At 56.5% G+C, this 60,948-nt stretch overlaps 3 protein-coding genes across 59 annotated transcripts in view; 1 reads left to right on the plus strand and 2 right to left on the minus strand.

Annotated features, from left to right (window-relative positions):
• Window positions 1-212, minus strand: part of RDH13 (retinol dehydrogenase 13) — a 20,460-nt gene extending 20,248 nt beyond the window's left edge. For all 44 annotated transcript variants that reach the window (XR_013410382.1, XR_013410368.1, XR_013410374.1 and 41 more), the window contains exon 1: window positions 30-212. Coding sequence is in view for 1 of the 44 variants with exons in the window: in XM_015124914.3 (XP_014980400.1) it covers window positions 30-94 (65 nt within the window). In the remaining 43 variants the exon portion in view is untranslated. The remainder of the gene's footprint in view (window positions 1-29) is intronic.
• A 16,313-nt stretch (window positions 213-16,525) lies between these two features.
• Window positions 16,526-30,755, plus strand: EPS8L1 (EPS8 signaling adaptor L1). Of its 5 annotated transcripts, XR_013410327.1 has the most exons (21): window positions 16,526-16,663; window positions 17,371-17,424; window positions 19,344-19,384; window positions 19,778-19,836; window positions 20,469-20,630; window positions 20,908-21,057; window positions 21,565-21,647; window positions 22,012-22,273; window positions 22,554-22,680; window positions 22,874-22,962; window positions 23,057-23,131; window positions 23,236-23,384; window positions 24,159-24,300; window positions 24,433-24,461; window positions 26,649-26,781; window positions 26,871-27,002; window positions 27,202-27,313; window positions 27,504-27,678; window positions 28,086-28,218; window positions 28,317-28,589; window positions 30,722-30,755. XR_013410327.1 is itself a non-coding variant. In XM_077981889.1 (20 exons), exons 2-20 carry the CDS (start codon window positions 17,408-17,410, stop codon window positions 28,401-28,403), a joined length of 2,157 nt encoding a protein of 718 aa, XP_077838015.1. In that variant the 5' UTR covers window positions 16,535-16,663; window positions 17,371-17,407; the 3' UTR covers window positions 28,404-28,710. The 5 variants fall into 5 exon arrangements, 3 of the variants coding, with proteins under 3 accessions (XP_077838015.1, XP_077838016.1, XP_077838017.1); XR_013410328.1 differs by lacking the exon at window positions 30,722-30,755 and having other exon boundaries at window positions 27,202-27,317; window positions 27,506-27,678; window positions 28,317-28,710; XM_077981889.1 differs by lacking the exon at window positions 30,722-30,755 and having other exon boundaries at window positions 16,535-16,663; window positions 28,317-28,710.
• A 779-nt stretch (window positions 30,756-31,534) lies between these two features.
• On the minus strand, window positions 31,535-59,605 carry PPP1R12C (protein phosphatase 1 regulatory subunit 12C). 10 transcript variants are annotated; one of them, XM_077981877.1, is made up of 23 exons: window positions 59,452-59,605; window positions 59,061-59,260; window positions 54,512-54,642; window positions 54,314-54,432; window positions 44,134-44,293; window positions 39,008-39,152; window positions 38,841-38,915; window positions 36,079-36,152; window positions 35,869-35,996; window positions 35,688-35,758; window positions 35,267-35,425; window positions 35,118-35,185; window positions 34,494-34,631; window positions 34,185-34,275; window positions 33,788-33,868; window positions 33,651-33,711; window positions 33,420-33,502; window positions 33,257-33,297; window positions 33,077-33,179; window positions 32,844-32,948; window positions 32,477-32,527; window positions 32,271-32,321; window positions 31,535-32,178 (listed from the first exon to the last, which is right to left on the minus strand). In XM_077981877.1, exons 1-23 carry the CDS (start codon window positions 59,588-59,590, stop codon window positions 32,092-32,094), a joined length of 2,361 nt encoding a protein of 786 aa, XP_077838003.1. In that variant the 5' UTR covers window positions 59,591-59,605; the 3' UTR covers window positions 31,535-32,091. The 10 variants fall into 10 exon arrangements, with proteins under 10 accessions (XP_077838003.1, XP_077838006.1, XP_077838009.1 ...); XM_077981880.1 differs by having other exon boundaries at window positions 59,061-59,474; XM_077981883.1 differs by having other exon boundaries at window positions 33,450-33,505; window positions 59,061-59,474.
• Between the last annotated feature and the right edge of the window lie 1,343 nt (window positions 59,606-60,948).

Here is a 60,948-nt window from a genome sequence, read left to right on the forward strand (position 1 = left end):
CCGTGCACGCGGGGCTAGAAGGTACTCACCTGAGCAGCACGGCGGCGCCTGCTAGTGTGCCCAGCGCCGACAGCGGCAGCAGGTAGCGGTTCATGCCGGGCCGGGGACAGGGGTCGGGGGTCGAAGCGGAGCTGGTTGCACACCAGCCGCCCCGGCCCCTCGGAGGAAGAGCGCGCGGCGCAGCTATCCACGTGCGGAGGCGCAGGCGCGGCGGGGCCCGCGGGTTCCGGAACTGGGCTGCGAGGGGCGGGGCGCGGGCGGAGGGGGCGGGGATCCCAGGGGCCGGACCTATGAGCACGGTCCTGAGCGCTGTCACAGCTGGGAGAAGTGGTTTCAGTAGCCTATGGGCGTGGCTACGTCAGGGGGCGGGGCCTATGGTTTCTTCGAATGACGTCATACTTGCCGCGCCATGTAAGGCGCGTCACAGCTCTGGCGTGAAACAGGTTCGAATCCCACCACTGTCAATTCCAGACTGTGACCCTCTGTGTGTCTTTCAAATATATCAGCCTATTCCTTCATCTGGAAATGTGTGTTTACCTTCTTCATAGACTTTTGGGGATAATTTGAGAATTTCCATGCACAGAAACAAGGATCTAGTAGCCTGTGGGGACCCAAGCTCCTGGGGTCCTGCAGGAGAAGGCAGCTGGGGGCCTGGACTCCTGGGTCCGAGGGAGGAGGGGCTAGGGGCCTGGACTCCTGGGTCCAAGGGAGGAGGGGCCGGGGGCATGGACTTCTAGGTCCCAGGGAGGAGGGACAAGTGCCTGGACTCCTGACTCAGAGGGAGGAGGGGCTGGTGGCCTATTCATTTCCAAATTCTCAGAATCTCATCCCCATGTCTGGCTCTGCACAGAGATCTCTCCCCTGAACTCTGCCGGAACTACCTTTCTTAGATTGAGTATTGCAGACACTCCTACACTTACCTGTCCATGTTTATCACCCCCACCAAACTGGGATGCACCTCTGGGCACCTGCTTCCCCTTGCACTGCTCAGAGCGAGCATATCTGATTACCACCTCCTACCCCTGACAGTGCCTGAGACTCCATGAGCAGACACTGCTGGGAACAGGGAAGAATTCAATCCAAGTCACTCTAACTAGGAGTAAGTTTTCTTCCACATCAGATGAACTGTCATCTTCTTATATGAGTCCTTTCATAATGGAGATTACACAGACAGGAAGAGCTATTTTAAGACCTTAGTCCATGGCCGGGCGCGGTGGCTCACGCCTGTAATCCCAGCACTTTGGGAGGTGGAGGTGGACGGATCACGAGGTCAGGAGATCGAGACCATCCTAGCCAACATGGTGAAACCCTGTCTCTACTAAAAATACAAAAATTAGCCGGTTGTGGTGACGCTCACCTGTAGTCCCAGCTATTCAGGAGGCTGAGGCAGGAGAATCACTTGAACTCGGGAGGCAGAGGTTGCAGTGAGCCGAGATCGCCCTACTGCATTCCAGCCTGGCGACAGAGTGAAACTCTGTCAAAAAAAAAAAAAAAAAAAAAAGACAAAAAAAAAAAAAACACCTTAGTCCTGTAGACCTTAAGCTCTCACCATCTCAAACGTATTAAACCAGTTACACAATGACAAATGCTGTATAATTTCACTTACATGAGGCACTTGGAGGAGTCAAATTCATAGAGACAGAAAATAAGAGTGGTGGCTGCCAGGGGCTGGAGGAGATGAGATTGGGAAGTCGCAGGATTTGTTTCTTGTTTTGTTTTGTTTTGTTTTTTGAGAGACAGAGTCTCACTGCGTCGCCCAGGCTGGAGTGCAGTGGCGTGATCTCGGCTCAGTGCAACCTCCGCCCCCTGGGTTCAAGCAATTCTCCTGCCTCAGCCTCCCGAGTAGCTGGGGCTACAGGCGTGCACCACCACACCCAGCTAATTTTTGTATTTTTAGTAGAGATGGGGTTTCACCATGTTGGCCAGGATGGTCTCAAACTCCTGACCTCAGGTGATCCACCTGACTCACCCTCCCAAAGTGCTGGGATTATAGACATGAGTCACTGCACCAGCCTGAAAGCTGTTGTTGCTGCTGTTGTTGTTGTTGTTGTTGTTGTTGTTTTTGAGACGGAGTCTTACTCTGTCCCCAGGCTGGAGTGCAGTGGCGTGATCTTGGCTCACTGCAACCTCCGCCTCCCGGGTTCAAGCCATTCTCCTGCCTCAGCCTCCCAAGTTGCTGGGATTACAGGTGCCCGCCACTAAGCCCAGCTAATTTTTGTACTTTTAGTAGAGATGAGGTTTCACCATGTTGGCCAGGCTAGTCTCAAGCTCCTGTCTTCAGGTGATCCACCTGCCTGGGCCTCCCAAAGTGCTGGGATTGCAGGCGTGAGCCACTACACCTGGCCGGGAAGCTGTTTTTTTTTTTGTTTGTTTTTTGTTTGTTTGTTTGTTTGTTTGAGACAGAGTCTCGCTCTGTCGCCCAGGCTGGAGTGCAGTGGCCGGATCTCAGCTCACTGGAAGCTCCACCTTCGGGGTTTACGCCATTCTCCTGCCTCAGCCTCCTGAGTAGCTGGGACTACAGGCGCCCGCCACCTCGCCCGGCTAGTTTTTTGTATTTTTTAGTAGAGACGGGGTTTCACCGTGTTAACCAGGATGGTCTCGATCTCCTGACCTCGTGATCCGCCCGTCCCGGCCTCCCAAAGTGCTGGGATTACAGGCTTGAGCTACCGCGCCCGGCCGGGGGAGGCTGTTTTTTAATAGATACAGAGTTTGTTTTGCAAAATAAAAAAAAGACCTGAAGGTCTTTTGTGCAACATGGTTGCACAACAATGTGAATATACTCAACACTACTGAATTGCACGCTTAAAATGGTTAAGATGGTAAATTTTACTTTATGCATATTTTACCACAACTAAAAGTAAAAATTTTAGGCTGGGCATGGTGGCAGTAATCCCAGCACTTTCGGAGGCCAAAGTGGAGAATAGCATGAGCCCAGAAGTTTGAGACCAGCCTGGACAACACGGCAAAACCTTATCTCTACAAAAAATACAAAAATTAGCAGGCTTGGTGGCATGCATCTGCGGCCTCAGCTACTTGGGAGGCTGAGGTGGGAGGATTGCTTGAGCCCAGGAGGTCAAGGCTATGATGAGCCGTGATTGTGCCACTGCACCCCAGCCTGGGTGACACAGCAAGACCCTGTCTCAAAAATAATAATAAATGTTTACATTTAATAACACGGGCAATTGGTTCAGATGCTCATTTTCTCAACCTTGAAAAAAAAAAAACTGTTTTTCTCTATATCTTTTTCTCCTTTTCTGTAAACTGAAATCCTAATATCACTGACCTCCAGGACAGATATCAGCAAACTTTTTCTACGAACAGCCAGATAGTAAATAATTTCAGACTTGTGACCCATACAGTGGCTCTTGCACCTCCTCTGCCATAGTAACTGGGAAGCAGTCATAGATGATATGAAAACAAGTGAGCATAGCTGTGTTCCATAAAACTTTATTTTCAAAAACAAGCAGTGGGCCATAGTCTGCCAGCTCCTGTTTGAGAGTCTCGCTCCGATGCCCAGGCTGGAGTACAGTGACGCAATCTCAGCTCACTGCAACCTCTGCCTCCTGGGTTCAAGCGATTCTCCTGCCTCAGCCTCATGAGTAGCTGGGATTACAGGTGCTCGCCAACACGCCTGGCTAATTTTTGTATTTTTAGTAGAGACGGGGTTTTGCCGTGTTGGCCAGGCTGGTTTCGAACTCCGGACCTCAGGTGATCCACCTGCCTCAGCCTCCCAAAGTGCTGGGATTGCAAAGTGTGAGCCACCGCGCCCGGCTACCTGTCATTGAATTTGGAAGGATGACGTGAAGTCATTCATAACAAGGACTTAATCCATAGTAAGTGCCAGAACATTGCTGGCCGTTAGTATGGTTATTATAAAGAGAACAACGCATGCAAATTCCTCCTCTGAAGACCTCCTACCTGATTCCCAGACACACCCAAGAGAGTTAGAACATCTATTTGGACTCCAGGTGGGCTGTGCACCCCTTTACCATTTTCCTGGTTGTTAAGTTCCTGGTCAGCATCAGGTGCTGTCCCAGGTGCTGAGAGGATTCTCCCACAATGCCCTTTGCTTTCCCCATCAGAGGGTTTATGGCACCCAATTCTCATTCTCATTCTCTCTCCTTTCTTGTTCTTCTCTAACTCTCCTCTCTCTCCCCCCCTCCTTTTTCTCTTCCTCTCTCTCTCCTCTGTTTTCTCTCTCTCTCCTCTGTTTTCTCTCTGTCTCCTCTCTTTTCTCCCTCTCTCTCACACACACACGTCTTTCCCTTCCTTTCTCTTTCTCTTTCCTCTCTCTCTTCCTCTCTCTCTCCCTCTCCCTCCTTCTCTCTGTCTTCATCTCTCCTTCTCTCTTCCTCTCTCTCCTTTTTTCTTCCTCTCTCTCTTCTTGTCTCTCTCCCCTCTCTCTTCTTCTCTCTCTCTTTCTCTCTCTCTTTCTCTCTCTCCCTCTCCCCCCAGCTCTCTCTACCTACATACATCTTCAGAAGCCTCAGCAGTGTAAGGTAAGTTTAGCTACCCTGAAGCTGTGCAGAGATAAGCACAGGGGCCAACGAGCTCCAGTTGTCCCAGACTCCAGCCGTTTGAATCTTTCCAGCCCCAGCACCTCCCCAGCTTCTTGCCAGCCCCAGCCATCACCAAAGGGCACACAGATAAGCTGCCTCCACCAGGGCCTGTGCAGATGGTAAGTTTTTGAGCAAAATAAATACGGTCCTTGTCTGAAGCCACTGAGCTTTAGAATAATTTGTTATATGGCTGTAGTAACTGGAATGATTGCTCTAGGTTTATTTTATTCATCCTCGCTGCATGCAGCACGTGGCATGGCTCAGTAACTAGAAGGAAAGAAAAGAAGAAGGGAGGGAGGGGCAGAGGGTGGACAGGAGAGGATGGGAGGAAGGAAACAAGACAGGAAAGGAGCGTGTTGGTGGCCTTGCCTGCAAACTGAGCAGACACCACGCAAACAGGTGACCTCCCAGTTAAGACGGAGGGGACTCAGGGCTCAGGAGGGGCAGAAGGCCCCTGTGTTGGAGAGCTGGGCAAGCTTTTCTGTAGGAAATGATGGGGATCACGGCCATGTGAGCCGGCAGGATTTCCTCCAGCCAGGAGGGAGACTCCAGGCTGTGGGAACAGCTTAAGCAGAAGGCAGGGGACAGGAATGCAGGAGAGCTATTGTGGGAGGGGGGAGGGGCTGCCTGGGCTGGCATGCAGGGTATGGGAGGGGGTGGAAGGGATGAGGCAGGAGCCATCAGTAAAGGACCCAGAGCGTGGCTCCAATGCCATGGTAGGAAGCTTGGCGTAGACTCAGAGGGTGCTGGGTACCACTGAAGGGTGTTGAGCCACGGAGGGTCGTGGGCAGATACGTGCTTTAGAATTGCTGTTTTTTCTGGCTGAGATGTAGAGTATGGACTGGAGAGGAGCACAGGGGACATAGGAAGGGCAGTTCTAGAAGGAGGAACTGTCCCACTAAGGAAAGTCAAGTAACTTCCTCGGTATCCATTCTTCCCTTCCGGCTCACGGCACTAGAGCCACTGATTGACAGCTGGGTGCTATCAATCTCTCTCTCTCTCCCCCCCCCCCGCTTTCTCTCCCCTTCCTCTGTGTCTCCTCTCTCTCTCTCTCTCATCGCTCTCTCTCTCTCATCTCTCTCTCCCTCTTTCTCTCCCCCCCGTGTCTCCTTCTCTCTCTCTCTCTCTCCATCTCTCTTTCTCTCCCCCTTACTCTCTTTCTCCTCTCAGTCTTCCTCTCTGTTTCTCTCTCTCTTCCTCTTTCTCCCTCTCTCTCTCTTCCTCTTTTCCTTTGTCTCTCCCTCTCCCCCCAACTTTCTCTTCCTACACACATCTTGAGAGACCTCAGCAGTGTAAGATAAGTTTAACTCCCCCATGGCTGGGCATGGTGGTGCACGCCTGTAATCCTAACACTTTGGGAGGCCGAGGCAGGAGGATCACTTGAGATCAGGAGTTTGAAACCAGCCTGGCCAACATGAAACCCTGTCTCTACTACAATTACCAAAAAATTAGCTGGCATAGTGGCTCACACCTGTAGTCCCAGCTACTCGGAAGGCTGAGGCAGGAGAATCGCTTGAACCCGGGAGTCAGAGGTTGCAGTGAGCAGAGATCGCATCTCTGCACTCCAGCCTGGGCGACAGAGCGAGATTCTGTCTCAGAAAAAGTCAGAGGAGGCTGGTGGCTCACACCTGTAATCCCAGGACTTTGGGAGGCTGAGGCAGGTGGATCATGAGGTCAGGAGATCGAGACCATCCTGGCTAACATGGTGAAACCCTGTCTCTACTAAAAAATACAAAAAATTAGCCAGGTGTGGTGGCGGGTGCCTGTAGTTCCAGCTACTTGGGAGGCTGAGGCAGGAGAATGGTGTGAACCAGGGAGGCGGAGCTTGCAGTGATCTGAGATGGTGCCACTGCACTCCAGCCTGGGCAACAGAGAGAAATCCTGTCTGAAAAAAAAAAGAAAAAAGAAGGAAGGAAGGAAGGAAGGGAGGAAGGAAGGAAGGAAGGACCGACCCTGATGTTCAGAGGGGGAAGGAAGGAAGGAAGGGAGGAAGAAAGGGAAGGAAGGAAGGAAAGAAGGAGGGAGGGAGGGAGGGAGGGAAGGAAGGAGGGAGGGAGGGAGGGAAGAGAGGGAGGGAGGAAGGGAAGGGAGGGAGGAAGGGATGGGAGGGAGGGAGGGAGGAAGGGAAGGGAGGGAGGGAGGGAGGGAGGAAGGGAAGGGAGGGAGGGAGGGAGGAAGGGAAGGGAGGGAGGGAGGGAGGGAGGGAGGAAGGGAAGGGAGGGAGGGAGGGAGGAAGGGGAGGGAGGGAGGGAAGGGAAGGGAGGGAGGGAGGGAGGGAGGGAAGGAAGGAAGGAAGGAAGGAAGGAAGGAAGGAAGGAAGGAAGGAGGAAAGAAAGAAGACCCTGATGTTCAGGGAGCTGAGAGTGAAATCACTGGCTCCAACCCAGGATCCAAACTCAAGTCTGTCCGGGGTCCTGTCCCCGTCACCACCCGCTCCCCGACCCATCCACCACAGACCTGGGAAGGAGCCAGGCTCCTCCGGTTTCAGGAAAGGGCGGCACAAACCGCCCCTCCACGATCCCTCCCAGAGAGCAAACAGCTCCCGGCCGCCGCAGGTCTCCCTCCTCTTCCTGCCAGGCCGGTTCCCAGACCCACCCTCCCTGTGCCATAAGCGCCTCTCCCCGCACCCTCACCAGGGCTGGCTGGTCTCAGAGGAACGCCCAGGAAAAATCTACCCGAACCCCTTTCCGCTGGGAAGGGGACCCGCCTGGGCTTCCTCACTGCCGATGAGACCTCCCTCATCGCACGCTTAGAGCTGCCTGCATTTTCCTTCCTTCCTCAAGCGGGCTGGGAAGTCTAGAGACTCAGGCTTGGGCCAGCCCATTAGCGTAAGCATCAGCCACCATCTCAGCTGCTACGGTCACTGCTGTCACCATCAACGTGACCGTCTCACACCTCACGTCCTCCGGCCAGCCACACCCCTGCACATTTAAGCCGCCAGCCTCCCTAAGGTTTCCTCTGCCTGAAATCCTCTCCGCATTCCTGGCTCATTCTCGAAATTGAGGTCAAAACCGCCTCCTTCCCTGACCACCCTACCTGAAGCAGCCCTTCACCTCTGTTTCGTTTCCTCTACAGCGTTTACTACAATCTTGAAAGTCTTATTCACGTAGGTGTCTACTTGTTTATCTCCCCACCACACCCACTAGGATGACAATATCACAAGGGCTGGGGTTTCATCTGTCTCCTCCTCCTCTGTGTCTCCAGCACATAAAACATGCTTGGCACACTGTAGGTGCTTAAGTATTTGCTACTACGTCACTTTGGGATTTTGCATAGGACACTCCCAGTGCTTAGAATCTCAATTGTTGCTTCATTGTCCTTGGCAAACTCCTATTCATCCTTTAAAACCCCATCCATTTATCCCTTAACCAAGAAAGGCTTCTGTGTCTCATACAACCACCCATAAAGCTGGATTAGGGCTTTCTCTGGGGACACACATGCCCTGTGACACACTTCCATTAGTGCACATATCCCCCATGAATTGTGCACACCAGCAGGGTCTAGAGTAAAGCACACATTTTGTCTCAGGAACTAAGTATTGAATGAATGAATTAATTACTTTTTTTTTTTTTTTTTCCTGAGACGGAGTCTCGCTCTGGAGTCACCCAGGCTGGAGTGCAGTGGCCAGATCTCAGCTCACTGCAAGCTCTGCCTCCTGGGTTTACGCCATTCTCCTGCCTCAGCCTCCCGAGTAGCTGGGACTACAGGCGCCCGCCACCACGCCCGGCTAGTTTTTTATATTTTTTAGTAGAGATGGGGTTTCACCATGTTAGCCAGGATGGTCTCGATCTCCTGACCTCGTGATCCGCCCGTCTCGGCCTCCCAAAGTGCTGGGATTATAGGCTTGAGCCACCGCGCCCGGCCTAATTACTTTTTTTGAGACAAGGTCTTGCTCTGTCGCCCAGGCTGGAGTGCAGTGGTGCAATCATGGCTCACTGTAGCCTTGACTTCCCAGGCTCAAGCAATCCTCCCACCTCAGCCTCCAAAGCAGTTAGGACCACAAGTGCATGCCACTGTACCTGGCTAATTTTTAAATTATTTTTGTAGGGATGGAATCTTCCTATGTTGCCCAGGCTGGTTTCAAACTCCTAGGCTCAAGGGATCCTCCTGCCTCCGCTTCCCAAAGTACCGGGACTATAGGTGTGAGACATCACACTCTGCCTCATTATTTAATATGTAAGTAGCTATATCTCTCTGAGACCCAGCCCCCATCTAATTTATAACCTACCCCCTTCTCAAGAACATGCCTTAGCTCCCATTGGCAGGGAATCTGACCTTTCTCCTTGTCATAGGAATTTTTTTTTTTTTTTTTGAGTCAGAATCTCAGTCAGTCACCCAGCCTGGAGTGCATGGCACGATGACTCGCTGCACCCTCTGCCTCCCAGGTTCAAGCGATTCTCCTGCCTCAGTCTCCCTAGTAGCTGGGACTACAAGTGCGCACGCCACCACACCCGGCTACTTTTGTAGAGATAGCATTTCACCGTGTTGGCTAAGCTGGTCTTGAATTCCTGATCTCAAGTGATGGCCTCCCAAAATGCTGGGTAGCAGGTGCGAGGCACCGCACCCGGCTGTCATAGGAATTTGTCAGCGAGTCCTACAGACTGGAGGTTACGCGTGGGGTGGTGTAGGGGTGGGGATAACGGAGGAGATGGGGGAGGGGTGAACTCTTCAAGCCCCAGGGGAGAAGTCTGTTCCATTCCTGGGACATCCTAGGTGACAGGGAAGAAAGTCCAGCCCCCCAAGACAGCTATCCCAGACTGGGCATAGAGGCAAACCCTTGTAGGCGGACGAGCCGCAGACAAAACTCCTCAAACACCAGATTAAAGAAGGAAGAGGGTTTTATTCGGCCGGGAGCGTTGGCAGATGTGCGTCTTAAGAGCCAAGCTCCCTGAAAAAGAAATACTTGGCCTTTTTAAAGACTTACAACTTTAAGGGGTCCACGTGAAAGGGTCGTGAGAAATCGAGCAAGCGTGGGAAACGTGACTGGGGGCTACGTGCATCAGCTAACAGAACAAAAAGTTTTTACAATGCTTTTTTCATACAGTGTCTGGGATTTACAGATAACATAAGTAGCTCAGGCCAGGGGTTGATGTTATTATTATTCCTTTTTTTAACTCCTAGGGCCGGGTGGTGGTGCCAAGGTTGTCTGGCTATTTATCTTACTTTTGTTTCTTTCTCTCTTTCCTCCTGTCTTGTGAACGAGGCAAGGTCGGGGGAGGAGGGCAGCAGGAGTAGTGGTCTCCTTCCTTACCCTGACCACAGGGCCCTGTCACTCACCCAAGAACAGCTGCCAATGACAGAATAGCCAGGCCGAGGGGGCAAGAGAGGTGCTTCGCTGATGGATTTCCCTGGTGCGTTGCCAAGACAGGGCTTTACTGCCTCCGCCCTGGACTGGCTGAGTCAGACTGTGCAGGGGTGGACACTTTGACTGGTATTTGGGAGGCATTTGCTGTGGGTTACAGAGAGGGAGGGGCCTGCTTTGCGGCCAGAGAAGGAGGAAAGAGGCCCTGGGCCCTGGGACTAGGGTGGAGGCTCGGGTTTCGGTCTTACCTGCTGCTCCAGACCATGGCCTGGAGGGCTGCCTGCACCACCCCCAAAGCAAGGAGATAGGCGCTGCCCCTCCTCCCTCAGACCCAGGAGTCCAGGCCCCCAGCCCCTCCTCCCTCAGACCCAGGACTCCAGGCCCCCAGCCCCTCCTCCCTCGGACCCAGGAGTCCAGGCCCCCAGCCCCTCCTCCCTCAGACCCAGGAGTCCAGGCCCCCAGCCCCTCCTCCCTCAGACCCAGGAGTCCAGACCCCCAGCCCCTCCTCCCTCAGACCCGGGAGTCCAGACCCCCAGCCCCTCCTCCTTCGGACCCAGGAGTCCAGGCCCCCAGTCCCTCCTCCCTCAGACCCGGGAGTCCAGACCCAGCCCCTCCTCCCTCAGACCCAGGAGTCCAGACCCAGTCCCTCCTCCCTCAGACCCAGGAGTCCAGACCCAGTCCCTCCTCCCTCAGACCCAGGAGTCCAGACCCCCAGCCCCTCCTCCCTCAGACCCGGGAGTCCAGGCCCCCAGCCCCTCCTCCCTCGGACCCAGGGATTCCAGGCCCCCAGCCCCTCCTCCCTCGGACCCAGGAGTCCAGACCCCCAGCCCCTCCTCCCTCGGACCCAGGAGCCCAGATCTCCAGCCCCTCCTCCCTCAGACCCAGGAGTCCAGGCCCCCAGCCCCTTCCTCCCTCAGACCCAGGAGTCCAGGCCCCAGCCCCTCCCCACTCAGACCCAGGAGTCCAGGTCCCCAGCCCCTCCTCCCTCAGACCTAGGAGTCCAGGCCCCAGCCCCTCCCCACTCAGACCCAGGAGTCCAGGCCCCCAGCCCCTTCCTCCCTCAGACCCAGGAATCCAGGCCCCAGCCCCTCCCCACTCAGACCCAGGAGTCCAGGTCCCAGTCCCTCCTCCCTCAGACCCAGGAGTCCAGGCCCCCAGTCCCTCCTCCCTCAGACCCAGGAGTCCAGGCCCCAGTCCCTTCCTCCCTCAGACCCAGGAGTCCAGGCCCCAGTCCCTCCTCCCTCAGACCCAGGAGTCCAGGCCCCCAGTACCTCCTCCCTCAGACCCAGGAGTCCAGGTCCCAGTCCCTCCTCCCTCAGACCCAGAAGTCCAGGCCCCAGCCCCTCCTCCCTCAGACCCAGGAGTCCAGGTCCCAGCCCCTCCTCCCTCAGACCCAAGAGGCCTCAGAACCACACCGAATGCTTCTATGAGATAGTTTTCTCCACTTGCCCATGAAGAAATGAGCCCAGGCCCAGTCAGATCTGCATCTGTGTCACAGCCCAGAGCCACTGTAACTTTCGGCTACTGACCTCCCTCTCTGAGCCTCTGTTTTCTCCTCTGTCCATGGGGCAAGGGGTCTGCTCCTTCCCTCAAACACCAACCCAGGTAGGGTCAAGCACAGGAAATACTTGTGGCATGAATGTGATGAGAACACAGAATTGCAGAAGCCAAAGAAAGAGAAGTATAAGGGCCCTCCTTCCACCCCCTACCTCTCCCACCTGCTGCTTCACACACCAGGACCACCTGCTGGGTAGCCAGGAGCTCACAGCCAGGAGCCCCGCTGGCCACCCCTGCAGCCCCCTCCTTCATTCAGGCAGTTTCATGGCCTGGAACACTCCTCATCCTCTAGGATTTGACACTGGCTGTCAAACTCGTCCTTCAAAGTGATTCCTGGCCTGCCCTCCTCCTCTAGGCAGCCTGTCCTGACCCTCAGCAGCCTCTCCTGGCCGTGGCAGAGCCCTTCGTGTCCTCCCTTGCACCACGCACGGGAAGAAAGGCCATCATCCTCGCCATTGCTAACACCGGCCTTGCGTTTCCTCTTTGCCAGGTACTGTATTGACAACTCTCTACAACCTCACTTCATCCTCCTAATAAGCTGGGCGTGGTGGCTCATGCCTGTCATCCCAGCACTTTGGGAGGTTGAAGCAGGATGATCACTTGAGAGGCGGAGGTTGCAGTGAACCGAGATTATGGCCCTGCACTCCAGCCTGGGCAATAGAGGGAGACTCTATCTCAAAAAAAAAAAAAAAAAAAAAAAAAAAAGAAAGAAAAAGAAAAGAAAAAAGAAAGAAAGAAAGAAAAGAAAAAAAGAAAAAGAAAAAAATTCTTCCAACATTGTTATTCCCATTTTATAGTTGAAGGACTGAGGCACAGAGAGGTTAAGTAATTTACCCAGGGTCACACAGCTAGAAAAGAGCAGGATCCCAAGGTGGCAGCATAGGGTAGCATCAAAGGATGCAAAGGTCTAAACTGTATGGCATGGGTTCAACCGTCTCCTCCATGTATTTGTTGTGGGGCTGTGAATACATTACTTAGCTTGTTTGTGCCTTTGTTTCTTCATCTGTAAAATGGGGATAAGAGGACCCATTCCATAGGATATGGTGAGGATTATGCACACACACACACACACACGCACACACACATTTATGATGTACTGAGAAGAAGATATAAGCACACAATAAGTATCTCCAAAATTATGCAGTGGCAAAGCCAGGATTCAGACCCACACCTGCCCAAGGCTCTCTGCCGTCGGACCACACTATATCTCTTTCTCTCTGTTCCTTCATTCCCATCAATCCAAGGCAAAAAAACATGCCTTCTCTGATTTCCAGCCTCACTCAGCATAGACTGTGGAGGCAACATATCTTGAATGAAGCAATGAAGCAATAATGCACATGAATGCACCAAATGCCAAAAGCTCATTCACTCAACAAGTATCTCTCCAACACTTCCTGTGTGCTAGACCCAATTCCGTGTGCTGCAGACTAAGTCGGGGACTGACCACACAAAAATCTTTGCCCTTGTGAAGCCTGCATTTTTTTTTTTTTTTGATGGAATCTTGCTCTGTCACCCAGGCTGGAGTGCAGTGGCATGATCATCTTGGCTCACTACAACCTCCACCTCCCAGGTTCAAGCGACTCTCTTGCCTTGGTCTCCCAAGAAGCTGGGATTACAGGTGTGCACCACCAACTCCGGCTAATTGTTTGTATTTTTAGTAGAAATTGGGTTTTATCATGTTGGTGACGTGGTGTGATCTCAGGTGACTGCAATGTCCACCTCCTGGGTTCAAGTGATTTTCTTGTCTCAGCCCCCCAAGAAGCTGGGATTACAGGTGTGCACCACCACCTCCGGCTAATTTTTGTATTTTTAGTAGAGACAGGGTTTCACCATGTTGGCCAGGTTGGTCTCGAACTCCCAACCTCGAGTGATCCACCCACCTCAGCCTCCCAAAGTGCTGGGATTACAGGCATATGCCACCGTGCCTGGCCTGTGAAGCTTGCATTCTAACAGAGGAGACACAGACAAAATGAACCAGGAACACAGTGGGTAAGAAGGTGAAAAGTGCTCCACACAAAAATAAAGTAGGGAGAGAGGAAAGAGACTAAAAAGAAGTTGGGTTGCCAGGCACGGTGGCTCATGCCTGTAATCTCAGCACTTTGGGAGGCCGAGACAGGCAGATCACAAGGTCACGACATGGAGACCATCCTGGTGAAACCCCGTCTCTGCTAAAAATACAAAATTAGCTGGGCGTGGTAGCGCGCACCTGTAGTCTCAGCTACTCAGGAGGCTGAGGCAGAAGAATGGCTTGAACCCAGGAGGCGGAGGTTGTGGTGAGCTGAGATCACACCACTGCACTACAGCGTGGCCAACAAGAGCGAAACTCTGTCTCAAAAAAAAAAAAAGAAGTCAGGTAAGGGATGCCACCATTTGAAACAGGGTGGTCACCCAGTCCTGAGAAGGTGACATTCAGGCAAAGACCGAAGGAGGCAAGGAAGTGAGGCATGAGGGTATCTGGCAGAAGAGCATTCCAGGCAGAAAGAACAGCAGGTGCAAAGCCCCGAAGGCAGAACCGGGTCTCGGTGTTCCAAGAGCAGCAAGGAGGCCGGTGTGCTGACACACAGAAGGAAGAGATGAGATCAGAATCACATCCCTTAAGGCCTTGCAAGATGTCAGCTTTTATACACAGAGAAATGGGGAGCCATAGAAGATTCTAAACAGGAATGACATGAGCCGACTTCGGTTTCTACAGGATCCCTGAACGGAGACTGGGCTTCGCAGGGAGCGGGGAGACTAGTTAGAAGGCTACTGCAATGGTCCAGGTGAGAGGCAGCGGTGGCGGGAACCAGATGGGAATCACTGATCATGCAAAAGGCTAAGAATGGGCAGGTCCGTCCCGTGCCCTGCTCTCTGCTCTCTGCTCTCTGCAATCTGAGTGTTGGAGTCTGACAGTCTCATCATCCACTCACTGCATAGGTAATCTTGGGCAAGTAGTTTTTTGTTTTTTGGGGGGGGGGTTTTGTTTTGTTTTTTGAGACAGCGTCTCACTCTGTCGCCCAGGCTGGAGTGCAATGGCGTGATCTCCGCTCACTGCAACCTCCGCCTCCCAGGTTCAAGCGATTCTCCTGCCTCAGCCTCCTGAGTAGCTGGGACTACAGGCACGCGCCACCACACCCGGCTAATTTTTGTATTTTTAGTAGAGACGAGGTTTCACCATATTGGCCAGGCTGGTCTCGAACTCCTGACCTTGTAAGCTGCCCGCCTTGGCCTCCCAAAGTGCTGGGATTACAGGCGTGAGCCACCGTGCCCAGTCTGTTTTGTTTGTTTGTTTTTGAGACGGAGTCTTGCTCTGTCGCCCAGGCTGGAGTGCAGTGGCGAGATCTCAGCTCACTGCAAGCTCCGCCTCCTGGGTTCATGCCATTCTCCTGCCTCAGCCTCCCGAGTAGCTGGGACTACAGGCGCCTGTCACCTCACCCAGCTAATTTTTTTTTTGTATTTTTAGTAGAGACAAGGTTTCACCATGGTCTTGATCTCCTGACCTCATGATCTGCCCGCCTCCCAGTGCTGGGATTACAGGCGTGAGCTACCACGCTTGGCTCTGTTTTTTGAGGTGGACCTTGCTCTGTTGCCCAGGCTGGAGTGCAGTGGTGCGATTATCGGCTCACCGAAACCTCCGCCTCCCGGATTCAAGTGATTTTCCTGCCTCAGCCTCCTGAATAGCTGGGATTACAAGTGCCCGCCACCACGGCCAGCTAATTTTTGTGTTTTTAGTAGAGATGGGGTTTCGTCATGTTGGCTGGGCTGGTCTCGAACTCCTGACCTCAAGTGATCCGCCTGCCTCAGCCTCCCAAAGTGCTGAGATTACAGGCGTAAGCCACCGCGCCCAGCCTGTTTTTTTGTTTTTTTGAGATGGAGCCTGGCTTTGTTACCCAGGCTGGAGTGCAATGGTATAATATTGACTCATTGCAACCTCCGCCTCCCAGGTTCAAGTGATTCTCCTGCCTCAGCCTCCTCACTAGCTGGAATTATAGGTGCCCACCATCATGGCTGGCTAATTTTTGTTTTTATCAGAGATGGGGTTTTGCCGTGTTGGCCGGGCCGGTCTCGAACTCCTGACCTCAGATGATCCACCTGCCTCGGCCTCCCAAAGTGCTGGGATTACAGCACCCACGCAAGTTTTTTTTTTTTTTTTTTTTTTTTTTGAGACGGAGTCTCGCTCTGTCGCCCAGGCTGGAGTGCAGTGGCGCGATCTCGGCTCACTGCAAGCTCCGCCTCCCGGGTTCACGCCATTCTCCTGCCTCAGCCTCCCAAGTAGCTGGGACTACAGGCGCCCACAACCGCGCCCGGCTAATTTTTTGTATTTTTAGTAGAGACGGGGTTTCACCGTGGTCTCGATCTCCTGACCTTGTGATCCGCCCGCCTCGGCCTCCCAAAGCGCTGGGATTACAGGCGTGAGCCACCGCGCCCGGCCGCAAGTTTCTTAACTCTTCTCTGCCTCATTTTCTCATGTGTAAGACTAAGACAGCCTCCCACCGAGACACACTTCCCTCACGTGGCTCTGGGGAGAAATACTGTGGAAAGCTTTGCTAGTAACCTCTACGGCATGGAGGGAGTTCTCAAAAAGCGATTTTAGAAAGGTGTTTATGCCTGGGAAGCCTGTTCATTTTTGTGATATCCTTGGAGCTGGGCCAGGCACTTATCGAGCTAAATCTAACTTTTGTCAGAATGGCAGGGGGAAGTCATGGAGGAAAATTTCCAAAGGAAGGGGGAACAGGATGGGTGGGGGGGTGTTGAGGGCATAGGCAGAGGCAGTGACAACGGACAGGAGGTGTCCACAGAACGGGGACTGCCACTGGCCCTGGAGACAGAAGGTCAGCCCCGGGTTCAAATCCTCCCTTAGCCAAGTGCTGAAATGGACTAGTTGTTGAACCTCTCTAGCCTTCGGCTTCCTCATCTGTCAAGCAGAAATCAAACCTCGAACTTCCTCCCGTTGTTAGAATTTCAAGGGAGTTTTAAAGACAGAGCTTTCAACTCTGACCTGTGAACAAGTGTGACATCAAATTTACTGTTTGTTATTAGTCTGTTGTTACGAGGCAGAGAATTAGTTTCCCGGCTCCCCTGCAGTCAGCCCCTCCTGGATCTGTCTGCCAGCCCCGCCCCTGGGTCACTCCAGCCAGGCTGTGCCAGGTGAACGCTCAGGTATGCGGAGGCGGAGGCAGGACAGCCCTGGGAGGGAGCAGGAGGAGGGGCCGGCAGCCTGGAACGGAAAGGACAGCGGAGAGCAGGGCAGAGCCTGAGCAGGCAGGTGAGGAGATCCGGGTTCAGAGAGAAGGAGGCCGGGATTTGACCAATGGGTCTGAGGGAGAAGGGGACTGGGGTCTGGACTCCTGGGTCTGAGGGAGGAGGGACTGGGGTCTGGACTCCTGGGTCTGAGGGAGGAGGGACTGGGGTCTGGACTCCTGGGTCTGAGGGAGGAGGGGCTGGGGGCCTGGACTCGTGGGTCTGAGGGAGGAGGGATTGGGGGCCTGGACTCCCGGGTCTAGGGAGGAGGGATTGGGGGCCTGGACTCCTGGATCTGAGGGAGGAGGGATTGGGGGCCTGGACTCCTGGGTCTGAGGGAGGAGGGGCTGGGGGCCTGGACTCCTGGGTCTGAGGGAGGAGGAGCTGGGGACCGGGGCTCCTGGGTCTGAGGGAGGAAGGGCTGGGGGCCTGGACTCCTGGGTCTGAGGGAGGAGGGGCTGGGGGCCTGGGCTCCTGGGTCTGAGGGAGGAAGGGCTGGGGCCTGGACTCCTGGGTCTGAGGGAGGAGGGGCTGGGGCCTGGACTCCTGGGTCTGAGGGAGGAGGGACTGGGGCCTGGACTCCTGGGTCTGAGGGAGGAGGGACTGGGGGCCTGGACTCCTGGGTCTGAGTGAGGAGGGGCTGGGGCTTGGATGCCTGTGTTGAGGGAGGAGGCTGGGGTAGGAATTAGAGGCTCCTACTGGCCAGGCCCTCACATCTTTGCTGGCTCCCAGGGCACCTCCAGGTGGGCAGGAGCTCCCACTCAGCACCATGAGCACCGCCACCGGGTAAGTGCCCCTGGCCCCCAGGCCCCAGGCCCCAGCCCCAGCCCCAGCCCCAGCCCCAGCACGCCTCCCGCCTCCCCTCGCCTCCTCACCCACACCCGCAGATCCTGTTTCTGGCAGCCCAGACTCTGGCCCAAGCCCGGACACTCAGGAGGAAGCCAGAGCCACTCTCCTCCCTGCCCAGCCTGGGGTTAGGGGCCCCCACTGTAGAGCAGACAGGCCTGTGCTCCAGCTCGGCCCTCACACTCCATGCTGATGTAACCCCGGTCAAAGGACATCACCTCTTGGAGCCTCAGCCCCTCCTCTGTGACACAGGGACAATTTTGAAACATTGGTGGGATAGTGCATTACAGGACTTAGCCAGCCACCTCACTGACAGCCGGTGCTCAGCTCATAGGAGCCTCTGTTGGGATTGTTATCTTGTTAGTAAATAGTAACCCTTTGCTAGAAAATCAGGACTGTTCATAATGAAGACTCAAGTCTCCTAGAGTAAGCAGGGAGAAAAACAATGAGCGATGAGTCAAAATACCTGCATGGTAGGTAGTGAGTTCTCTGGCCCAGAGGTAATCAAATTGGTGACATCAGACTGGCAGGAGCGGGATGAGGAACAGGAGTTTGGGAAAAAGGGTTTATCAGTTCCCCTGACGCCACCTGATCTCTGAGCTTCTGTTATGCGCATGGAAGTGGGGATCCAAGAATTCTTAGGAAAGGTAACCTTAGGAAGAAATCAAGGACAAGAGGAGACAGAGAGGGATGCGGCTGGGAAGCGCCTGGCCCATGGGGGTGGGAGGGGAAACAGATAATTCCCTGTCTACTTCAGATACTACTAATGCTATTGTAACAATCCCCATTTATTGAGCAACTTCTGTGTGCTAAGCCCTGGCAGCATCTTAAGAATGATAATAACAGTTATTGAGGCTTCAAAATACTTCACCTGCATCATCTGACTGAATTTGCCCAACAGCCCTACCAGATAGTTACTATGTTACAGAAAGAAACCGAGGCAGAGAGATTAAGTCCCCTTCTCAAGGTCTTATGGCAAGGAGGCAGTAGACAGAGGATTTGAATCCAGGACTATGCCATGGTCGAGACCACGCTCCCCCTACCACCCAGCACCACCGCCTGACCTGTCTTCTTTTTTTTCGAGATGGGGTCTCGCTGTTGCCAGGCTGGAGTGCAGTGGCGCGATCTCAGCTCACTGCAACCTCCGCCTCCCAGGTTCAAGTGATTCTCCTGCCTCAGCCTCCCACGTAGCTGGGACTACAGGCACCCGCCACCACACCCAGCTAATTTTTGTATTTTTAGTAGAGATGGGGTTTCACCATGTTGGCCAGGCTGGTCTCGATCTCTTTTTTTTTTTTTTTTTTTTTTTGAGACGGAGTCTCGCTCTGTGGCCCAGGCTGGAGTGCAAGTGGCCGGATCTCAGCTCACTGCAAGCTCCGCCTCCCGGGTTTGCGCCATTCTCCTGCTTCAGCCTCCCGAGAAGCTGGGACTACAGGCGCCCGCCACCTCGCCCGGCTAGTGTTTTTGTATTTTTTAGTAGAGACGGGGTTTCACCGTGTTAGCCAGGATGGTCTCGATCTCCTGACCTCGTGATCCGCCCGTCTCGGCCTCCCAAAGTGCTGGGATTACAGGCTTGAGCCACCGCACCCGGCCTCGATCTCTTGACTTTGTGATCCGCCCATCTCTGCCTCCCGAAGTGCTAGGATTACAGGCGTGAGCTACCGCGTCCGGCCTACCTGTCTTCTTAAAGTCCAGCTCTGGCTCTGAGCTCTCCTGCTCAATAATAGTAAAAATAATAATAATAACCCTTCCATGGCTCCCCATTACCTTCATAATGAAGCCCTTGCTGCCCTGCTTGGCATTTCCGCAGGGTCCGCCCCCAATTCCACAGTCTCACTCATCCCTCTTTTCTTCACCAGCCCAGAAGCTGCCCCAAAGCCAAGTGCCAAGTCTATCTATGGTGAGTAGGAGGCAAGGGAGCCCCAGGCCCATAGAACTGGGTCTAAAGAAACAGGACCTGGAATCCAGGGTCTTGGAGGAGGAGAGGCTGGGCCTGGACTCCTGGGTCTGAAGGAGGAGGGCCTGGGGGCTCTGGACTCCTGGGTCTGAGGGAGGAGGAAGAGCTGAAGGTCTAGACTCCTGGGTCTGAGGAAGGTGGGGCTGGGGGCCTGGACTCCTGGGTCTGAAGGAGGAGGGCCTGGGGGCTCTGGACTCCTGGGTCTGAGGAAGGTGGGGCTGGGGGCTCTGGACTCCTGGGTCTGAGGGAGGAGGGGTTGAGGCTGGACTCCTGGGTCTGAGGGAGGAGGGGCTGAGGGCCTGGACTCCCAGGCTCATTTTCTTTCTCCCCTGGCAGAGCAGAGGAAGCGTTACTCCACAGTGGTTATGGCCGATGTATCCCAGTACCCAGTCAATGTGAGTCTGGGATCTATGTTCCCCAGGACATCTTCTAGGGCAAAGGTGGCCTCAGGAGATAGGGCTTTGGAAAGCAGCTGGGCCCCAAAGCAGGAAGCATGTGGAAAGTCAGTTTGCCCATCTGTAAAACGGACCTCCGTTGCCTCACCTCAGTCATGGATATGAAGTCAGGGACCTCGGGTCCACTCAAATCTGCCAGCCTTTTCTCCGGGCTAGCTGTTGTGCTGGACAGTGGGACCATGGGGACAAATCAAGACACAGCCCTGCATGAGGAGGGGGTACACAAGGTCCAGAGGAACCCACGGAGGTGCCTGGTGCTCTAATGGAGGTGGCAGGGGGCACAGCGGGAGACCCGAGGAGGCATTTAGAAGGAGAGAGCTGTAATCCAGACTCCTTCCCTGCCTGCAAGGAGCCTCCAGTCTGTGAGAAGCCAGACTCAGGTGCTAGTCACTCTGATGAAAGGGAAACAAAGAGCACTGGGAGGAGGAGCTGATTTGTGGAGCAGGTGATCAAGGAAGGCTTCCTGGAGGAGGTGTGGTTAGTCTCAGGCTGAAAGTCTGATTATTCTGGGGGATTCTGAGCCCACCTGGCATCATCTTGGGCCTCACTGCTGTCTCCCTGGTCCGTACCAGCACCTGGTGACGTTCTGCCTGGGTGAGGACGATGGCGTGCACACCGTGGAGGATGCCTCCAGGAAGCTGGCCGTCATGGATAGCCAGGGCCGAGTCTGGGCACAGGAGATGCTGCTGCGAGTGTCTCCCGACCATGTCACGCTGCTCGACCCGGCCTCCAAGGTGCCAGGGGGCACGTGGGTGGGAGGAGTGTCTGGGGCAGGGACTTCAGGGGGTCTGGGTGTGAATCTTGGCTCCTGCATGTCTTTCCTCTGGGAACTCTGGCGAGGGACCCCAGCCCCCTTCTTGAGCCTTAATAGCCTCATCTATTAAACAGGGGTGTTATCCCTAACTCCCTAACTGCGTGAGGTTGCCCTGACCTGCTGGCCCACACTCCCGTCGCCATTTAGTAGTACCATCATTTCGGGGCCTCAGTTTACCCTGCCATCCCACCCGGCAGGAGGAGCTGGAGTCATACCCGCTGGGCGCCATCGTGCGTTGTGATGCGGTGATGCCACCCGGCCGGAGCCGCTCGCTGCTGCTGCTCGTGTGCCAGGAACCCGAGCGCGCGCAGCCCGACGTGCACTTCTTCCAGGGCCTGCGCCTTGGGGTGAGCGGACGGCGTTCGGGTTGGCTCTGGGGGCGGAGCTGGAACTGGGCGGAGCCTGGAGCCGGGGCGGAAATGGGTGGGGCCTCTAGGTGGGGCGGGGCATAGGGCTAAGGCGGGATCACAGCAAGGAAGGGCATGGGACCTGGGAAGGAAGTTCTGAAAGGGAGTGGGGTTTGAGGAGACTGGACCCAGGGTCAAGATAGCACATGAGGGTGGGATGAGGACATGAACAGAACATGGGCAAGTAGGGCCTGGGGGAGCAACCAGGACGAGGATGGGGGCGAGAAACCACCTGGACTGGGTCTCCATGGGCCGGGTCGTGGTTTGGGGCAGGGACAGGTGTAGGGCGAGGGGTGAGTCCAGAGTGTGGACGTGCGTGGGAACATAGGCGTGAACGATGTACGCACGCACGTGGGCTGGGACGGAGCAGAAAAATCGGCCAGGGGCGTGGCCCGGGTAGGAAGGGGGTGCGGCGTGGGGAGGCGTGGCCTGATGTGTGATTGGCAGGCGGAGCTGATCCGAGAGGACATCCAGGGGGCTCTGCACAATTACCGCTCCGGCCGCGGGGAGCGCAGGGCGGCGGCGCTCAGGTGAGAAGGAAGAAGTTGGCGGGGTCTCTGGGAAGCCGGTTTCCCCTCCCTGTGCCTCAGTCTACAACACCAGACTGGAACGGAGCAAGTTTTGCATGGAGTCAAGCACAACCTAGTCGAGTCTTGTCTGTACCTCCCAGACGAGATGACTCCCCAGAACTCTTACTTCTTTTCCCTGTTCCCTGTCCAGGCCCTCAGTTTCACTCTAGAGAGGTGCTACCCCTCCCCATATCGGATTTCTCCCTACCTCGTTGAACTTGTTTACTCCCTTTGAGCCTCAGTGTGTCTCGTTCTGCGCCCCGGATTTCCCCCTCCATGGACCCCTCAGTGGACCCAGCCTTGGTGTCCCCGTCGCCCTCTGCAGGGCCACGCAGGAGGAGTTGCAGCGCGACCGCTCGCCCGCCGCTGAGACCCCGCCCCTGCAGCGCCGCCCGTCCGTCCGCGCAGTGATCAGCACCGTGGAGCGGGGCGCAGGCCGCGGGCGACCCCAGGCGAAGCCCATTCCCGAGGCAGAGGAGACGCAGAGGCCTGGGCCCGCGGGGACCTCGAGCAGCGCTGACCCGGCCTCCCCGGACCTGGGTCCCCGGGGTCCTGACCTGGCGGCTCTGCAGGCGGAGCGGGAAGTGGTGAGCCGCGCGGGAAAGGGGCTGGGGGCGGGGCCAGACGACTGGAGGCGGGGCTAGGGCGTGGGGGGCGGGGCCAGCTGCGGGATAGGAGTTCTCCGTCAATCTGGTCAGACTTCGGCGTTATGGAGGCGGGGAAGGGGCGGGGCTTGGTTGTAGGGCGTGGCCAGGTGTTTGGGGCGGGGCCTGTCTGGAGACGTGTCTAGGTGCTCAGGTTCAGGGCTTCGACGGGGATGGTTTTGGAACTCGGGAGCCCTGAGCGTCCCCCTCCTCTGTCCCCCAGGACATCCTGAACCACGTGTTCGACGACGTAGAGAGCTTCGTATCGAGGCTGCAGAAGTCGGCGGAGGCGGCCAGGGTGCTGGAGCACCGGGAACGCGGCCGCAGGACCCGGCGCCGAGCGGCTGGGGGTAAGGGCACCCCCGCGTGGGATCTGAACCCCCCTCCCGATCACTTCCAGATGCCCCCCCTCTCCCCAGGGTCTCCCCTCCCGCCACTTACCAGGGCTGACCTCACAGCCATCTTAACCGGGTGTCCACCTCTCTCTCTGCCTGCCTGGTGCTGGCCCCGCGTCCCCATCGCCGCGCCCGTCGGCCCCCGCAGAGGGCCTGCTGACGCTGCGGGCCAAGCCGCCCTCGGAGGCCGAGTACACCGACGTGCTGCAGAAGATCAAGTACGCCTTCAGCCTGCTGGTGAGGACGCGTCCGCCCCTGGGCCGGGGCGCGGGCACGGCGAAGCTGCCCCGTCCCCGCACCCACGCCAACCATCTCCCTCCCCACGCCCCAGGCCCGGCTGCGCGGCAACATCGCCGACCCCTCCTCCCCGGAGCTGCTGCACTTCCTTTTCGGGCCTCTGCAGATGGTGAGACCCGCCCCAGGTCCTCGGGCCCCCCTGCGGCGGGAGGAATCGGTTCGACTTGCAGACGGTGTGACGGCACGGCCTGCCCCCTCCCGCTCCCCTGACAGATTGTGAACACGTCGGGGGGGCCCGAGTTCGCGAGCAGCGTGCGGCAGCCGCACCTGACGTCGGATGCCGTGGCGCTGCTGCGGGACAACGTCACTCCACGTGAAAACGAGCTCTGGACCTCGCTGGGGGACTCGTGGACCCGCCCCGGGTGAGGGGCGGGACTGGGAGGCGGGGGGCGTGGTGATTGGAGGAGCTTAAGGGCTGGGAGATGAGTGGCATGATTGGAAAATGAGACTAGGAGGAAAGGGACAGGTTGGAGGCGTGGCTTCGTTGTGTTGGGGCGGGGCTTAGGACAGATGCCAAGATTCAATTGGCGGAAAGGCCAGAAATTAATATGAAGGAAAGATTTAAGACCAGCAGACCAATCAGATTGAAAGAAAAGGTGGGGCTTAAAGGAATAGAGGGGCTACGGGGCAGGAGCGGGGCTACGCGAAGGGGCGGGGCTTCTGGAAAGTTTGGTCTATAACTTTGGCGATGGGACAGAGTCTGTGCACTGGGGGCTGGGAGTTTCGTAGGGAAAGGGTCAGAACCTGAAACCGAGCTTAAGGAAAACCTGATTTGGAATCAGAGGTGAAATTTAGAGGCTAGATAAGGCAATTTTTTTTCCAGAGAGAGAGAGAGATGGATGGGCGTGGGGGGCGGGTCTCAATATGTTGCCCAGGCTGGTCTTGAACTCCTGGCCTCAAGCGATCCTTCCATCTTGGCCTCCCAAAATGCTGGGATTACAGGCGTGAGCCACTGCACCCGGCCTAGAAATATAAATTACTGTTGGGTTGGGCTTGGAGGTACCGGCAGGACTTGGTGAAAAGTGGCGGGGCTAGATACAGAGAGCTTTAGGGGAAAACTTAGTGAAGTTAATGACAGAGCTCAGCTGGGGGCTGTACCAGGATCCCTGAGCTCTTGGCCCTGTCCCTGGCTGCAGGCTGGAGCTGCCCCCGGAAGAGGGACCCCCATACAGACCCGAGTTCTTCAGCGGCTGGGAGCCGCCGGTTACTGACCCGCAGGGCCGCGCTTGGGAAGACCCAGTTGAGAAACAGCTACAGCACGAGCGGAGGCGCCGGCAGGTGAGGCTGAGGCTTTCAGGGGAGCAGCCAACTCCCCCAAGCGACACGGCAGGGCCGAGGCTGGGAAGTCCGGGGTGGGGGCGTGGCCGGTCCGCCTGGCCCCGCCTGACCCGACTCTCTTACTTCCTGCAGCAAAGCGCCCCCCAGGTCGCTGTCAATGGGTGAGTGTCCGCCCCAGGGCAGGGCAAGGGGGTCCAGGAGGGGTGCTTCCCGGGGGCTCCCGGTGTTGACTCCGCCCCCTTTTTTTCTGTGTTTTTCCTTCTGTCTTCCTGGCTCTTTTCAGGTGGGTGAGATGGTGAAGGGGCGGGCCGGGGCCGGGAGAGAGGGAGGAGCAGGGAGGGAGGGGGCGGGATCCAGACTTCTGGGGCCAAGGGAGGAGGGAATGGAGACCGGGGTTTCCGGGCCTACGGGAGGAAAGGGGCTGGGAGTGGGTAAAGTCTGAGAGGTTGGATCTCTGGATCCCCAAAAGGCTGGAAGAAGGCAGTTTGGTTTCTCAGGGCCTGGGAAGCACCATGTCTGGGCTCCCTACGAGGACAGAGCCCTGGATATTGGAGGGGAGAGGCTGGGGAATTCGACCTTTGGGTTTTGAAGAAGAGCCCAAGTCTGGTGCTTGGGATCCTGGAGACCCAGAGGAGCAGGCTTGGGACTTCAAGGGCTTGGGGGCAAGTTTCTGGGAAAGTTAGGAAGTGGTAGTATCTCTGGGCCCCGGAGAGGGGTAAAGGCTGGGTGATTAACCTCTTGGTTTTCCAGACGCTCTAATGCAATTGTCTAAGTCACTGCTGGGTGTCGGACTGGGTTAAAAGGTTTAAGGGTTAAAAGGATAAGATTGAAGCTTGAGACCTGGACTCCTAGGTCCCTGGGGGAAAAAAGGACATTCCACGTCAGGTTCTACCAAGCAGTGGGGGTTCAGACTCTGGGTCCTGGGGGAGGAAATGAAGTAGATGGACCAGAACTCTAGGGTCCTTGAGCAAATAGAGGGCAGATTGGAGGGAAACAACATGGGAGGAGACGAAAACAAAGCAGTGAGGCTGGAGGAGACAAAGGGGGGTCTAGGTGAGGGCCTGGGCAGAGGGTCTCAGCAGGGACAGCGTGCTGGGAGCTGCCAGCCCCACACAGGGGGTGCCGCGGCCCTGAAGACCCCCCCTCCCCCCTGCACAGGTAGGCCTGATCCAGGCTGAGGTCCCTCTTATCGGGAGTCAGAGCTGAAATCCCACCCCTGCCCCCAGCTGCCTGATATCGCAACCCCCCTCCCTGTTCACAGCTTCAAGTCACTTTCTCTGAGCCTCAAGTTCTTTGCAGGGAAACTGGGAATGATGGTAATCCCTTCCTGGAACAGTGAGAAGTCTGTGGTGTTGTAGGAACTAGCAGTTCAAGGCTCAAGGCTGTGACCATGTTCAAGTTCAAGTCCAGCTGCCTGCAAAGGAGGGCAGCATTATTCAGACATGGACTGCCCTGGTCCCAGGCTGGCGATGCCACCTGTGACCTTTACATCCCTGTGCCTCAGCTTCCTCCTCTGTGAAAATGGAGAAGATAATAGGGTCTCTGGGGGAGGAAGAAACTGGGGGCGGGGAGAGGGGAGTCCAAATTCATGGTTCTACCAACGGTTGTCATGAAGCTCAAATCAACTAATATACATAACAGTGCCTAGCACATAGTAAGTGCTACAGAAGTGGTAGCTATTGTTTGTTTTTTGAGACAGGGTCTCACTCTGTCATCAGGCTGGAGTGCAGTGGTGAGATCTCAGCTCACTGCAGCCTCTGCCTGCCAGATTCAAGCGATTCTCCTGCCTCAGCCTCCAGAGTAGCTGGGACTACAGGCACGCGCCACCACACCCAGCTAATTTGTGTATTTTTCAGTACAGACAGGGTTTCACCATGTTGGCCAGGATGGTCTTGATCTCTTGACCTTGTGATCTGCCCTCCTCAGTCTCCCAGAGCGCTGGGATTACAGGCGTGAGCCACCGTGCCCGGCATAGCTATTGTTTTTATTATGCTCATGAGTTATGATATTTAAGCCCAGTGCCTATTAGATGCTCAATAAATGACAGCTGTTTCTAGCTGTGTGATGTAGGCAAGTGGTTTTATCTCTCTGAGCCTCATTCTCCTCTGTAAAATGGAATCGATGATGGGATAGTACCCACTGCATATGCCTACAGCACAATGCCAAACAACGGAGGGGGCAAAACATATTCAGGCTGTTATTCTCGTTTCAAATTTCTATTAACAGTACTAACCTGGCCCCTGCTGTGCCCCCTGCTTGGCTCTAACCCTAGCTCACACCAGCACCCTGCATCCCAGAGCAATGGGGCTGGCTGCCTCCTTATCTCCAACCCTCCTGCTTCTCCTCAGTCACCAAGACTTGGAGCCAGAATCTGAGCCTCAGCTGGAGTCAGAGACAGCAGGAAAATGGGTCCTGTGTAATTATGACTTCCAGGCCCGCAACAGCAGTGAGCTGTCGGTCAAGCAGCGGGACGTACTGGAGGTTAGAGGAGCGGGAGGCTGAGGGGCAGGAATTAGGCAGCCCTAGCTGCAGATGCAGGCTCTGAACCTTCTGCCTTTTACCGCACGCAGGTCCTGGATGACAGGCGCAAGTGGTGGAAGGTTCGGGACCCAGCGGGGCAGGAGGGATATGTGCCCTATAACATCCTGACACCCCACCCCGGACCCCGGTTGCACCACTGCCAAAGCTCTGCCCGCAGCCTGGTGAGCCGGCGCAGACGCTGGGGTCTTGAGGGAGGAGAGGCTGGGACCAGATACTGGGAACAAGGGGCGTGGGGATCAGCTGTCAAGAGTGCTGGTGCAGGTGGTGACTGAGGGTTCATAAATGCATCTCCAGAAAGGGGAGAGGCTGGGACTCTGATTCCTCTCCCTAACCCAGGTGCTCTCCTCTGCTCCCTTTCAGAACAGCACTCCTCCTCCGCCACCAGCCCCAGCCCCAGCCCCACCTCCAGCTCTGGCTCGGCCCCGCTGGGACAGCTGCGATAGCCTCAACAGCTTGGACTCCAGCGAGAAGGGTGAGTGGTGGGGACGCCGGCTGTGGGGAGAGGTTCTTATCCTTGCTTTCCAGGCAGGGAAACGGGGGCTCAGAAAGAGCAAATGGACTCCTGCCCCATTCTGGGGAGGCTGGAGCACCCCCCCGCCCTCTGGCCCCAGGACCCCTCGCCCTGAGCCCCCACTCCCTCCCTCCGGGTTTCCCACCTGCAGAGAAATTCTCCCAGATGCTCATTGTCAACGAGGAACTGCAGGCGCGCCTGGCCCAGGGCCGCTCGGGCCCGAGCCGCGCAGTCCCAGGGCCCCGCGCTCCGGAACCGCAGCTCAGCCCGCAATCGGACGCCTCCGAGGTCCGAGCCTGGCTGCAGGCCAAGGGCTTTAGCTCCGGGTGAGTGGGGCGGGGGCCGGCTCGGCGCGGGTTGATACGCAGGCTGGGAGCGGAGCGTTCCGATCGGCCGGGAGTCGGGGGGCAGCAGTCGTGGAGACCACAGGGAGCCGGGATTAGCCCGAAGTGAAGGTCTGTCTGGTAGCAACATCCAGTGGCAGGCTGTGATTGCCATGTGTTTTCAGACTCCGACTGGATTCCTTAGGGAAATCCCGCACCCTTCGAAAGCATATGACCACGCCCCCCGGGTGGCACATTGTGATTGGTGGGTGGGGTTCAGGGGGTGTGGGCCCTGCCCCCCCCGGAGCTGTTCTGATTGGATCATCGCCGGGTGGGCGTGACATGAGTGACGGTGGCTGGGGCATCCGGCGACCTGCCTGACTGCGCCCCGGCTGCCCTCCCTCGCTCAGGACCGTGGACGCGCTGGGTGTGCTGACTGGGGCGCAGCTTTTCTCGCTGCAGAAGGAGGAGCTGCGGGCGGTGAGCCCCGAGGAGGGGGCGCGTGTGTACAGCCAGGTCACCGTGCAGCGCGCCCTGCTGGAGGTGAGCCGGGCCGCTGGTCCCTGGGTCTGGGTGGGGTTGGGACGCCGAGGGCGAGGGCTCGGACACCAGGACAAAGCGATTTCCACCCTGCTCTCTAGGACAAAGAGAAAGTGTCAGAGCTGGAGGCAGTGATGGAGAAGCAAAAGAAGAAGGTGGAAGGCGGGATGGAAATGGAGGTCATTTGACCTGCCCGGCGCCCTTCGCAAAGAGTGACCAGGCCCCGTGTGAGAACGGACTCTTCAGACTCCTCAATAGCAGAAGTCGGTCTTCTGAAGGATGGCCAATCTGCTCCGGCCCCGGTCTTCCCCCATCCCCGTGGACAGACTGAATAATCCTTGCTGCAGTCCCTCCGGGGCAGATCTGGACTGGCTGTGAGTGGGGAGGGCGTGGAGACAGTCTACGGAAAGCGCTAGCAGACCCCCAAGAGGGTGCAGTAGAGCCCTGAGCATTGTAATATGCCGCCCAGCCTATAAACAGCCTCCTTACTTGGCAGATGGTGTGTCAACTGCTGTCCTCTACCCGGCTACCAGGGGGCCCAGAAACCTTCCCCTTGCCCCAGTCACAGCCTCAAGGAACCTGGAAGATGTTCCACCTTCTTTGGTTTCTCTCTCCGAACCCTCCTTTCCATCCCCCGGGTCCCAAACCAGGATCCCTCCTGACCTCCTAGCCAGCCAAGTCCAGCCTGCCCCATCTTCGGGTTTCCCTGGCTCGCGGCTCCCTTGGTTCCCTGAGAACCAAGGTTCTCACTTCATTCCTTCCTGCATCCTGGCCCTGCCCTTCTCCAAACTCTCCCAAGCCCCTTCAACCTCTGCGGTTTGCACTTGCTATCTCTGCTGGCCGAAACAGCCATTCCCTGCCTGGCAAACTCCTCCTATTCAGCTCGCTCACTCACTGTGGCGAAGCCTGCCCTCATCCCCGAAGCTAGTTCCCCACCTCCTGCCACGGCCCTGCCAGGTAGAACTGGCAGCCTCCCCAGCATGCCACAGCTTTCTGGTCACTTTTTGTCCTGGGAGATGGCAGCCAACTGAAAACGTCCTACTCCCTCAAGAACTAGCTCCTTTCCCCTCTGGCGAGCCCGGTAACATTCTTTTCCCCATTGTCCAGGTGGCTGGTAAGGTCTGCTTTTCTCTGGACCCCCCCGTTTCCAGACTGGACACTCTCTGCCTTTGGGAAGAATGGTCCTTTCTCTTTCTCCCGTGGCTCCGCTTCCCCAGATTACTGCGGGCCTATGGGCCTCAAGCCTGTCCCCGAGTTGTTCCAACCTGGGGCACCAGGTGGCGCCCTCCAAGATGGGAAAGGATCAGAGAGATCCTCCTGGGGCAGGCAGGAGTTCTCAGTCCCCACTTTGCCAACTCCTGCCTGGTTCCTTCCGGTTCCTTCCTTCCTCTTTGGATCTCCAAGAGTCCTTCCCCTATCTGCCCCGTCCCTAGATCCTACTCACACACTTCCCTTGGCTCCCTATGGCCCACCAGACAAAACCCAGGCCCCAGCTTGGCAGTCACAGGCTGCCACTTGGCTCACCGGCTTCGACCCCACAGGGCTCAGCTCCCTCCTCCTGCTGCCAGGCTTGGTTCATGTGGTCGCTTCTGCCCAGAATACTCTCAGCCCCTCTACCACTTGCCCGGGGCCCCACCACTCATTCTTAACAGGGGAATCGGAAAGGTAGGCAATTCCCCCAAACCTCCTTGCTCCATTTTCCCCTCCCCAATAAGCCCCCGGGGCTCACACCACCCAGGCTGCAAACTGAAAGGTCTGCAGGAACCCGACAAGAGACCAAGTGAGCCAGCTGGGCCTCAGCCCTACTCCCGTCACAGGCCAGCTTGTTTGAACATCCTGGCAGCTGCATCTTCCAATATTCTCAGAACCTGACCATCTCTCACCATCTCTACTCCCGTCACCCCGGCCAGAGCCACCATCTCTCTTGCCGGGATTTTACCAGTAGCCCCTTAGCTGGTCTCCCCAGTCCTCACCACCAACCCCCAGTCTGTTCTCCACACAACAGCCAGAGGGACCTGTTAAAACCTAAGTCAGGCCATGGCCATGCTCCAAAAGCCACCCAGGGCTCTCACCTCAAAGCTCAAGCCCTTCCCAGGGCCAAGTCCCCACACAGCCGCCGTGACCTCTCGAACCTCATTCCCTGCTTTCTCCAGCTCCTCAGCTTCCTGCAACACATCAGGTGCATTCCTACCCCAGGGCCTCCACACACACAGCTCTCATCATCCAGAGCACCCTTCCGTCACTACACAGCTCCCTCTCCACCACCTTCAAGCCTCTACCTGTGCCAGCTTTTCCGTGAGGCCTGCCTAGACCACTCTATTCAAAACACATGTGCACACACACGCACCCGCCTTCCCAACCGTTCTTTTCTCCAGAGCGCTGCCGCCTTGAAATACATTTATTTTAACATTGGATGCTCCCCTCCTAAAAGTATTGGATCTTTGTTTTGTTCAGTAATTATCAGTCACACTGTACTTACTAAGTCCTGTTCTTCCTGGTGTTACAGTAATTACCGAATGAATGAATGAATGCCTCATCTCAGAAGATGGCTCCTACTCAGCTCTAGTCAACTGTGGCTATGCAGGACTGAAGAGTTCATATTGTCACAGATTCCTGTTTTTTCAAAAGAAGTCAAAATTCCTTTTTTCCCCCCTTTTTGAGATGGAGTCTCACTCTGTTGCCCAGGCTGAAGTGCAGTGACTCGATCTCGGCTCACTGCAACCTCTGCCTCCCAGGTTCAAGCGATTCTCCTGCCTCAGCCTCCCGAGCAGAGTAGATGGGACTACAGGCGCCCGCCACCACGCCTGGCTAATTTTTGCATTTTTACTAGAGATGGGGTTTCACCATGTTGGCCAGGCTGGTCTTGAACTCCTGACCTCAAATGATCTGCCTGCCTCAGCCTCCCAAAGTGTTGGGATCACAGGCATGAACCACCGCACCCAGCCGGAATTCCAGATTTTTATACACAGATTACTCCAAATGTTAAATGTTGGCAATTGACTAAATCTGTTCCAAAGACACTGATGGCGAAACCCAAGCTCCGCAGCTCCATAACCCTGGCCCGAGGTCTTGCCCGCTGATCCTTCCTGCCCCCATCAACTTTCCCTCAGCCCCCTGCCTGTGATCACGCCGGCTCCGTCTTGGAGCCTTCACTCCCGCTGGGGGCTCATCCTGAAGCTCCTCTGCCACACAGGTGAGCAAGCACCAGCCCACCCCTTGGCACCCCACCCAGCAGCCCAGTGGTTTGGTCACAGACATGCACAGCCCCCCAGCACAGAAGCAGGAAACGGCGCCCTCCCTCTGGCTGGGAACACAGACCTTGAGTGGCAACTTCACGACTTTTATTTGTGGTGCCTGTGCTTTATCTCGAAAATACCTTCTCCCCCTGCCCCAGACAGTGGGCGGGGAGGGGGCAGCAAAAAATAGAAGACGTCCCTCCCTATTGCACATGGACCCTATATACAGGCCCACCTGGCTGAGGCCGGCAGGACTCTCGGCACAGTCTTGGATCCCTGCTCAGGAGGGGGGGTGACGGGGTGGCATCACACGTGAGAGGGGGACCTCCAGGCGGCCACTCTGGTCCTGGCTACTGGTCCTTGCACTTCTTGGTCCTCAGTTCCTTCCTAGTCCCGGCTCTGGCCCTGGTCCCCTCTGGCAACGTCCCCCTACTTGGCTCGGCCTCCCACCTCCATCCTGGCCTCGGGTGGCCCCCTTGGCTCCTGGGGACTCTGCTCCCCTCCCAGTTCGGAGGTCCCAGGGGGGCTATGGCTTCTCTGAGACTTCCCCCGGAGCCCTGTCACTCGTGTTCACACGGGGGAAGGGGTGCGTGTGGCAGAAGCAGCTGTATAAATACGGGTGCGGGAAAGTCCCTCCAGGTCACTTGGAGAGTTTGCTGATAACGCGGATCAACGCTGCATTCTCATCCTTGAGGCGCTGGTTGTCAGCGCGGAGGTCAGACAGGGCCTGGGGGACGGCAAAGGGTCAGCTGGGCAGCCCTGGTGGGTTGCGCCCCCGCCCACCCTCGGCCCTCTGCCCACAGCCCCCACAGCCCCCACCTTCAGCTCTTCCTCCAGCTCTGCAGCCTTGCGTTCCAGGGCCCTGCGCTCCTGGAATGAACAGGGAAAGTTCAGAAACCGAGTGAGGCTGAGGACAGGGGAAGGCCGGGGGCCAGCTGGGAAGGGCAATGTGGCTCTCTTGGTCCAAACTTAGTGATGTGAGGCTGGGAACACCTCTGGCTCCCGTCCCTACTGTCCCTACTCACGAATCTCTCCAGCTCCAGAAGGGCTGGCCTCTCAGCGAAGCGCTCTTGCCTCTGGTGAGGACACGGAAAGCACAGGGGTCAGCAGGGGAAGCCAGCACTGCCCTCAGGAGGGGTCCTACGTTCCTGCTGGGGACCCGCCTGCCCACTAGGCAGCCCACCAGCCCCACCCCCATGGGCCAGGCCCCGCCCCCAGCAAGCCCACAGCCCCACCCCCATTTGCTCAGACCCCGCCTCCGAGATCTCGGCCAGGCCCTCAGGTGGAGCGAAGCCCCATCGGCCCCTCCAGGCCAGGCTCTGCCTCCCAACAGTCTGAGCCCCACCCAGGCGGCCCTGCCAGTTCTGGTGACCCTGGCCTCGGCGCCTTTACCTGCGTGGCCCGCTCCAGCTCCACCTTGAGCTGCGCCAGCCGCAGCGTGGTCTCGGTCAGAGCCTCGCGAAGCCGCTCGTTCTCCCTGCGCAGCTCTGCATACAGCTGGGGGTCGGGTGGAGGAGGGTCAGGCGGAGGAGGGTCAGGTGGAGGGCAGGGGCGACGCTGGGGGCAGGGAAGCCAGGAGGTGGGCACCCGGCAGGCGGAGCCCCAAAGGAGGGGTGGGATCACACCTTCCTAAAGCCTCCGTCCTGCTCCTCCGACTCTGGCTCAGGTTCTGGGTGGAGGTCCCGCTGTGACCGCTGCCTGCGGGCCGAGGGGCCGCCCTCCAGGGTGCTGGGGCGGGGGCGGAACGCGCGTCAGGGGCCGGCCCGGGCCGCACGCAGGCCCCACCTCTCCCACCCCGCCCCTACCTGGACTCCGGGCTGCGGTCAGCCGGCTCCGCCTCCTCCCCCTGTGGGCAGGTAGAGAGGGGTTCAATGGGCATGGGAGGGGCTTTAGTGGGTATGGGAGGGGCTTTGCCCGCCCTCCGGCCCACCCTCTGCACCAGCCCGGCCCCACCTGAGCCCCCCTCACCTCCGCAGGCCCCCTCCACTCCTTTCCGACCTTGCGGGGCTCCCTGGCCGCCTGCGGTCCTGGACCCTGCCCGTCAGGCGCCTCTGCTGGGGGAGGGGCAGGAATCAGTCCAGGCACCTCCAGAGACGCCTCTGGGGGCCCGGGTCCCCAGGTCAAGCCCCCAGGAAAGCAGGAAGACTCGGAGAGACGATGATTCCCGGGGAATGACCTCCCCCAGAGAGCAGACCTCACCTCTCTGGGCCGGGCTGTCGGAGTTCTCCACTCCAGGGACGCGGGGCCTCCGGGAAGGGTCCTGTCGGGAGGGGTTGGTGAGTCAGGGGACCAGGACATCCCGCACCACCCCACGCGCCCTCGCTGACCCCTCTCACCAGGCTCTGCGCCAGCTTCTCTGACTCTGGGGCCTTCCCTGCAGACTTCTCTGCCTCCTTCAGGTCTGTCAGAGTCACACCCTGGCAGGGAAAGGGGACAGTCAGGGGAGGCTGGGGTCAGGGCCCAGCTCCTCTTTCCTCAGGCCCAGGAGTCCAGACTCCAGTCCCTCCTCCCTCAGACCCAGGAGTCCAGACCCCAGTCCCTCCTCCCTCAGACCCAGGAGTCCAGACTCCAGTCCCTCCTCCCTCAGACCCAGGAGTCCAGACCCCCAGTCCTTCCTCCCTCAGACCCAGGAGTCCAGACCCCCAGCCCCTCCTCCCTCAGACCCGGGAGTCCAGACCCCCCAGTCCCCTCCTCCCTCAGACCCAGGAGTCCAGACCCCAGCCCACCCCACACCTGCGTGGACCTCCGAGACTGGCGCATGAGACGGGAGCGAGCTTTTCTCTGGGATTCCGACTCCTCATCCCGCACAGGCATCTGGTAGGACCTGAGGGAAGGGTCCCAACCTCAGGGAGGGGCACTGGGGACCCTGTCCCATTCCGTGGCGGGCACCCTCCGCGGGAGGCAAGTTCTGTGGGAGGCGACTCCAACTCCCAGCAGACCCGGGGCCAGCCCTCCCTCAGGAGCCCACCCAGAGCCCCGGGACTCCGGCTTGACATAGTCTCTGCTGGCTGGGGCGGCAGCTTCCTGCCCTGGCCTCTGCACCTCCGTCGGTCCCGGGAGTCCGCTGGGGGTGCTGTGGAGGCGGTGGGGGCGTTTGGCTTCGCTGGAGATTCAGACTCCGGAATCCTGGAGGGAGGCGAGGAGTTCTCCAAGCAAGGAGGAGGCTTGGTGACCTCAGACCTGCATCAATTCATTCATTCAACAAACATTACCCAGGTGCATTGTGTGCCGGCACTGGAGATGCAGCCGTGAACAAAAGAAACAAATTATCTGGGCCACCAGAGTCAGAGCTGAGCAGAAATACACAAAACTGACAACAGCCATGAAAAGACCAGCACTCTACCCAGCCGGTCAGAAGGGTAAAGCACGCTGGACAGAAGCAGCAGCGCGAGAACTGGGAGCGGAGCGGCAGGGGCATGTGCCGACGGCGCAGAGGTGGCAGCAGGTGGTCCGTGCGCCTCGGGGTGGGGGATGATGGGGAGAAGGTGACGTTTCAACACGGGCTTGAGGGAGGGAGCCAGCCGCCAGGAGGAACACAGCACAGGCTCTGGGGTGGGAGCAGGAATCAGACCCGGGGGGTACACGGGCTCACTCAGGATCATACGGACAGGCTTGGAACCCACATCTGCCGCCTACCCCCGAGGGGCCCAGGCCTTGGGGACTCACAGGACAGAGGGCTCCGGCAGCTTCCGGGAGGGGGTCGGGGTAATTCTGGCAAGACGGAGCTCCCTGGCCTGTGTGGAGAGGAGGAGGAAGGGGCAGTTCCCCCAACTGGGCAGGGGCCTGGGCCCGGACCCCGCCCAACCCTCACTCACCTGGGTGGAGGTCCCTTCCAGCCAGGAGGAGGAAGCCGAGCGCTGCAGCCCAGCCCCCGGGGCTCCCTCTGCCATCCGCCTTTCCGGGGGACCCAGGGCACCAGAACTCCCTGTCTTCAGGAGGCCAAAGCGCCTGGAGAAGGGGGCCTCTTCAGGCGGCTGGGAGAAGAAGGAGGTCTCAGGGAGAAAGGATCCCTCTTCTCAGACCTCAAGGGTTAGCCCCCAAAGGACTGCACCAAACTACAATTCCCATCAGCCCCTGGGGCAAGCGCAACCTACAAAGGAAGCCGGTTGTCCAGGAGGACTCTGGGAACTACAGTCTTCACCCTACCTGCCCCTGCCAGAGGTTCACAGGCTTTATGGACTCCCACCTCCCGGCCCTCCCGGCCTCACAGGACCTCTCAGGGCATCCACTCACCACGGGGCTCTTAGGACTCGGGTGCGGTGGGGAGGAGACGCCATTGAGGGTTCCGGGCTCTGCAGGGCGTGGCTCTGTGATGTGGGAACACCGGGTAGGTCACAGAAGATGCCAGCTGCCTCTAGATTCAGAGAACCCGACCCCTCCTCCCTCGGACCCAGGAGTCCGGATTCAGGCTCCTCACCGGCGGGACCTTCTTCCCCCTCATCCTCGTCCTGGATGGGGGGCCCCCCAGCCCCACCAGGCCGGCGCTCCTTGGACAAGTCCTGGAGGGAAATCTTCTCTCGACTGCTCAGACGACACACAGAGCTCCTGTTGGGGAAGGAGAGGGTGCTGGGGTGCAAGCCCGGGGCCTCCAGCCACCCGCCAGCCCCAGACTCCTCCCTCCCTATACCTTCTGTGTCTGCTGCTACAGGGCGCTTGGGGCTCCTGGCCCCGGCTCTGGGAAGCTTCTTTTTGGTTCCGAAGCTGCAAGGAGGGAAGGAGGCTGCAGGGGAGGGGTGGAGCACACGTCCCCCACAGCAATACCACCATGAACAGCTGTCAGGAGCTCAGTGCCCAGGCGGGCACCGAGGGCTCGTGGAAGCGCTTGCTGGTTCTCCTACAGATGGCGGCACACCTCAGAGAGAGGAGGCGCCCTGTGTCCAGCAGGTGCCTGCGGCTGCCACGTGCAGGCACTGCCGTCTTGTCCTCACGGCCCCCACCCATGAGAAGCCTCCAGTCTCATCCCCAGAGGGGTCCTTCTAGCTCCCAGGGGCGACCTGCTCAGACCTCATCCCGACCCCTCAGCACACCCAGGGCACTGGTGGGCCCTCAGCTGCCCCGGCTTCTGCCGCTGGCACTCGCCTCCTCCTTCCCCACACAGTTCACCACCGTCTTCACACCTGCCCCACACAGTTCAACACCGTCTTCACACCTTCCCCACACAGTTCGCCAGTCTTCACACCTTCTCCACACAGTTCGCCACTGTCTTCACACCTTCCCCACACAGTTTACCACCGTCTTCACACCTTCCCCACAGTTCACCACTGTCTTCACACCTTCCCCACACAGTTCGCCAGTCTTCACACCTTCTCCACTGTCTTCACACCTTCCCCACACAGTTCACCACCGTCTTCACACCTGCCCCACACAGTTCAACACCGTCTTCACACCTTCCCCACACAGTTCGCCAGTCTTCACACCTTCTCCACACAGTTCGCCACTGTCTTCACACCTTCCCCACACAGTTTACCACCGTCTTCACACCTTCCCCACAGTTCACCACCGTCTTCACACCTTCCCCACACAGTTCACCGTCTTCACACCCCCACACAGTTCACCACCGTCTTCACACCTTCCCCACACAGTTCACTACTGTCTTCACACCTTCCCCACACAGTTCACCGCCGTCTTCACACCTTCCCCACACAGTTCGCCGCCGTCTTCACACCTTCCCCACACAGTTCACCACTGTCTTCACACCTTCCCCACACAGTTCACCCATCTTCACACCTTCCCCACACAGTTCACCACTGTCTTCACATCTTCCCCACACAGTTCACCGCCGTCTTCACACCTTCCCCACACAGTTCACCGCCATCTTCACACCTTCCCCACAGTTCACCTGTCTTCACACCTTCCCCACAGTTCACCACCGTCTTCACACCTTCCCTACACAGTTCACCACTGTCTTCACACCCCCACACAGTTCACCACCCTCTTCACACCTTCCCCACACAGTTCACCACTGTCTTCACACCCCCACACAGTTCACCACTGTCTTCACACCTTCCCCAGTTCACCACTGTCTTCACACCCCCACACAGTTCGCCAGTCTTCACACCTTCCCCACACAGTTCACCACCGTCTTCACACCCCCACACAGTTCACCACTGTCTTCATACCTTCCCCACACAGTTCACCACCGTCTTCACACCCCCACACAGTTCACCACTGTCTTCATACCTTCCCCACACAGTTCACCACCGTCTTCACACCTTCCCCACACAGTTCACCACTGTCTTCACACCTTCCCCACACAGTTCACCACTGTCTTCACACCTTCGGGCCTCTGCATGTGGTGCCCAGGAATACTGGGAGGGCCCTTCATTCCTGCCCTTCTAGCAAACTCTTAGTGCTGTAGTACTCACGTCTTCTAGAAACTGTCCCCAGATGCTCCCAGGCTGGGCTCCCCTCATATCTGGGCCACCTAAGCTGATCCTGCCCCACCCATTAAACCCCCCTTGGCCGTATCACCCTCAGGGCAAAAGTCACCCTGCTCCTCGCCTGGCACTCATGGTCCTCCCGGGTTTGCCCTGCCTTACACTCCCCTTCCTGGGCACCTCAGGGCACCCACACTTGCCCCCCAGACTGTGTGAGACCTTCTTCTCCTACATCCGTCAGCCTCCACCTTGCTCCTGCCAACCTTTCAAAAGAGGAAGCTGTCTCCACTCTGCTGCCCACGCACCAGGAGCCCTAGGCCTGGCCTCGGGAGCTTCCTGTCACCCCACAGAGCTCACTGAACGCTGGCGTGGCTCTAGTGCTTCCCGTGGCACGTACTCCTGAGCTCCTGACAGCACAATCCACATGTCACGCACGACCCCTCATACAGATGCGCACCATACCATTCCCATTTGACAGATGAGGAAACTGAGGCCTGGAGAGGAAAGTGGCTGGGTGGGACTCATGGCAGATCCATGGCAGAGCCAGGATTCCAACCCAGGCAGTCTGGCCAGGGCTCACGCCCTTCACTCCTTCACTCTAAGTTTTCCCAGCAAGGCTGCCCTGGGGATGGCTGGGGGACACCTTGCAGGTGACCAGCCCAGCCTAAGTCTAGGACAGTCCTGCACATGGCTGCTGCCAAGGGCCACCCTGAGGTGATGAGGTGCGCTGAGCTGGTTTGTTATTTTGTCTGAGTGTCAGACAACCCTGTCCAGATCCTTCTGCTGCCTCCCCACCAGGCAGGTAGGAAGCTCTGCAGCCCCATCTCTATCCTGCCCCGGCTGGGGGTCTCTCCTGAGGCTGGGGCTGGAGCTGGGTCACCAAGTGGGAAAGAGCAGGTCGCTGGGGTGGTGGGTGTCAGAAGTCGGGGTGGGGTACCCCCTCTGCACCCTCCTCTAAGGAGTTGAGGGGACATGGGGAGTCTGGGACAAGCCCCTCAGCCCTAACACTCACGTCTTCCTGTTTCCGGGCCAGTTCCTCCAACAGGCTCAGCACTTCCTCATCAGCCAGGTCACAGGGCCGCTGCCCCTGGGTCGGGGGAGGAGCAGGAGCAGACAATGAAGGAGGCGCTGGGTCCTCCCCACGCCCTGCCCCCCACCAGCCTGGGCACTGGCCCTCACCGCGTGGGTCAGCGAGTCCATGCCCCCGCCGTGCTCGGCCAGCAGGCGGCAGGCGTCCTCCACGCCCCAGTGCGCCGCCGCGTGCAGGGGGGTCCAGCCGTCCCCGTCCCGGAGCTCCGGGTCGTAGCCAGCCTGAAGGAGCAACCTGGGGGCCAGGGAGTCTCAGGGTCAGAGGCCAAGGCGAGGCCCTGGGCCGGGGGCTGATTTCGGCCAGTGGTGCGGTAACTGAGGTCCCAGGCCACGAGACTAAAATGCCCCGGACAGGCTGGTAAAGAGCCACTGCCCGGCGTCCCCGGCCACAAGAGGCCCCTTTGCACCAGGCCTTGTCCCTCCCCTTGGACCAGCAGCTACATGTTAAACCCTGGCCCTGCAGGTGGCCTCTGGAACCTGCTCCTGGTGCCGGCAGGGGGTCACCCTGGCTGTGGGATTCCAAGGTGACGGCAGTGGGGTATAAGGAGGCAGCCCCGGAGGATGCAGGTGCAGGACCCTGTGCCAGCCCTCACGCCTGTCAGAAGGATTGGACCCCAAAGGGCTGTCTCAGGGCAGTAGTGTTCTAGGACCTGGGCTGGCTTAAAGCAGTGACTCCCAACCAGGGCATCTTTGTTGTCATAACCTGGCGCAGGGGCTAGTGGCATCGGCTGGGTAGAGGCCAGGGAGGCGGCTCCACACCCAGCAGCGCTCAGCAGCTGCCCCACAAGGAGAAGGATCTGCCCCAAAATGTGGCTAGCGCCCAGGCTGAGAAACCCTCACTCAAGACAATTTTCTGCGAGAAAACAATAACCACTTTAAACCATTCAATTTGAGGGCAAAGGCAGGGTTCCAAGTCCAAGGGCACTCTCCAAGCTCAGCTTAGGGTAGGACGTGTCTATTTTTGGAGAACTGGAATGAGTTTCTGTGTCAATGAGAAAGAGCTTCGCAAAGTGGGAACAGATGGACAGCCTGGGATATTCTACGAAGAAGCCTTATAAGCACAAGTCCCTCTATCTGGCCCGGCTCACCTCGCCCCTCACCTTTCCCACGCTTTACCCAGAGCTCACCCAGCCCCAGCTGTGCGGCCCCCGCTATTTCCCCAAGCGCCCACCCCACAGGCCTCGGCACTTGCTGCTCTCCGTCGGAAGCGTCCACCCGCCACAGGCCTCTGCACTTGCTGCTCTCCGTCGGAAGCGCCCACCCCACAGGCCTCGGCACTTGCTGCTCTCCGTCGGAAGCGCCCACCCCACAGGCCTCTGCACTTGCTGCTCTCCGTTGGAGAGTGTTCTGTGCCCTGCAGCGTCTCACGCCGAGCCCCTTTTTGGCAGTCACCACCCCTTCACCCCCATGTCTCCTGACCCCGAAGCCCCTCCTCATCACACTTGTCTTCTCCCATCACCCTATTTGCATCTTAAGCCAGCGGTTCTCAACTGGGACAATGCGCCCCCCAGGGGACATCTGGGACAATGCGCCCCCCTGGGGACATTTGGCCAAGTCCAGAGACATTTTTAGGTCTCACAACCAGGGATGCTCCCGACGTCCCATAGGTAGAGGCCAGAGAGGCTGCCCCACATCCTGTGATGCACGGGACAGCGCTGCAGCAAAGAGCGATCAGTCCACAATGTCTGTCTCCCCACGAGGTACGAGCCGCACACAGGCCCAGATCTCTCTCGTTTACCCAGTTCCTTGGCAACTAACAGACTGCCTGGCACACAGCAGGGGCTCAGAAAATAAGCATCGAATCAGTATCATCAAATAAACATATACCTCTACTCTGCAACAAGTGTTTTTGTTTTGTTTTGTTTTGAAATAGAGTCTCACACTGTCGCCCAGGCTGGAGTGCAGTGGCACGATCTCCACTCACTGCAACCTCTGCCTCCTGGGTTCATGCCATTCCCCTGCCTCAGCCTTCCAAGTAGCTGGGACTACAGGCGCCCGCCACCATGCCCAGATAATTTTTTTGTTTTTTTTGTTTTTTTTGTTTTTTTTTTGAGATGGAGTCTCGCTCTGTCGCCCAGGCTGGAGTGCAGTGGCCGGATCTCGGCTCACTGCAAGCTCCGCCTCCCGGGTTCACGCCATTCTCCTGCCTCAGCCTCCCGAGTAGCTGGGACTACAGGTGCCCACCACTTCTCCCGGCTGGTTTTTTTCTATTTTTTAGTAGAGACGGGGTTTCACCGTGTTAGCCAAGATGGTCTCGATCTCCTGACCTCGTGATCCGCCCGCCTCGGCCTCCCAAAGTGCTGGGATTACAGGCTTGAGCCACCGCGCCCGGCCAATTTTTTGTATTTTTAATAGAGACAGGGTTTCACTGTGTTAGCCAGGCTGGTCTTGAACTCCTGACCTCATGATCCGCATGTATCAACCTCCCAAAGTGCTGGGATTACAGGCGTGAGCCACCACGCCCAGCCTGCAACAGATCTTTGATGCGAATACTGGTTACATTCTTTTTAAAATGCAGTCAGGCTGGGCGCAGTGGCTCATGCCTGTAATTCCAGCACTTTGGGAGGCTGAGGCGGGAGGATCACTTGAGGTCAGGAGTTCGAGACCATCTTGGCCAACTTGGCAAAACCTGTCTCTACCACAAACAAAAAATTAGCTGGGCAGGGTGGCACACACCTGTAATCACAGCTATTCAGGAGGTTGAGGCAGGAGAAGTGCTTGAACCCAGGGGGCAGAGGTTGCAGTGAGCTGAGATTGAGCCACTGCACTCCAGCATGCATGACAGAGTGAAACTCCATCTCAAAAATAAAAATAAAAATAAATGGCCGTGCTCGGTGGCTCACACCTGTTATCCCAGCACTTTGGGAGGCCGAGGTGGGCGGATCACAAGGTCAGGAGATCGAGACCATCCTGGCTAACATGGTGAAACCCCGTCTCTACTAAAAATACAAAAAAATTAGCCGGGTGTGGTGGCGGGCACCTGTAGTCCCAGCTACTCGGGAGGCTGAGGCAGGAGAATGGCGTGAACCTGGGAGATGGAGACTGCAGTGAGTGGAGATCGTGCCACTGCACTCCAGCCTGGGTGACAGAGTGAGACTCCGTCTCAAAATAAATAAATAAATAAAATTAAAAATGCAGTCAATAGATCTGAGTGTAAACATGTACCCTTACAAAGCAGCAGTAATGAAATTACAGTCAGTGAATATTTCTAAGTCCAAAGGGCTTCAGTTCTATGGCAGAGAATGAATGAGGTTGCCCACGAATATGGACTCTATCCCTCCCTTTACTAACAGTACCCACACAGGCCCCCCGGCCGGACACAGGCCACCCAGCTGAAGACAAATCTCCAACTGTCCCTTGCAGTGAGGAGCGGTCATGTGACTAGGGTCTTGGCATTAAGTGGTGCGTGCCACTTGCAGACTGCTCTCTGGAAAGGAATGGGTGTTTGCTCCTTTGCCCCTCTCTTCCTGCTGGCTGGGATGCAGGTGCAGTGGAGGAGATGCAGCTGCCTCCAGGATTCAGGGGTGGAAGCCATGGGAGGAAAAGGACACGGCCTGCAGGCCTGGGCACATCACCAGGCCCAACCATTCAGTTTCCAGTCCCCCTTGTCGAAAGGATCAGCTCAGGGATGGGCCCAGTCAGCAACAGAGCTGGGACTGGGGCCAGATACGGAGGTCCAGGAGCTCTACTTCAGCAGCAGGTGCTAAGCAGAAGGGACAGAGGTCTGGAGCTGTTAGAATCATCTTATGTACCTCACTGAGAAAACCTGACTAAAAACTGTCAACGGAGAGGTGAGCAGAGAGAGAGAGGAATTCATGTTAACTTCATTTTTATACTAAATAATAAAGTATAAGGTCATGAAAGAGAGAAGAGGGAACTGAAAAAAGAATGAGGAGCCTGAGGATGAGAACTGGAACCAACAACTTTAATAGAAAGGGGAAAGGCAGCCAAATAGGAACAAAATAAGACCCAAGACTGAGGTGAGGATGACAGAAAGGGAATGTGCACCAAAACAATTTAAACTCTACATGCACCTTGGTTGGGTGCAGTGGCTCACGCCTGTAACCCCAGCACTTTGGGAGGCTGAGGCAGGCAGATCACCTGAGGTCAGGAGTTCAAGACCAACCTAGCCAACATAGAGAAACCCCATCTCTACTGAAAATACGAAAGTATTTTCAAGTGTGGTGGCTTACTCTCATAGTCACAGCTACTGGGGAGGCTGAGGCAAGAGAACTGCTTGAACCCAAGAGGCAGAGGTTGCAGTGAGCTATGATCACACCACTGCACTCCAACCTAGGTGACAGAGAGCCAGACTCCATCTCAAAAACAAAAATAAACTATATATGTACCAAATAATCCAGTCTTAAAATATATACAAATTGTAACTGACAGAACTATAAGAAGAAACAAAGTCCATAATCATAGCAAGAATTTAAACGCACCTCTCATAGTAACTGACAGAATAAGCAGCGGGGGAAATGTCAGTACAGATAAAGAAGCACTACAAATAAAACAGCATGATTACAAGGCTGACCTAATAACCTACAGAGAACACTGTACTTGACGACTCCATTCTTTTCCAACTTACATATACTGGGGTATGTAAGGCAAAACAATACATTTCAAAAGCTAGAATCATATAGAACCCATTCTCTGACCACAGTGCAATTAAGCCAGGAAAATGGTAACAAAATGATGACTAGAGAAGTCCTGTATATTTTGAAATTAGGCCAAGCACAGTGGCTCACACCTGCAATCCCAGCACTTTGGGAGGCTGAGGTAGGTAGATCACTTGAGCCCAGGAGTTTGAGACAAGCCTGGGCAACATGGTGAAACCCTGTCTCTACAAAAACTAGCGGGGCATGGTGGTGCGCACCTGTAGTCCCCACTATTCAGGAGGCTGAGGTAGGAGGATCACCTGAGCCTGGGGAGTTTGAGGCTGCAGTGAGCCACGATTGCGCCACTGCACTCCAGCCTGGGCGATACAGCAAGACCCTGTCTAAAAATAAATAAATAATAAAAGATAAAAAATTGGGAAATATTTTACACGGAATGACAATTAAAAAAAGACCACACATCAAAACTTGTGGGTACAGCTAAGGCTGTTATTTACAGGGAAATACAGTCTTCGGTACATACGTTTAAAAAGAAAGGGAAAGGACAGGATCCACAGGAAGGTATAAGACAGCAAGATGGAACACACCGGCCCGACTCACCTCATCACCTCAATGTAGCCCTTGGCAGCAGCCACGTGCAGGGCAGAGGCGCCTGTGCGGGGGTGCCGGGCCTCTGGCATGGCGCCCCCATTCAGCCAGCACCTTGTGTCATGAAGTAGCAATTCCTCCTCCGCCCGCTTGGCTGCCTCCACGTCCACACCTAGGAGGAGAAGAGGCACGAAGTAGGACTCACATCCCAAGACCTGGAATACCCAGGGTTATACACTGGGCTGGCCGGGGTTTGGCCCTGTGACTTGCCCAGAGCTTTCACCGCTGCTCCCCTCTGAGACGTGGGAGGCCTAGACTAGCCCAGTTGTTTCCCAACTGTGCTCCATGCAGTCACGTGTCCCACTCAGGGTCTCTGAGTCAGTGCTAAGCGCTGGGAAAATGGAGATCACAGGCCTTTCCCCATCTCAACCAGAAAGTCACCTTACTTTTATTATTTTTAATATAAAACCATGGCTGGATGCAGTGGCTCACGCCTGTAATCCCAGCAACTTTAAGAGGCCAAGGCAGGTGGATCACGAGCTCAGGACTTCAAGACCAGCCTGGCCAACATAGTGAAACTCCATCTCTACTAAAATTACAAAAAAAAAAAAAAAAAAAAAAATGTAGCCGGATGTGGTGGTGGGCGCCTGTAGTCCCAGCTACTTGGGAGGCTGAGGCAGGAGAATCGCCTGAACCCAGGAGTCAGAGGTTGCAGTGAGCCGAGATTACACCACTGTACTCCAGCCTGGGCGACACAGCAAGACTCTAAAAACAAAAAACCATATATATATATACACACACACATACACACACACACACAATCTCCTATATATATACACTATACATATATTTCCTATATACATAACATATATATATAAACCTGAAGTTTACTGAGCAAATCCAGTGCTCAATTACATCTAACTTTTCCTGTCACTCCCAATATAACTTTTTTTTTTTGGAGCCAGTGTCTTACTCTGTCACCCAGGCTGGAGTGCAGTGGCACAATCTCACTGCAACTTCCACCTCCAAGATTCAAGAGATCCTCCTGCCTCAGCCTCCCAAGTAACTGGGATTACAGGCATAAATCACCATGCTGAGCTAATTTTGGTATTTTTAGAAGAGACAGGGCTTCAACACATTGGGCAGGCTGGTCTCGAACTCCTGACCTCAGGTGATCTGCCCGCCTTGGTCTCCCAAAGTGTTGGGATCACAGGCATGAGCTGTTGTGTCGCCCCCCAATATAATCTTAATCCAGCATCTTCATACATTTTATCACCATTACCACTTTTCTCATGAGGAGAATAAACCAAGCAAAAAGCCACTAAATGAAGGACTTGTGCCATTAGTGCAACAGCTCCTTTCCTACCCAGGTGTTCCACCCGTTTGCAAACATGCGACCACCTACAGCAAGCAATCTGGGAAAAGCATGCTTCCCAACCAGTCAATTTCATGTACTCCAATTGTTGTTTCCCAACCAGTCAATTTCATGTACTCCAATTGCTGCACTGTATTATAGACGTAAAAGGCAAGTAATGACCTAAAATTAAATATAAGTTGATTTTGGATCAAAACAGGTACCCTTGTTGAGGCTGAAATCGTATCTACTGACAGCCTCTGAGGATACTTATTCTTTTGCATGCTATAAACTCTCTTTTTTTTTTTTGGAGACAGGGTCTCACTGCAACCTCTGCCTACCGAGTTTAAGTGATTCTCCTGCCTCAGCTTCCCAAGTAGCTAGGATTACAGGCGCCTGCCACCATGTCCAGCTAATTTTTGCATTTCTAGCAGAAACAGGGTTTCATCATGTTGGTCAGGCTGGTCTCAAACTCCTGACCTCAGGTGATCCACCTGCCTCAGTCTCCCAAAGTGCCAGGATTACAGGTGTGAGCCCCTGCACCCAGTCTTTTTTTTTTCCAAAGAATAAACAGAGATGGAGTCTCAATATCTTGCCCAGGCTGGTCTCAATCTCCTGGGCTCAAGCAATCCTCCGACCTTAGCCTCCCGAAGTGCTGGGATCACAGCGTGAGCCACTGTGTCTGGCCAAACGTTTTTTTTTTTAAACAGTCAGGGCCTCACTCTGCCACCCAGGGTGGAGTGCAGTGGCGTAATCACAGCTCACTGCAGCCTCCATCTGCTGGGTTTAAGTCATCCTCCCACTTTAGCCTCCCAAGTAGCTAGAACTACAGACACATGCCACTACGCCCGGCTAGTTATTTTTATTATTTTTATTTATTATTTTTATTTTTTGAGACGGAGTCTCACTCTGTCGCCCAGACTGGAGTGCAGTGGCCGGATCTCAGCTCACTGCAAGCTCCGCCTCCCGGGTTTAGGCCATTCTCCTGCCTCAGCCTCCGGAGTAGCTGGGACTACAGGCGCCACCACGCCCGGCTAGTTTTTTTTTTTTTTTGTATTTTTAGTAGAGACGGGGTTTCACCGTGTTAGCCAGGATGGTCTCGATCTCCTGACCTCGTGATCTGCCCGTCTCGGCCTCCCAAAGTGCTGGGATTACAGGCTTGAGCCACCGCGCCCAGCCGTTACTTTTATTTTTTATAGAGATGAGGGAGGTAGGGGGTCTCCTGATTTTGATCAGGCTGGTCGCAAACTGCTGCCCTCAAGCAGTTCTTTTTTGTTTTGTTTTTGAGGCGGAGTCTTGCTCTGTCACCCAGGCTGGAGTGCAGTGGCTCGATCTCGGCTCACTGTAAGCTCCGCCTCCCAGGTTCAAGCGGTTCTCCTGCCTCAGCGTCTTGACTCTAGGCGCCACCACCACGCCCGGCTAATTTGTTTTTGTATTTTTAGTAGAGATGGGGTTTCACCATGTTGGTCAGGCTGGTCTTGAAGAACTCCTGACCTCGTGATCTGCCCACCTCAGCCTCCCAAAGTGCTGGGATTACAGGCGTGAGCCACCACATCTGATCCCCCTCTTTTTTTGGAGACAGGATCTCACACTGTCAACCAGGCTGGAGTGCAGTGGTGCAATTATGGCTCACTGAAGCCTCGAATTCCCAGGCTCAAGGGATCCTCCTGCCTTGGCCTCCCAAAGTGCTGGGATTACAGGCATGAGCCACCGAGCCTGGCTGTGTCATTTCTGTAAAGGAATCGCCAACAGTTCAATCCTATTATGGCCGGATGGGTCTCAATTCAGGGACGGGGAGGGAGGGTGACTGGCTTTTTACTCAACCACGGTCAGCGCCCTCTGCATGTCTGCCGCACATCCTCTGCGATTTGCTTTTTGTGCTCAACATGTTGCTGAGATCTGTCTGTGGCTGTAGACAGAGCCCTTGACCAGGGGTCAGCAAGCCATAGCTTGTGGGTGCTCACCACCTGTTGTGTTTTATCTTTTGTTGTGGTGGCGGTGGTAAAATAAACAACATAAAATGTATCAACTTCCCTGTTTTAAAGTGCACAATTCAGTGGCATTTAGGATACCTCCAATATTGTGCAACCATCACCACTATCTACTTCCTGAGCTTTTTCATGATCCCCAGTGAATACTGTATCCAAGAAGTCACTCCCAGCCGGGCACCATGGCTCACGCCTGTAATCCCAGCACTTTGGGAGGCCAAGATGGGAGATCACTTGAGCCCACTAGTCTGAGAACAGCCTGCGCAACACAGGGAGACCCTGTCTCTAAAAACATAAAACTGGCTGGGTGTGGTGGTGCACACCTATGGTCTCAGCTACTTGGGAGGCTGAGGTGGGAGGATCACTTGGGCACAGGAGGTCAAGGCTGCAGTAAGCCATTATCACTCCACTACACTCCAGCCTGGGAGGTAGAATGAGATCCAGTCTTTAAAAAAAAAAAAAGTCACTTCTCAGACCTCCCTCCCCCCAGCCCCTTGCACCCAGCAATCTTTCTGTCTCCATGGATTTGCCTATTCTGAAAAGCAATTTTTGTCAATAAAAGTGGAACGGGACACAGTCACTCCCATTCACTCACACCGTCCCTGGCAGTGTCCCTCCACAGCACTGGTGGAACAGTGGTGCCAGGGACAGTGTGTCCTGCAACACCTCAAACATTCACTGTCTAGCCCTTTATAGAGAAAGTTTGCTGACCCCTGCTTAGATCACTCATTTAGTTTAGTGATTGATACATTCTCTCTTCAGTGTGGGCTCCAACCTCTTACTACTGCACACAATACTACGATGAACTTTTGTCCATGGGCGGGGAGGCCTCTCTCAGGTTGCCCAGGAGTGGAACTGCTAGAACAAGGCAAAGATGGGGCCTTCAGCTATAATCGATGCCGATCAACCATTTCCCAAAGTAGCTGTAATCATCGCCTTTCCCACCAGGCAGAAATCAGCTCCCAGGTCCGCCCTTGTCAGCACTTGGAGCGAACCAATGGTCAGTTCCGCCTGCCTCCAAGTGTAACGCCCCCTCGTCCAGCTGACTCGGATGTTGGGATTCCAAGAGAGTTGGCTTCAAATGCTTCAAAAACATCATGTCTCATTCCCGCCAGTTCCATGCCCCTGTGCAAAGTGGCCAGGGAGGGTCCCTTCTGCGTAGGACATGGTGCTGCTGTGTGTCCCTGCAGCACAGCTGCTGCTCGGGCCTAAAAAATCCATTCTGCCATCCCCTGTGACCTCATCTTGACTTTCCTCACCCACACTTTGCCCCACACGGTTTCAGTGTGACTGGGCCCATAGCCTGGCTCCCGGGTGAGCACATCACCAGGACTTCCTGTCACCTTTGCAACACTGGTGGGCTCAGGAGCTGCCATCTGACCGAGGTGGCCCCGTGAGCATCACGCACTGGGAAAGAGGCGCTGTTTTGGCTGCGATATGGGCCTGCAGTTAGGACCCACACTGAGGGCCTTATGGAGAGAACCTGCCTAAGAGTGAAGCCAGCACAGAGTGCAGCAGAGCGACGGAGAGACGTTCTGGACTTCACTTGTGCCCCTGGATCAAACTATGCCTCAAGTCCATAGAACTCATGGACTTCAGCTACATAAGGCCATAAATTGCCTTTAAAATATATAAATATATATATATATATATATATATATATATTTATGACCAGGTAAGGTGGCTCACGCCTGCAATCCCAGCACTTTGGGAGGCCAAGGCGGGAGGATCCCCTGAGGTCGGGAGTTCAAAACTAAACTGGCCAACATGGTGAAACCCCATCTCTACTAAAAATACAAAAATTAGCTGGGCGTGGTGGCGGGTGCCTGTAATCCCAGTTTCTTGGAAGGCTGAGGCAGGAGATTCACTTGAACCCGGAAGGCAGAGGTTGCAGTGGGCCAAGACCATGCCACTGCACTCCAGCCTGGGCAACAAGAGTGAAACTCCATCTCGGGGGGAAAAATGTGGTAAAATACACATGATACGAAAAATTTACCATCTTGTTTTTTTTTTTTTTTTTTTTTTTTTTTTTTTTTGAGACATGGAGTCTTGCTCTGTTGCCCAGGCTGGAGTGCAGTGGTGGGATCTCGGCTCACTGCAACCTCCACCTCCCGGGTTCAAGCGATTTTCCTGCCTCAGCCTCCTAAGTAGCTGGGACTACAGGTGCACACCACTATGCCCGGCTAACTTTTGTATTTTTAGTAGAGACAGGGTTTCTCCATGTTGGTCAGGTTGGTCTCGAACTCCCGACCTCAGGTGATCCGCCCACCTCAGCCTCCCAAAGTGCTGGGATTAAGACTGAATCATATCCCATTGCATGGAAGGACCGCATGTTGATTTTCCATTCATTCGATGATGGGCACTAGGTTGCTCCTACCTCTGGGCTATTGTGAACGATGCTATGAACATGCGTACATAACCTGCCTTTTTTGTTTTATTTTAGTTGAGACAGGGTCTCGCCTGTCCCCCAGGCTGGAGTGGCAGTGGTTCACTGCATCTTCCACCTCCCAGGTTCAAGCAATCTTCTCATCTCAGCCTGCTGAGTAGCTGGGAGCACAAGTGCATTCCCATGCCTGGCTAATGCGTTTTGTTTTACAGAGATGAGTTCTCACTAGGTCTCCCAGGCTGGTCTCAAACTCCTGGGCTCAAGAGATCCTCCTGTCTTGGCCTCCCAAAGTGCTGGGATTACAGGTCTGAACCACTGCTCCAGGCCTCGAATGGCCTTTTCTGGCCTGAGCCAGGCGGAATGGGTTTTGGTTCTTGCAAAGACTCATGCCCGATTCAGCCCGAGTCGACTGGGCCAGAGGCCTTCGTGGTGTTGAAGGGAACGGTAGCTCCAGGCCACGGGGTGACTGGCTGAGCAGATCACGTGCTCTCACTGAACCCCAGACCCAGAGAGAGGAAATCAGCAAGCAATCCAGGGAAAAGCAAAGGGGATGGCCGCACCTGTGGCCGGTCTGTCTGCTCTCCCAGCCCTGCCTGTGAGTGGCTGCCAGGGCCACACTATGGCCAGCACCAGTCTGCACGCCAGCACCTCGGGGAATTCTGCATCATGTCGGCATGTCCTGCAGGGGGCGCAAAAGCCTCCGCCCGCCTGAGAGCTGGGGTGCAGCCTGTGACCCAGGTCCTGCGTACTGCAGCCCCTCTGAGGCTCCTGTGTGGAGCTGGGTGTCACGAGGTGTCACAGGCAGAGGCTTTGTGATTTGGGGCAGCAGAGCCCCACCCTGAGCAGCACAGCTGAGAGTCTTTCCAGTGGCACCAGTGGCCTTCGTTCCCGGCTGATCCTACAAGCCAACATCCCCCACCAATGTATCCCTTCCAGCCTTCTCCTCACCCCATGGGAGGGAAGAAGCGTGGCCCCCTCTGAGAAGCTGATGCCAGTTATGAGCAATTTCTGCAGGAAAATACAGTGGCAGAAAGGTCCCGGACCCCCTGGAGGCCTTTCCCCGCCTCCCTGAGGTCCAAGGGAGAAGGAGGACTGATCCAGACAGAGGGAGCCTAAATCATCCAGATCCGGATCCCTAGCTGGGTCCTGAACCAGAGGGGAGAGGCGACAAAGAATCTCAAGGAGAAACGCAGGCAACAGTGTAGCATCAAGGTTAGTGCAGTGGGTAACAGTGTAGCATCGAAGTTAACACAGCGTGTAACAGCGTGGCATCAAGGTTAGTGCAGTGGGTAATAGTGTAGCATCAAACTTAACACAGCGTGTAACAGCGTGGCATCAAGGTTAGTGCAGTGGGTAACAGTGTAGCATCAAACTTAACACAGCGTGTAACAGCGTGGCATCAAGGTTAGTGCAGTGGGTAATAGTGTAGCATCAAACTTAACACAGCGTGTAACAGTGTGGCATCAAGGTCAACGCAGGGGGTAATAGTGTAGCATCGAAATTAACACAGCGTGTAACAGCGTGGCCTCAAGGTTAGTGCAGTGGGTAATAGTGCAGCATCGAAGTTAACACAGCGTGTAACAGCGTGGCCTCAAGGTTAGTGCAGTGGGTAATAGTGTAGCATCGAAGTTAACACAGCGTGTAACAGCGTGGCCTCAAGGTTAGTGCAGTGGGTAATAGTGTAGCATCAAACTTAACACAGCGTGTAACAGCGTGGCATCAAGGTTAGTGCAGTGGGTAATAGTGCAGCATCAAACTTAACACACTCAGTGTGTAACAGTGTGGCATCAAGGTCAACGCAGGGCGTAATAGTGTAGCATCGAAGTTAACACAGCATGTAACAGTGTAGCATCAAGGTTAGTGCAGTGGGTAATAGTGTAGCATCGAAGTTAAGTGTGTAACAGTGTGGCATCATGGTTAGTGCAGTGGGTAATAGTGTAGCATCGAAGTTAACACAGTGTGTAACAGTGTGGCATCAAGGTCAACGCAGGGGGTAATAGTGTAGCATCGAAGTTAAGTGTGTAACAGTGTAGCATCAAGGTTAGTGCAGTGGGTAATAGTGTAGCATCGAAGTTAACACAGTGTGTAACAGTGTGGCATCAAGGTCAACGCAGGGGATAATAGTGTAGCATTGAAGTTAACACAGTGTATAACTGTGGCATCAAGGTTAGTGCAGGGGGTAATAGTGTAGCATCGAAGTTAACACAGTGTATAACTGTGGCATCAAGGTTAGTGCAGTGGGTAATAGTGTAGCATCGAAGTTAACACAGCGTATAACAGTGTGGCATCAAGGTCAACGCAGGGGGTAATAGTGTAGCATCGAAGTTAACACAGTGTATAACTGTGGCCTCAAGGTTAGTGCAGTGGGTAATAGTGTAGCATCGAAGTTAACACAGTGTATAACTGTGGCCTCAAGGTTAGTGCAGTGGGTAATAGTGTAGCATCGAAGTTAACACAGTGTGTAACAGTGTGGCCTCAAGGTCAACGCAGGGGGTAACGTGTTGCATCCCTACTGTGGTTCTGCAGGAGGTTTTCCTTGTGGCAGGAGATACCTGCTGTGCATCAGGGGAAGATTTACAATGTCTGCAACACAGTCTCAAAATAGCCGGGCTCATGCCTGTAATCCCAGCACTTTGGAAGGCTGAGGCCGGCAGATCGCCTGAGGTCAGGAGTTCTAGACCAGCCTGGTCAACATGGTGAAACCCCATCTCTACTAAAAATGCAAAATTAGCTGGGCATGGTGGCACACGCCTGTAATCTCAGCTACCCAGAAGCTAAGGCAGGAGAATCGCTTGAACCCAGAGGGACAGAGGTTGCAGTGAGCCGAAATCATGCCATCATGCCATTGCACTCCAGCCTGGGCAAAAAGTGAAACCCCATTTCAAAAAAAAAAAAAAAAGCTCAGGAATGGAAAGGCAGGGATGGGAAGGAAGAAGGAAGGGAGATTTGGAAGGAAAAAAGAGGAGGAGGAAGCACAGGAAAAAATGTGTTCATGTCTGTACCTGGGAAGAGATCGCAAGGGAGGGACAGAGAGAGAACACAAATGTACCAAAAAGTTAAAAACTGATGATTCTATACTGTATGATTCCCTCTATGTGACGCATACAAAACAGCAAATCTACAGCGACAGAAGACAGAGAGGGCTGCATGAGGGCGGGCTGCATGGTTGGGGGTGATGGCTAAGGGGTTGCAGGGTTTCGTTGGGCGATGATGAAAATGTTCTATAATCAATGTGGTCATGAATGCCCAACCCTGTGAATATACTAAAAAGCACTGAAGTGTGCACTTTGGGTGAATTATAGGATACGTGAATTATATCTCAAAAAGCTGTCTAAAAAAAAAAAACACCACCACACACTGGTGACACTTAGTGAAAGTCATATGGGTAGTCACATGCTATTGTTCCAACTTTTCTGTAAATTTCAAGCTTTCCCAAAGTAAAAAGTTGGGGGGAGGGAGGAGAAAGAATCCAGGTCTAGGGCTGATTTGAGCCACTCCCCATTTCAACCAAAGAAGGCTCCCAAACCTCAGATCTCCGCCGTCACGTGTCTCACTAGCTACTCCTCCTGTGTGGCTCTTGTGGCCCCCTGAACCCCTGAGGAATCCTATCCTTTTTCAGCCTGGCCAGCGGCCCTGTAAGGACAGCCGCGTCAGAAGTCTGGGAGGCTGCCGGTATCTCGTTTCCTCGTCAGGCTTCCTTTCCTTCCACACGGTCCCCCAGAACCTGCAGGGAACCATGCTCACACCCTTCCACCCAAACCCAGCCAGACCCTGACAACCACCCCATGCGGCGGTGCCGGTGGTCCTGTTTTAGGAAATCAGGGAAGCGAGCTGCAGGGACATGCCTGGAGTCGCCAGTCACAGGCAGAGCGGGGAGGTGAGCCCAGGACTTTAGAAGCCACGCTGGGGACCCAGGGATCCTGTGTGGCCATCACACACCTACTAGAAGCAACAGCCCTTCTCTAGAAAAATGAACCTGGCCACAGTTTCAGGGACTCCTGGACCCCATATGAAGGCTCCTGGGGTACTATGAGTCTCAGAGGACAGGGAGACCAGTCCCTGGCAACCCCTGCATGCCCCTACTCCCCCCCGAGTAAACGCATCCCCTCCCAGAAAGACCTGTGGCAGGGTTCCAGCAATCCTACCTAACGCACTCCAGGGTGAGTCCAACCACCCACTCCCCCCGCCCTGGCATTTCAATCTCCTCAGCTACTCAAGGAGTGAAATCACAATCCCAGTTGGTAGGGATTTGAGTTCTTATCCTGTGCCTCTGCTGGGCTCCAAGCAATCCTGGAGGCAGGCTTCCATGCCCCCATTTCACAGGTGAGGAAACTGAGGCACACAGAAAGACAATCCTAGCAAGCAGGGTCAGCCTTGGTGCCCAGGCGGCCTCTAAAGCTCTCAGCCTGGAGACCAGAGGTGAGGAGGTGTCCCCCACCCCACACACAGCACACCAGAGCCCACCTCGGCGGGCGATCTCCGCCTTCAGCAGCCCCTCCATGGGGTCCGACTCGGCCAGGTCCAGGGGCAGGTCCCCGTCACTGTTGACGGCGGCGATGTTGGCCCCGTGGCTCAGGAGGTACCTGGGGGTGGGGGTTGGTCAGGGCTGAGGGTCCAGGCCCCCACCCCGACCAGGTCCTGCCCAGCCCTCCCTTGCCTCACCTGGCGATGTCTAGGTAGCCACAGGAGGCAGCCACATGCAGGGGCGTCCAGCCCTCGTTGTCCGCCTGGTTCACAGTGGCGCCTTGCTCCACCAAGAAGCGCACCACCTCCAGGTTCTCATCAATGCAGGCCTGGGGGTGGGAAACAGCCGTCAGCCGCACCTCCGCCAGCCACGGTGTCCCAGCAAGGCAGGACTCCAGAGGCAGCCATGAAAACAGATCCAGGGACATGGTGCTAGGACAGTGGGGAAAACGACCCCAAGAGCCTCTGGCCGCCAGCTGTTTAAGATACCCCCGATTGCCCAATGGTCAGGTCCGCCACACCTTCCGCGCTCAGTGGAAACTACAAAAGGACTCCCGGCTACCTGCAAACAGGAAGTGAGCGGGGAAGGGAGGGGGCTTCTCATCCGGGTGCGGGAACCCCACATGGTACCTGTCAGACACAGCAAAACCCCCTGACCACCCGCAGGTGGCGCTTCCAGGGCTGCGACTAGGGAAGAGGTTCCAGCCCCTCCTCCTTCAGAGCCAGGAGTCCTGGCCCCAGCCCCTCCTGCCTTAAACTCAGCCAGGTCCTTCCAAGGGTCAAGCCTAGAAACCACCCCGGCAGACACTGTGCAGGAGCGAAGCTGCGGGCCCAGGGCTATGCAGGGTGGGGGAAGGCCGCCCTGTGCTGGACAGACTCAGGGGCCCGGGCAGGACTCCCAGATGACAGCTGCACACCTGTGTGCCCGGGCCCCAGGCGGTCACACTCCAGTTCACCGAGGCCTCCTCTGCACGGGGCACTGCAGCCAGGGACTTACACGGGCCAACGTTTCTCATTCTTCCCTTAGGAGTCCAAAACTTGGGGGGACAAAAGCCAAAGTCCAGGGGGTTGGGGGATAAACCTGCCCCAGGCCTTGTGGACACTGGATGGGCCCTGGGACCTGAACTGGAGCTGAGGGAGGAGTGAAGCTAAACTCCTAGATCCACGGGATAAATTACCCCCTAAGTCCCTCACCTCTCCAAAGCTGCCCATCTGGAGAAGGGGGGAGGGAGCTACGAGGGCCAAGAGCATGAGGTCATGGAAACTCGGCTGTGAAGGGGGCCGCACGTGCCCTGGGAACGGGATGAACTCCACTCGTTTATTTCCATCCAGTTGTCATGGCAATGGGGGAGGGGGGCAAGGAGAGCGATGGGCCTTTCCCTTTCAAGGACCTGCCCAGTACAGGCATCCCTGTGAAAGATGCCTGAGGCCTGGGCACCAGGGACTCCGAAGTCCAGGCCCAGCCCCTCCCCATTTAACCCAGGAGGCCAGGCCCATCCCCTCCCCCACTCAACCCAGGAGGCCAGGCCCCAGCCTTTCCGTCCTCAGATGCAGAAGCCCAGGCCCCCAGCCTCTCCCCATTCAGACCCAGGAGTCCAGGCCCAGCACCCCCTCCCTCAGACCCAGGAGTCCAGGCCACAGCCCCTCCTCCCTCAAACCCAGGAGCCCAGGCTCCAGCCCCTGCTCCCTCAGACCCAGGAGTCCAGGCTCCAGCCCCCTCCTCCCTCAGACCCAGGAGTCCAGGCTCCAGCTCCTCCTCCCTCAGACCCAGGAGTCCAGGCTCCAGCTCCTCCTCCCTCAGATCCAGGAGCCCAGGCCCCCAGTTCTTCTCTGTTCAGCCCTAAGAATCCTGGCTCCCAGCCCCTCCTACTCTAGCCCCCAATCCCCTAGCCACTAAGGCAGTGGGAGGGCAGCAATGGGGGGAGTGTACCAGCCTCACCAAGTGGTTGATAAACCCACATGGGGTACCCTAAGAACTCAGAAATTGCTATAGCAGGGGGCTGATGCTTGGGGACCTGCCTCAAGAAGGATGCAGGAGAAACACAGCCCCAGGTAGAGAAACTGGCCGGGACTCAAGAGTCACCCAGAGACGGTGATCCCGTCCTTGTTTTCATAGGACTTAGGGTTTCAGCGTTAAAACCAGGCTGTTCTGGGCAAACGGCATAAGCTGGTCACCCCACACCCAGACCTGACCCAAACTCAGCTCCCTTGCTTGCTGGCCACGTAACCTGAGAAGGGACTCCCCTCTTCCCTGAACTCCAGCCCACCCCAATACTCCAGGCCTCCTGGGATACCCCGAAGAGTGAGTTTGCCAAGCAGTCACCCCACAGTGGGAGGAGAATCCACCTGAAAGCCGGCCTGGCGGACTGGGCTGGGGCGACCTCTCGCCGGGTCCAGGCCAACTAGGTGGCCTGGGGCCTCTGGGGGATGCAGGGGAAGGGGGCTCAGTCTGAAGAGCAGAGCCAGGAACCCCTGTAGGGAAAGTGCAGGAGAGCCAGGGGCATGGGATGGTGACGAGGAAGGGGGACAGGGAACCTGAGCGCCTCTCCTGGGCTTGCCAAGGACTGAAACCCAGGGGCCCGGAGCAGGGCCTTAGGGAAGAGGGGCCCCGGGACCCCGCTCCGGGCGGAGGAGTATGTCCCAGATAGCACTGGGCCTCTTTAAGGAAAGAAGGATGGAGAAAGAGAAGGGGGTAGAGGCGGCCACGACCTGGTGAACACCTAGGACGAACCATTCTCACAAAGGGAGTTTTCCACACGGACACGCCCTCCTCGCCACAGCCCTGCCAGGGCGGGGCGGCTACTGGCCTTATCTCACAGGGAAAACTGATGCACAGAGGAACAGTACAAATTCGGGGCTAGAAAGGTGAAGACCCAAAATTAGAACTCAGGACCAACTTATTCTGATTTTGTTTTTCCAAACTGCTTCTCCTCTTGGGAAGCGTAAGGAAGCAGCAGCACCCGGCTCAGTGAAATGCACCAGACGGCCGCGCCAGAGCAGCTCAGGCTCCGGGAGAGGGCAGCGCAGGGCGGCCACTGAGAACCAGCAGGTCGCGCATCCCCCTTACCTCCCACCCGCCGCCAAGCTCTCCCTCCCAGGATCCTCTCTGGCTCCATCAGTAAGCAAACCCTAGGGGTTCTGGCGGGGAGAGAGAGGTGGCTCCAGGAAATGGGGGTGTGTCACCAGATAAGGAATGTGCTTAAAAGGAGGTGGGGGTCAGGCCCAATATCTGGAGACTAGGAGGGAGGAGGCCTAAGGATGGGGCTTTTTGTCACCAGTCCTGTCCCTAGTGGCCCCACGGTGGGGTGGAGGGGACAGATAAAAGTACCCAGAACCAGAGCCACATTAATCGGTCCTGGGAATATAAGGTGGTCCCGGCTCTGGGACACAAGATCTTGTCCTGAAGTGGCCATGGGGGCCCGGCTTGGAGGAAGAGGACCAGCCGAGCTCTGGGACCCCTGGAAGATGCCGTGACAGGGGCCGGAAGAGCGAGCACAGACTAGAGAGGTAAAGGGGGTATGGGAGCTGCCCGAATTAAAGAAGTGAGAGGTGACCCAAATCCACAGGAGGAGGGGGTGTCCAGGCAAAGAAAGCAAGAGGACGGAGAGGTGGCTAAAGCCAGGGAGACAGGGACTTTGGGGTTGTCGGGAAAAACGGTGATGACGCAGGCCTACGAGAAGGGGAGGTGGGGACGCAAGGGAGAGGCATCCCACGGAGAAGACCATCCTAAGAAACGAGAGATGGCACAGGCCCCAGAAGGAGAGGGAAAAGGGAACCCAGCGAGTGAAGATGGCATGGGGGTTGGGGTAGGGAGCAGAGATGCCCGGAGAGGACCCAGACAAGGGCAGGATCCGCTCCGAGGACACCACGTGGTGCAGCGCCGAGAAGGAAGTGCTCTGGAAAGAGCATCCTTGGGCAGCAACGCACAGCACAGAGCAAGGGGAAGAGGGATTGGAGGAAGCTGGAACCTGAAGGAGGTGGTGGGGAAGGATCTGGGCCTAGCCGTAGGGGTGGCCCAGGCCACAAGCTGCAGGCAGAAAGCGGCGCAGGTTCAGGGGAGAGAATGCAGGTCAGTGAAAGCAGGACCCGCCTGGAAAGGGGAAACAGCGGGCCAGAGGCGGCGCAGAAGCCAGTAGAGCTCAAAGTGGTCCGGACTCAGGACAGAGACGGCCGCATTAGAGAGCAGAGTAGAGGCGGCACAGCAAGGGCACTCGGCGGCGAGTGGAGGGCAGCGCAAAGTGACAATGGCCAGGGCCAGGGAGATAGACCAGAGTGAGCTATGGGAGCTGCCTCAGGTTCAGGAGAGGGCAGGGCAGGGAGAGAGACAAAGTCCAGGGCCGGCTAGAGAGGCTCAACATCGGAAGAGGGGAAGTCGAGGGAGGGATGGTAAGGGGGACTGCAGGGGTCAGCACAGGCTGGCAAAGCCAGGGCCAGTTAAAGCGACTCCAATGCGGAAGAGGGTAGATCGAAGGGGACTGGTAAGGATGCCTGGGGCAGGGTGGTAAGCACAGAGTAGCAAAGCCCAGGGCCACTTGAAGCAGCCCCAATTCGGAAGCAGGGTGGTCGAAGAGGGCTGGTAAGGGGGCGCTGGGACGGGGTGTCAGCATAGGGTGGCAAAGCCCAGGGCTAGGAACGACGGGGCGGATCGAGACTGGCAACGGCGGCTCGGAACCGGGGAAGGAGGATGCCCCAGGCGGCGCTGCGGAGGGTGGGCCTGGCCCCGGGAGAAGCCGGAGGGGGCGCTGACCTGGTGCAGGGCGCTGATGCCGTCGGCGTTGGTGGAGTCCAGCACTGCGCGGGCGGGCGGCGGCGCGGCGGGGTCGAGCTCGGCGCCAGGGCCAGGGTCGGCGGCGCACAGCATCAGACGCGCTTCGTCCAGGTCGCCGCCCGCACAGGCCGCCAGGAACTCGGCGGCGCGCTCGAAGCGGACGGTGCGGGCGCGGCGCTCTCCGGGGCCAGGCTCGGCGCCCGCCCGCGCCCCCCACTGCCGCAGCTGCTCCCGTCGCCGCTCCCGGGCAGCCGCCGCCGCCGCCCCCGGGCCAGCCGCCGGGCCATCCTCTCCGGACATCGCACCGCCCGCCCGCCCAGCGAGCGAGCGAGCGAGCGCCGAGCCCCAACTGCCGCCGCCGCCCGCCCGCCCCGGGGGCCGCCGGGAACTGCCGCTGGCCCCCCCACCGCCCCAGGGATCTCCCGGCCCCCGCCCGGCGCGCCGACGTCACGGCGCTGCCCCAGGGTGTGCTGGGCAGGTCGCGGGGAGCGCCGGGAAATGGAGTCCATAAGCGGAAGTTGCCCCTGGCCACTTTCAGGAGTCGCTGTGCCCCGATGCACACTGGGAAGTCCGCAGCTCCGAGGCGCCCAGTGGAAATCACCGAATGAGGGCCTCCTCGGGGGAATGCTGGGAAATGGAGTCTGCAGACCGGAGGGATGCCCCACGGCATACTAGGAAGTGTAGAGTACCGGGTGAAGGGGACGAAGAGCAGGCTGCCCCAGGGCAGTTAGGAAATCGACTGGACAGCCGCGTGGGAGGGAGTGCGGGGAGAGGCAGGGTTGTTTTGTTATTGTTGTTTTATTTTGTTTTGTTTGTTTTGAGACGGAGTCTCGCTCTGTCTCCACTCTGGAGTTCAGTGGCGCGATATCCGCTCACTGCAACCTCAGCTTCCCAGGTTCAAGCAATTCTCCTGCCTCAGCCCCCAGAGTAGCTGGGATTACAGGCGCCCGCCACCACGCCCTGCTAATTTTTATATTTTTAGTAGAGACGGAATTTCACCATGTTGGCCAGGATGATCTCGATCTGTTGACCTCGTGATCTGCCCGCCTCGGCCTGTAATCCTGCTGGGATGTCGGGCGTGAGCCTCCACGCCCGGCTGGGTTTTATTTATTTTGGGTTTTTTCCTGACCCCTTAACTCGAAATAAGCTCCACGAGGGCAGGGACTTTTGTCTTCTGTGCACTACTTGTCCTTGGTTCGTAGAACAGAACCTGAGAGTACGTGATCGCAAATATTTTTGGAATGAATGAATGAATGGGTTCACCAGGGCACCATGGGAAACTGAGTCCACAACCCAAAAGCCGTGAAAGACGGTCCATATCCAGGCTTCCCTGGGTGACCTCCCAGGGCATGCTGGGAAATGAAATTTGCGGTGCAAAGGTCAGGACCACGATCCTAGGGCACGCTGGGAAATGTAGCCCACAGGGCCACACCCCTAAAAACACAGCGGGTGGAAGGCATCTCGGGCTCGGGGCAGGAGAAGTCCACAGTCCCTAGTGGTAATCCCTGAACCACACGGAGGAAAGGAACCCAACAGTGACAGGGCTCCCAGAGCCTTCACTGGTCCGCGCTTCTCCTGCGCCCAACCGGACCTCCCGGGACCCGTCCAGGCCCCCGCGCGCTCTCAAGGCATGCTGGGATTGGTGGTCCCGGGCGAGGAGTTCCAGCAGGTGGGGGGCGAATCACCTTACAGCGGGCCCAAGCGATGAGCACACTTTAATCTTCACCTTGAGGATCCCGCGCCTAGCTCCAAATTGGGAAGGTGGCTGGCACTTTGAGACAGGAAAAGACCGACCAAAATCACACAGAATTGGGCCAAAATCCAGACAGGCTACAGACGGTTTCCCAAGCGCTGTGGGAGTTTCCCA

The sequence above is a fragment of the Macaca mulatta genome, chromosome 19 (assembly GCF_049350105.2).
Source record: "Macaca mulatta isolate MMU2019108-1 chromosome 19, T2T-MMU8v2.0, whole genome shotgun sequence".
NCBI lineage: Eukaryota > Metazoa > Chordata > Mammalia > Primates > Cercopithecidae > Macaca > Macaca mulatta.

Coding starts and splice junctions, on each gene's coding strand:
- EPS8L1 (XM_077981889.1), top strand. Junction 27,003..27,201: donor AAAGCTCTGCCCGCAGCCTG/GTGAGCCGGCGC, acceptor GCTCCCTTTCAG/AACAGCACTCCTCCTCCGCC. Junction 28,219..28,316: donor TGCAGCGCGCCCTGCTGGAG/GTGAGCCGGGCC, acceptor CCTGCTCTCTAG/GACAAAGAGAAAGTGTCAGA.
- PPP1R12C (XM_077981877.1), bottom strand. CDS start 59,590: ATGGACTCCATTTCCCGGCGCTCCCCGCGACCTGCCCAGCACACCCTG. Junction 59,261..59,451: donor AGTTCCCGGCGGCCCCCGGG/GCGGGCGGGCGG, acceptor CTGGCCCCGGAG/AGCGCCGCGCCCGCACCGTC. Junction 33,298..33,419: donor AGTGGAGGGGGCCTGCGGAG/GTGAGGGGGGCT, acceptor ACCTGCCCACAG/GGGGAGGAGGCGGAGCCGGC.